Source organism: Acinonyx jubatus, chromosome X (genome assembly GCF_027475565.1).
Source record: "Acinonyx jubatus isolate Ajub_Pintada_27869175 chromosome X, VMU_Ajub_asm_v1.0, whole genome shotgun sequence".
NCBI classification, from domain to species: Eukaryota; Metazoa; Chordata; class Mammalia; order Carnivora; family Felidae; genus Acinonyx; species Acinonyx jubatus.
The window spans coordinates 79,408,447-79,480,535 of record NC_069389.1 but is presented as its reverse complement, the minus strand read 5'-3'; the positions used below and the strand labels follow the sequence as shown (position 1 = coordinate 79,480,535).

General features: G+C 40.1%; 1 protein-coding gene across 1 annotated transcript; it reads left to right on the top strand.

Moving 5' to 3' along the window:
* Positions 1 to 35,965: 35,965 nt before the first annotated feature.
* Positions 35,966 to 62,367, top strand: LOC106974091 (nuclear RNA export factor 2-like). Its single transcript, XM_027053824.2, has 21 exons — positions 35,966 to 36,124; positions 39,203 to 39,386; positions 39,620 to 39,773; positions 40,061 to 40,144; positions 40,265 to 40,369; positions 40,490 to 40,570; positions 40,691 to 40,760; positions 40,908 to 40,996; positions 41,115 to 41,222; positions 41,398 to 41,507; positions 43,163 to 43,199; positions 43,611 to 43,679; positions 43,765 to 43,820; positions 43,961 to 44,068; positions 44,189 to 44,247; positions 44,357 to 44,472; positions 44,566 to 44,608; positions 45,181 to 45,253; positions 45,803 to 45,985; positions 61,907 to 61,967; positions 62,107 to 62,367. The coding sequence occupies exons 1-21, from the start codon at positions 36,112 to 36,114 to the stop codon at positions 62,149 to 62,151; spliced, it is 1,848 nt and encodes a 615-aa protein (XP_026909625.1). The 5' UTR covers positions 35,966 to 36,111; the 3' UTR covers positions 62,152 to 62,367.
* The last annotated feature ends 9,722 nt before the right edge of the window (positions 62,368 to 72,089 follow it).

Sequence of the window (72,089 nt, the reverse complement as noted above, 5' to 3'; positions counted from 1 at the left end):
GATAATGGAATTATTTCAACCAATCCCTCAGAGATACAAGCAATTATCAGAGAATACCATGAAAAATTAAATGCCAACAAACTGGACAACCTGGAAGAAATGGACAAATTCCTAAACACACACACACACTTCCAAAACTCAACGAGGAAGAAACAGGAAGCTTGAACAGACCCATAACCAGCAAAGAAATTGAATCAGTTATCAAAAATCTCCCAACAAATAAGAGTCCAGGACCAGATGGCTTCCCTGGGGAATTCTACCAGACATTTAAAGCAGAGATAATACCTATCCTTCTCAAGTCATTCCAAAAAATAGAAAGGGAAGGAAAACTTCCAGACTCATTCTATGAAGCCAGTATTACTTTGATTCCTAAACCAGACAGAGACCCAGTAAAAAAGAGAACTACGGGCCAATATCCCTGATGAATATGGATGCAAAAATTCTCAATAAGATACTAGCAAATCGAATTCAACAGCATATAAAAAGAATGATTCACCATGATCAAGTGGGATTCATTTTTGTGCTGCAGGGCTGATTCAACATTTGCAAATCAATCAATGCAATACATCACATTAATCAAAGAAAAGATGAGAACCATATGATCCTGTCAATCGATGCAGAAAAAGCATTTGACAAAATTCAGCATCCATTCTTAATAAAAACCCTTGAGAAAATCGTCATAGAAAGATCATACGTAAACATCATGAAGGCCGTTTATGAAAAGCCTTCATGATGTTCACAGCTAATATCATCCTAAATGGGGAAAAACTGAGAGCTTTTTCCCTGAGAGCTTTTTCCCTGAGATCAGGAACACGACAGGGATATCCACTCTCACCGCTGTTGTTTAACATAGTGTTGGAAGTTCTAGCATCAGCAATCAGACAACAAAAGAAAATCAAAAGCATCAAAATTGGCAAAAATGAAGTCAAGCTTTCACTTTTTGCAGATGACATGATATTATACATGGAAAACTCGATAGACTCCACCAAGAGTCTGCTAGAACTGATACATGGGGGCGCCTGGGTGGCGCAGTCGGTTAAGCGTCTGACTTCAGCCAGGTCACGATCTTGCGGTCCGTGAGTTCAAGCCCCGCGTCATGCTCTGGGCTGATGGCTCAGAGCCTGGAGCCTGTTTCCGATTCTGTGTCTCCCTCTCTCTCTGCCCCTCCCCCGTTCATGCTCTGTCTCTCCCTGTTTCAAAAATAAATAAAAAACGTTGAAAAAAAAATTAAAAAAAATGAACTGATACATGAATTCAGCAAAGTCTCAGGATACAAAATCAATGTACAGAAATCAGTTGCATTCTTATACACTAATAATGAAGCAACAGAATAACAAGTAGAGAAACTGATCCCATTCACAATTGCACCAGGAAGCATAAAATACCTAAGAATAAACCTAACCAAAGATGTAAAAGATCTGTATGCTGAAAACTATACAAACTTATGAAGGATATTGAAGAATATATGAAGAAATGGAAAATATTCTGTGCCCGTGGATTGGAAGAATAAATATTGTTAACATGTCAAAACTACCCAAAACTATCAACAGATTCAACGCAATCCCAATCAAAATTGCACCAGCATTAGTCTCAAAGCTAGAACAAGCAATCCTAACATTTGTATGGAACCACAAAAGGCCCCGAATAGCCAAAATAATTTTGAAGAAGACCAAAGCAGGAGGCATCACAATCCCAGACTTTAGCCTCTACTACAATGCTGTCATCATCAAGACAGCATGGTATTGGCACAAAAACAGACACATAGACCAATGGAATAGAATAGAAACCCCAGAACTAGACCCACAAAAGTATGGCCAGCTAACATTTGACAAAGCAGGAAAGAATATCCAATGGAAAAAAGACAGTCTCTTTAACAAATGGTGCTGGGAGAACTGGACAGCAACATGCAGAAGGAGGAAACTAGACCACTTTTGTATAGCATTCACAAAAACAAACACAAACAAATTCAGATAAAGGACCTGAATGTGAGACAGGAAACCATAAAAACCCTAGAGGAGAAAGCAGGAATAAACCTCTCTGACCTCAGCAGCAGCAATTTCTTACTTGACACATCCCCAAAGACAAGGGAATTAAAAGCAAAAATGAACTATTAGGACCTCATGAAGATAAAAAGCTTCTGCACAGCAAAGGAAACAAGCAACAAAACTAAAAGGCAACTGACAGAATGGGAAAAAGTATTTGCAAATGACATATCAGACAAAGGGCTAGTATCCAAAATCTATAAAGAGCTAACCAAACTCCACACCCAAAAAACAAATAATCCAGTGAAGAAATGGGCAGAAGACATCAATAGACACTTCTCTAAAGAAGACATCCAGATGGCCATCCTCATCAGGGAAATAAAAATCAAAACCACACGCAGATATCACCTCACGCCAGTCAGAGTGGGTAAAATGAACAAATCAGGAAACTATAGATACTGGCGAGGATGTGGAGAAATGGGAAATCTCTTCCACTGTTGGTGCGAATACAAACTGGTGCAGCCACTCTGGAAAACAGTGTGGAGGTTCCTCAAAAAATTAAAAATAGTTATACCGTATGACCCAGCAATAGCACTGCTAGGAATTTACCCAAGGGATACAGGAGTGCTGATGCATAGGGGCACTTGTACCCCAGTGTTTATAGCAGCTAGTTTCAACAATAGCCAAATTATGGAAAGAGCCTAAATGTCCATCAAGTGATGAATGGATAAAGAAATTGTGGTTTATATACACAATGGAATACTACGTGGGAATGAGAAAGAATGAAATATGGCCTTTTGTAGCAATGTGGATGGAATTGGAGAGTGTTATGCTAAGTGAAATAAGTCACAGAGAGAAAGACAGATACCATATGTTTTCACTCTTATGTGGATCCTGAGAAAGTTAGCAGAAGCCCATGGGGGAGGGGAAGAAAAAAAAGAGGTTAGAGTGGGAGAGAGCCAAAACATAAGAGACTCTTAAAAACCTAGAACAAACTGAGGGTTGATGGGGTGTGGGAGGGAGGAGAGCGTGGGTGGTGGGTATTGAGGAGGGCACCTTTTGGGATGAGCACTGGGTGTTGTATGGAAACCAATTTGACAACAAATTTCATTAAAAAATAAAAATGTGTAAGCTGGAAAAAGAAACTCTGAGTAAGAAGTAAAATATCTGACAAAGATAAATATGTTGGTTTTATTTCCTTTCCTTTTTCTTCCCTCCCTCCCTCCTTCCTTACTTTCTCCCTTCGTTTCCTTTCTCTCTCTTTATTTGAAGTATAATTGACATATAACATTATATTAGTTTCAGCTGTATAACATAATGATTTAATATTTGTATATATTGTGAAATGATTATGACAATAAGCCTAGGTAAAATCCATCACCAAACATAGTTACAATGTTTTTGTGGTTGTTGTTGTTGTTGAGAACTTTTAAAACCTATTCTCTTAACAACTTTCAAGTATGCAATGCAGCATTATTAACTATAGTCACTATGCTGTACATTTCATCCCCATGACTTATTTTATAACTGGAAATTTGTCACTTTTGATTCTCATCATCCATATTACCCATCCCCCAACCACTGGCTTCTGGCAATCACCAATTTGTTCTCTATATGTATAAGCTCAGATTTTTTTCTAGATCCATATATAAGTGTGATCATATGGTACTTGTCTTTCTCTTTCTGTCTTATTTCACTTACTATAATGCCTACACAGTCCATCTATTTTTTCCCAGATGATGGCAAGTTTTTATTCTTTTTATGGCTGAATAATATTCCATTGGGTATATGTGTGTGTGTATAATCACATACATATAAAATATACATTTATAAATGTGCATTCATATATACATATATGGTATACTTTTAAATATATAAATATATTTATTCATTTATTTATTTATTTATTTTTCAATATATGAAATTTATTGTCAAATTGGTTTCCATACAACACCCAGTGTTCATCCCAAAAGGTGCCCTCCTCAATACCCATCACCCATCTTCCTAAACCAACCCCACCCCATCAACCCTCAGTTTGTTCTCAGTTTTTAAGTCTCTTATGCTTTGGCTCTCTCCTACTCTAACCTCTTTTTTTTTCCTTCCCCTCCCCCATGGGTTTCTGTTAAGTTTCTCAGGATCCACATAAGAGTGAAAACATATGGTGTCTGTCTTTCTCTGTATGGCTTATTTCACTTAGCATCACACTCTCCAGTTCCATCCACGTTGCTACAAAGTGCCATATTTCGTTCTTTCTCATTGCCTTGTAGTACTCCATTGTGTATATAAACCACAATTTCTTTATCCATTCATCACTTGATGGACATTTAGGCTCTTTCCATAATTTGGCTATTGTTCAGAGTGCTGCTATAAACATCGGGGTACAAGTGCCCCTATGCATCAGTACTCCTATATCCTTTAAGTAAATTCCTAGCAGTGCTATTGGTGGGTCATAGGGTAGGTCTATTTTTAATTTTCTGAGGAACCTCCACACGGCTTTCCAGAGTGGCTGCACCAATTTGCATTCCCACCAACAGTGCAAGAGCGTTCCCGTTTCTCCACATCCTCTCCAGCATCTATAGTCTCCTGAATTGTTCATTTTGGCCACTCTGACTGGCGTGAGGTGATATCTGAGTGTGGTTTTGATTTGTATTTCCCTGATAAGGAGCGATGTTGAGCATCTTTTCATGTGCCTGTTGGCCATCTGGATGTCTTCTTTAGAGAAGTGTCTATTCATGTTTTCTGCCCATTTCTTCACTGGGTTGTTTTTCGGGTGTGGAGTTTGGTGAGCTCTTTATAGATTTTGGATACTAGCCCTTTGTCCGATATGTCATTTGCAAATATCTTTTCCCATTCCGTTGGTTGCCTTTTAGTTTTGTTGGTTGTTTCCTTTGCTGTGCAGAAGCTTTTTATCTTCATAAGGTCCCAGTAATTCATTTTTGCTTTTAATTCCCTTGCCTTTGGGGATGTGTCGAGTAAGAGATTGCTACGGCTGAGGTCAGAGAGGTCTTTTCCTGCTTTCTCCTCTAAGGTTTTGATGGTTTCCTGTCTCACATTCAGATCGTTTATCCATTTTGAGTTTATTTTTGTAAATGGTGTGAGAAAGTGATCTAGTTTCAACCTGCATGTTGCTGTCCAGTTCTCCCAGCACCATTTGTTAAAGAGGCTGTCTTTTTTCCATTGGATGTTCTTTCCTGCTTTGTCAAAGATGAGTTGGCCATACGTTTGTGGGTCTAGTTCTGGGGTTTCTGTTCTACTCCATTGGTCTATGTGTCTGTTTTTGTGCCAATACCATGCTGTCTTGATGATGACAGCTTTGTAGGAGAGGCTAAAGTCTGGGATTGTGATGCCTCCTGCTTTGGTCTTCTTCTTCAGAATTACTTTGGCTATTCGGGGCCTTTTGTGGTTCCATATGAATTTTAGGATGGCTTGTTCTAGTTTTGAGAAGAATGCTGCTGCAATTTTGATTGGGATTGCATTGAATGTGTAGATAGCTTTGGGTAGTATTGACATTTTGACAATATTTATTCTTCCAATCCATGAGCAGGGAATGTCTTTCCATTTCTTTATATCTTCTTCAATTACCTTCATAAGCTTTCTATAGTTTTCAGCATACAGATCTTTTATATCTTTGGTTAGATTTATTCCTACATATTTTAAGCTTCCTGGTGCAATTGTGAATGGGATCAGTTTCTTTATTTGTCTTTCTGTTGCTTCATTATTAGTGTATAAGAATGCAACTGATTTCTGTACATTGATTTTGTATCCTGCAACTTTGCTGAATTCATGTATCAGTTCTAGCAGACATTTGGTGGAGTCTATCGGATTTTCCATGTATAGTATCATGTCATCTGCCAAAAGTGAAAGCTTGACTTCCTCTTTGCCAATTTTGATGCCTTTGATTTCCTTTTGTTGTCTGAGGGCTGATGCTAGAACTTCCAACACTATGTTAAACAACAGCGGTGAGAGTGGATATCCCTGTCGTGTTCCTGATCTCAGGGAAAAAGCACTCAGTTTTTCCCCATTGAAGATGATGTTAGCTGTGGGCTTTTCATAAATGGCTTTGATGATGTTTAAGTATGTTCCTTCTATCCCGACTTTCTCAAGGGTTTTTATTAAGAAATGGTGCTGGATTTTGTTAAAGGCCTTTCTGCATCGATTGACAGGATCATATGGTTCTTCTCTTTTTTTTTTTTTTAATGTGATGTATCACGTTGATTGATTTGCGAATGTTGAACCAGCCCTGCATCCCAGGAATGAATCCCACTTGGTCATGGTGAATCATTCCTTTTATATGCTGTTGAATTAGATTTGCTAATATCTTATTGAGAATTTTTGCATCCATATTCATCAGGGATATTGGCCTGTAGTTCTCTTTTTTTACTGGGTCTCTGTCTGGTTTAGGAATCAAAGTAATACTGGCTTCATAGAATGAGTCTGGAAGTTTTCCTTCCCTTTCTATTTTTTAGAATGACTTGAGAAGAATAGGTATTATGTCTGCTTTAAACGTCTGGTAGAACTCCCCTGGGAAGCCATCTGGTCATGGACTCTTATTTGTTGGGAGATTTTTGATAACCGATTCAATTCCTTCGCTGGTTATGGGTCTGTTCAAGCTTTCTATTTCCTCCTGATTGAGTTTTGGAAATATGTGGGCGTTTAGGAATTTGTCCATTTCTTCCAGGTTGTCCAATTTGTTGGCATATAATTTTTCATAGTATTCCCTGATAATTGTTTGTATCTCTGAGGGATTGGTTTTAATAATTCCATTCTCACTCATGATTTTATCTATTTGGGTCATCTCCCTTTTCTTTTTGAGAAGCCTGGCTAGAGGTTTCTCAATTTTGTTTATTTTTTCAAAAAACCAACTCTTGGTTTCGTTGATCTGCTCTACAGTTTTTTTAGATTCTATATTGTTTATTTCTGCTCTGATCTTTATTATTTCTCTTCTTCTGCTGGGTTTAGGCTGCCTTTGCTGTTCTGCTTCTATTTCCTTTAGGTGTGCTGTTAGATTTTGTATTTGGGATTTTTCTTGTTTCTGGAGATAGGCCTGGATGGCAATGTATTTTCCTCTCAGGACTGCCTTCACTGCATCCCAAAGCGTTTGGATTGTTGCATTTTCATTTTCGTTTATTTCCATATATTTTTAAATTTCTTCCCTAATTGCCTGGTTGACCCACTCATTCTTTAGTAAGGTGTTCTTTAACCTCCATGCTTTTGGAGGTTTTCCAGACTTTTTTCTGTGGTTGATTTCAAGCTTCATAGCATTGTGGTCTGAAAGTATGCATGGTATGATTTCAATTCTTGTATACTTATGAAGGGCTGTTTTGTGACCCAGTATATGATCTATCTTGGAGAATGTTCCATGTGCACTCAAGAAGAAAGTATATTCTGTTGCTTTGGGATGCAGAGTTCTAAATATATCTGTCAAGTCCATCTGATCCAAGGTGTCATTCAGGGCCCTTGTTTCTTTATTGACCGTGTGTCTAGATGATGTATCCATTTCTGTAAGTGGAGTGTTAAAGTCCCCTGCAATTACCACATTCTTATCAATAAGGTTGCTTATGTTTATGAGTAATTGTTTTATATATTTGGGGGCTCCCATATTTGATGCATAGACATTTATAACCGTTAGCTCTTCCTGATGGATAGACCCTGTAATTATTATATAATGCCCTTCTTCATCTCTTGTTACAGCCTTTAATTTAAAGTCTAGTTTGTCTGATGTATATAAATATATTTATAAATCCAATATACTTATAATATCTGTATCTATATCTCTATCTATAAGCACAATTTTTTTGTCCATTCATCCATCAGTGGGCACTTAGGTTGTTTCCTTGTCTTGGCTACTGGAAATAATGCTAAAATAAATATATGGGTGCATATCTTTTCTTGAATTAATGTTTTTCATTTTCATTTTCTTTGGACAAATACCCAGAAATGCAAATGCTGGATTATATGGTAGTTCTAGTTTAAATTTTCTCAGAAACCTCCATAATGTTTTCCATAATAATTGGTTGCACCTATTTCCATTCCCACCAGCATTGCATAAGGGTTCCCTTTTCTCCACATCCTCTCAAACGTTATTTCTTCTCTTTCTGATAATAACCATTCTAATAGCTGTGAGGTGATATCTCACTGTGGTTTTGCTTTGCATTTCCCTGATAATTAGTGGTGTCGAGCATCCATTCATATGCCTAGTAGCCATCTGTATGTCTTCTTTGGAAAATTGTTTATTCAGATCCTCTGCTCATTTTTTAATTGTTTTGTTTGTTTGTTTGTTTGTTGTTGTTTTTGCTGTTGCTATTGAGTTGTGTGGGTTGTTTATATAGTTTGGATGTTAGCCACTTATATATAATTTGCAAATGTTTTCTCACATTCCCTTGGTGAGAAATGCAAGTGTTTTCACTTTGTTGAGTGTTTCTTTCGCTGCGCAGAAGCTTTTTAGTTTGATGTAGCCGGCTTGTTTATTTTTTACTTTTGTTGCCTTTGCTTCTGGTGTCAAATAAAAAAAAAAATCATGACCAAGATTGATGTCAAAGAGCTTACTGCCTATGTTTTCTTCTAGGGTTTTATGGCTTTAGGTTTCATATTCCAGTCTGTATACCATCATCAGTCCATTTTTTTGTATGGTAGAATAGGGTGGTCCAGTGTCATGCTTTCGTATATGACTGGCCAGTTTTCCCAACATCATTTATCAAAGAGCCTTTCCTTTTCCCACTGTATGTTCTTGTCTCCTTTGTCATGAATTAACCATATATGCATGGGTTTATTTCTGGGGCTCTATTTTGTTGCACTGATCTATGCGTCAGTTTTTATGCCAACACCATACTGTTCTGATTATTAGAGCTTTGTAGTATTGTAGCTTTGAAATCAGGACAGATGCTTTCTCCAATTTTGTTCTTCTTTCTCAAGATTACTTTGGCTATTAAGGGTCTTTCATGGTTCCATACAAACTTTAGGATGATTTGTTTTATTTCCATGAAAAAAGAAAACGCCATTGGAATTTTGACAAGGATTGCATAGTATCTGTATGTTGCTTTGGATAGTATGGACATTAAAACAGTATGAATTCTCCCAATCCATGAGCACAGAATATCTTTTCATTTATTTGTGACTTCGACAATTTCTTTCATCAGTGTGTTATAGTTTTTGGTGTACAGATCTTTCACCTCCTTGGTTAAATTTACTTGTAAGTGCTGTGGTCTTTTGGATGCAATTGTAAATAGGATTGTCTTCTTAATTTCTCTTTCTCATGGTTTGTTATGAGTGTATATAAATAGTATTTGCATACTGATTTAGTGTCCTGCAACTATACTGAATTTGTTTATAAATTCTAACAGTTTTTTTTAGTGAAATCTCTCTTTTTTTTTTTTTTACATAAAATATCACGGAATCTGCAAATAGTGACATTCTTGTTTATTCCTTTCCAGTTTGGTTGCTTTTCATTTCTTCTCCTTGTCTAATTGATCTGGCCAGGACCTCCAATACTATGTTGAATAAAAGTGGCACGAGTGGGCATTTTTGTCTTATTCCTGATCTTAGAGGAAAAGCTACCTAATTTTCACCATTGACTATAATGTGAGAGGTGGACTTGTCAAATATGGCCTTTATTATGTTAAGGTACATCCCCTGTATAACCACTTTGTTGAGAGTTTAGATAGGTGGGTGATGGATTTTGTCCATTGTTTTTCTGTATCTATTTTGATGTTTCTATGACTTTTATCTTTCATTATGTTAATGTCGTGTATCATATTGTGTGATTTGTGGACATTGAGTCATCCTTGCATCACTGGAATAAATCCCATTTGATGATGGTGTATGATCATTTTAATAGATTCGGTTTGCTAATATTTTGTTGACAATTTTTGCATCTATGTTCACCAGAGATACTGGCCTATAGTTGTTTGTTTGTTTGTTTGTTTGTTTTGTAAGGTCTTTCTCTGGTTTTGTTATCAAAATAATGCTTGCCTTGTAAAATGAACTGGAAGTGTTGTCTCCTTTTTAATTATTGTTAATATTAATATTAATATTAATATTTTGGTAGAATTTCAGAAATATTGGTATTCTTTTTTTTAAGTTTTAATTTAAATTCCAGTTAGTTCACAGAAAGTGTATTATTATTTTCGGGTGTAGAATTTAGTGATTCAACACTTACACATACAATACCCAGTGCTCATCACAACAAGTGCACTCCTTAATCCTCATCGCCTATTTGAACCATCCCCCACCCACCTCCCCTCTGGTATTCATCAGTTTGTTCTCTATAGTTAAGAGTCTCTTTCTTGGTTTGCCTCTCTCTTTCTGTCCCTATAATAGTGTCTGTTTTGTTTCTTAATTCCACATATAAGTGAAATCATATGGTATTTGTCTTTCTCTGACTGACTTATTTCACTTAGGGTAATATTCTCCAGCTCCATCCATGTCATTGTGAATGGCAAGAATTCATTCTTTTTTATGGCTGAGCCATATTCCATTGCTCTTTATCCATTCACCAGTCGTTGGGCACTTGGACTGTTTGCATAATTTGGTTATTGTAGATAATACTGCCATAAACATTGGGGTGTGTGTATCCTTTGAATTAATATTTCTGTATTCTTTGGGTAGTGCAATTGCTGTATCATAGGGTCCTTCTATTTTTAACTATTGGAGGAACCTCCATACTGTCTTTTACACTGGCTGCATCAGTTGGCATTCCCACCAACAGTGGAAGAGGGTTGCCCTGTCTCCAGATCCTCACCAAAACCTGTTGTTTCTTGTATTGTTGATTTTAGCCCTTCTGACAGGTATGACATATCTGACTGTAGTGTTGATTTACATTTCCCTTATGATCAGTGATGTGGAGCATCTTTTTATGTGCCTGTTGGCCATATGGATGTCTTCTTTGGCAAAATGTCTGTTTATGTCTCCTGCCCATTTTTGAATTGCATTATTTGTGGAGGTTTTTGGGTATTGAGTTGTATAAAAGTTATTTATATATTTTGGATACTAACTGTTTATCACCTATGTCATTTGCAAATAGCTTCTCCCATTCCAGAGGTTGCATTCTAGTTTTGTTCATTGTTTCCTTTGCAGTGCAGAAGCTTGTTATTTTGATCAAGTCCCAATGGTATATTTTTGCTTTTGTTTCCCTTGCTTCAGGAGACATATCTAGTAAGAAGTTGCTATGGTCGGTGTCAAAGGGGTTACTGCCTGTGCTCCTTCTATGATTTTCATGCATTCAGGCCTCACACTTAAGTTTTTCATCAATTTTGAGTTCACTTTTGTGTATGGTGTAAGATAGTGGTCCAGTTTCATTCTTTGGCATGTTGTGGTCCAGTTTTCCCAATACCATCTGTTGCAGTGACTGTCTTTTTCCCATTGGATATTCTTTCCTGTTTTGTCAAAGATTAATTGACCATATAGTTGTGTCTTCATTTCTGGGTTTTCTATTCTGTTCTATTGATCTATGTGTCTGTTTTGGTACCAATACCATACTGTTTTGATCACTACAGCTTTCTAATATAACTTAAAATCTGGAAATGTGATGCCTCCAGCTTTGCTTTCCTTTTTCAAGGTTGCTTTGGCTCTTTGGGGTCCTTGGTGGTTCTGTACAGATTTTAGGATTATTTGTTCTAGCTCTGTGAAAAATGCTGTTCGTATTTTGATAAAGATTGCATTAAATATGTAGATTGTTCTGGGTAGTGTAGACATTTTAACAATATTTATTCTTCTGGTCCATGAGCATGGAATGTCTTTCCATTCCTTTGTTTCCTCTTCAATTTCTTTTATCAGTGTTTTATAGTTTTCAAGAGGTCTTTCACCTGTTTGGTTAGGTTTATTCCTAGGTATTTTATGGTTTTGGTGCAATAGTAAATCGGATCGATTCCTTAATTTCTCTTTCTGCTGCTTCATTATTGGTGTATAGAATTGAAAAAGATTTCTGTATGCTGATTTTTGTATCCTGCAACTTTACTGAATTTGTGTATTAGGTTTTGCAATTTTTTGGTGGAGGCTTTTGGGTTTTCTATATAGCGTATCATGTCATCTGCAAATAGTGAAAGTTTTATTTCTTCCTTGCTGATTTGGATGTCTTTTTATTCCTTTTTGTTGTCTGATTGGTGTGGCTAAGACTTGTAGTGCTATGTTAAATAACAGTGGTGAAAGCAGACATCCCTGTGCTGTTCCTGAACATAGAGGAAAAACGCTCAGTTGTTCACCATTGAGGATGATGCTGTGAGTTTTCCATATATGGCCTTTATTATGTTGAGGTATGTTCCCTCTGAACCTACTTTGTTGGGGGTTTTTATCATGATTGGATGTTGTACTTTGTCAAATGCTTTTTCTGCATCTCTTGACCTGATCCAATGGCTCTTATCCTTTCTTATATTAATGTGGTGCATTGCATTCATTGATTTGGGAATCTTGCACCACTCTTGAAAACCAGAAATAAATTCCACTTGATCGTGGTGAACCCAACGAATGGATTCATTTTGCTGGTATTTTATTGAGGATTTTTGCTTCGATGTTCATCATGGATATTGGCCTGTCATATTCTCTCTCTCTCTCTCTGTCTGTCTGTCTTCCTTAGTGGTGTCTATATGGTTTTTGTATCAGAGTAATCCTGGACTCATAGAATTTATTTTGGGGTTTTCCTTCTTTTCTTTGGAATAGTTTGAAAATAGTAGGTATGATCTTTTTAATTGTTTGGTAGAATTCATCTGTGAAGTCATCTGGCCATGGACTTCTGTTTGTTGGGAAATTTTTGATTACTGATGAAATTTCTTTTCTGGTTATTGGTCTATTCAGGTTCTCTTTCCTCCTGTTTCAGTTTTGGTGGTTTATATGCTTCTAGGTTGTCCAACTTGTTGGCATATTTTTTTTTCCTAATGTTCTCTGATTTGTATTTCTGTGATGTTGATTGTTATTTAACTGGGTTGATTTTATTTAACTGGGTCCTTTCTCTCTTCTTTTTGCTCAGCCTGTCTAGAGGTTTATCAATTTTATTGATTTTTTTCAAAGAACCAGCTCCTGGTTTCATGATCTTTTCTATTGTGTGTGTGTGTGTGTGTGTGTGTGTGCGCGCGTGCGCACGCACCTTAGTTTCTATAACATTTAATTCTGCTCTAATCTTTATTATTTCTTTCATCTTGCTAGCTTTAGACTTTAATGTTTCTTTTTCTAACTCCATTAGGTATAAGGTTAGGTTGTTTTTTTGTTTGTTTGTTTTTGTTTTTGTTTTCTTTTAGATTTTTCTTGCTTCTTAAGGTAGGCCTGTATTGCTATATACTTCCCTCTTTGGACCACTTTTGCTGCATCCCAAAGGTTTTGGACCTTGTGTTTTTATTTCACTTGTTTCCATGTATTTTTTTAAATTTCTTCTTTGATTACCAAGTTGAACCATTCATTGTTTAGTAGCATGTTGTTTAATCTCCATGTATTTGTGGCCTTTCCAATTTTCCTCTCTTGGTTGACTTCAAGTTTCATAACATTGTGGTCAGAAAAGATGCATGGTATGATCCTAATCTTTATTTGTTGAAGCCTAATTTGCGACATAACATGTGACTTGTTGTGGAGAATGTCCCATGTGCACTTGAAAAGAATGTGTATTCTGCTGTTTTAGGATGGCATGTTCTGAATATATTTGTCAAGCCCATCTGGTCCAGTGTGTCATTCAAAGCCATTGTTTTCTTGCTGATTTTCTGTTTAGATGACCTGTCCATTGCTGTAAGTGGGGTGTAAAAGTCCCCTACTATTACTGTATTATTCTCAATTAGTTCCTTTATATTTGTTATTGTTTTATGTATTTGGGTGCTTTCATGATGGGTACATAAAAATGTACAATTGTTATATTTTCCTGTGGAATTGTCCCATTTATTATGATATAGTGTCCTTCTTCATCTCATGTTACAGTCTTTGTTTTAACGTCTAGTTGCCTGATATAAGTATTGCTACTGCAGCTTTCTTTTGACGTCCACTTGCATGGCAAATGTTTCTCCATCTTCTCACTTCCAATTTGCCTTTGTCTTTAGGTCTGAGATGAGTTTCTTGTAGGTAGCATGTAGATGGGTCTTGATTTTATCCATTCTCACACCCTGTGTCTGTTGATTGGAGACTTTAGTCCATTTACATACAATGTAATTACTGATAGGTATGTATTTAGTGACATTTTATTGCTTGTTTTGTGTTTGCTTGTTTGTATGATTTTCTTCTGTAGGTTTACTCTGATGCTTTCTTCTCTTTGTCAGTTGTGGTCTTTCCTTCCTTTCCACTCAATGAATCCCCTTTAGTATTTCCTACAGGACCGGTTTAGTGGTCATAAACTCCTTTAGCTTTTGTCTGGGAAACTCCTTATGTCTCCTATTCTGAATCATAGACTTGCTGGATAGAATATTTTTGGCTGCAGATTTTTTTTCCATTCAGCACTATGAGTATACCATGCTACTCTCTTCTGGCTTGCCAAATTTCTGTTGAGAACTCCCAAGCAAGCCTTATGGGGTTCCTTTGCAAGTTAAGGACTTCTTTTGTCCTGCTGCTTTTAAGATTTTTTTTCTTTATCACTGTATTTTGCCAGTGTAATTATAATATGTCTTCACATGAGTCTGCTTTTGGTGATTTAGGTGGGAGTTTTCTGTGCCTCCTGGATCTGGATATCTGTTTCCTTCCCCAGATTAAGGAAGTTTTCCACTATTATTTCCTCAAATAAATTTTCTGCCCCCCTTTCTCTCTCTTCTTCTTCTGGGACTCCTGTAATATGAATGTTATTACATTTGATGGGGTCACTGAGTTCCCCAAGCCTCTTCTTGTGTTGTGTAAGTCTCGTTTCTCTCTGTTGTTCCACTTCATTGCTTTCCATCACTTTGTCTTCTAGGTCAGTAATTCGTTCCTCTGCTTCTTCCAGACTGCTGTTCATTACATCAAATGTGTTTCTTGTCTTGCTTATTGCACTCTCTATCTCTGATTGATGCTTTTTTTTTTAACTCTGTGGTAAGCGTCTCGCTGATGTCTTCTGTTCTTTTCTCAAGCCCAGTGAGTATCCTTATGATCATTGCTTTAAATTCTCCATCAGGCATGTTATATCTGTTTCACTTAGATCCCTAGCCATGGCCTTATCTTGTTATTTCCTTTGGGATTAATTAATTCCCCTCTCTTGGCATTTTTGTCTAAGTCTCTGCCTTCTTCTGTCTTGTAAAAGTCAGTTATGTTTCCCACTCTTGAGAGTAATGGCTTTATGAAGAAGAGGTCATGTAGTGTTCAGGGCCTGGAGCTCCAGGAAGTGTCTCTGGTGTGGGCTAGGTGCATACTGCTACTGTGTTTTGGCTGCTCTATCCTTCAGGCCAGTCATCTGCAGAGGCTCTCCTTGCCTGCTGTGGGCAGTGTTTGGTTCATGGCCAGAATATGGCAAGTTTTAACTAGGTGTTAAATGAGACCTGATAGTACTTCCACTGGAACTGAAGCCCTGCAGAACTCTCTGGTCAGAAGACATAGTGTGGGCAGGAGTTTCTTCTCATCTTCTGGGGAAGGGGCCTGCCACACCAAGACTGAGGCAAGCTTGACTGAGAAGGGCAGTCCCATCAGGACACAAGGATGTGGGGCTTGGTGAAAGCTAAGTAGGCAGCCTGTGTTGGCACTGCACTGCTTCCTGCATGTGGCTCTGTGTTTACGCTGAGGGTCGGGGTAGAGAAATGGCACCAGCCAACTCCTTTGTCCTCAAAGAGACGTCTCTGTGAACACTGCCTCTCAGGGAAGCACTCTGAGAAGTGCAAATGATCTCTCCCCTGTGTGTCCCAGGCATTTATCAGATCACTGCTTCCATCCTGTTTGCCTCCAGGTTATTTGCCTGCCTTCTCTTCAGGAATAGCGCATTACCCTCCACACTGTATCCCAACCAAGACTGCTGACCTTTAACACTCCAGGCTTTAGAGATGTGGTGTGGGCAGGGCCTTATGCCAGTCTTCTGGGGGAGGAGCCCACCACACTGGGACTGAGGCAAGCTTGACCAAGAAGAGCATTCGTGCCAGAGTGGAGGGGTGTGGGGCTTGGTGTAAGCAAGTTTGGCAGCCAGTGTGGGTGCTGTGCTGCTTCCTGCAGGTGGCTCTGTGTTTATACTGAGGGTCAGGGAAAGGAAATAGCTCTGGCCAGCTCTTTTGGCCCGGGAGAGGCATGTCTGCGAATGAGGCTTCTCGGGAATACAGTCCAACAAGAGTGAATAAGCCCCATGTGTGCCCTATTCATCCTTCAAATCGCTGTTTCCAGGCTATCTTCCCCTGAATTGTCTACTTGCCTTCTCCCAGGAGCAGGGCGGTGCCCTCAAGGCTCTATCCCAGCCAAGCTCACTGACCTTTAAAACTCCATGCTTTAAGCCTTGTTAGTTGTAAGAACTCACAACAATCAGCCCCTCTCATTTTCCTACCAATGACTTTGGGGACATGTTGTTCTTGTGTGTTCCCCTGTGTGCTCTACTCTCTCTTGCCCTTCTTTTATGAACACAGCTCCCTACCCTCGGTAGGACCTGTGATCCATTTCTCCCCTGAGCCACATCTCCACATTTCTTATCTTCTTTGATGTGGCTTCTTTTCTCCCTTTAGTTGTGGAGTTTGCCCTGTCATGCTTCAGGTTGATTTCTGGAGTACTTATAATAATAAGATAGTTATCTAGTTGTGTTCATGGGATGATATGAACCTGGCAACCTCCTATTTCACCGCCATCTTCTCTTCTCCTCCGTGGTATAAATTCTTTGAATATTTGGAAGAATTTAAAAGGAAGCTGTCTGGTTTTGGATTGTTTTGGGGGGGATTTTTTGTTTTGGGTTTCTTATTTATTTATTTATTTATTTATTTATACAATGAAATATATGGTCAAACTGGTTTCCATACAACACTCAGTGCTCCTCCCAACAGGTACCCTCCTCAATGCCCATCAATCACTCTCCCCTCCCTCCCACCTCCCATCAACCCTCAGTTTATTCTCAGTTTTTAAGAGTCTCTTATGGTTTGTCTCTCTCCCTCTCTAACTGTTTTTATTTTTCCTTCCCTTCTCCCATGGTCTTCTGTTAAGTTTCTCAGGATCCACATAAGAGTGAAAACATATGGTATCTGTCTTTCTCTCTATGACTTATTTCACTTAGCATCACACTCTCCAGTTCCATCCACGTTGCTACAAAAGGCCATATTTCATTCTTTCTCATTGCCACGTAGTATTCCATTGTGTATATAAACCACAATTTCTTTATCCATTCATCAGTTGATGGACATTTAGGCTCTTTCCATAATTTGGCTATTGTTCAGAGTGCTGCTATAAACATTGGGGTACAAGTGCCCGTATGCATCAGCACTCCTGTATCCCTTGGGTAAATTCCTAGCAGTGCTATGGCTGGGTCATAGGGGAGATCTATTTTTAATTTTTTGAGGAACCTCCACACTGTTTTCCAGAGTGGCTGCACCAGTTTGCATTCGCACCAACGGTGCAAGAGGGTTCCCGTTTCTCCACATCCTCTCCAGCATCTATAGTCTCCTGATTTGTTCATTTTAGCCACTCTGACTGGCGTGAGGTAGTATCTGAGTGTGGTTTTCATTTGTATTTCCCTGATGAGGAGTAACGTCAAGCATCTTTTCATGTGCCCGTTGGCCATCTGGATGTCTTCTTTAGAGAAGTGTCTATTCATGTTTTCTGCCCATTTCTTCACTGGATTATGTGTTTTTTGTGTGTGGAGTTTGGTGAGCTCTTTATAGATTTTGGATACTAGCCGAGAAGGGCTGTTTTGAGAAGGTGGGCCTGCTCAGTGGTGGTAGGACCCCTGACCAAGGTCCTGAAAATAGACCAGAAGAAGCACTATCTTGCTGTGGACTTGGCTCAAATCCTGCCTGTCTGTAATCCTGTCATCATCCCCTTCCACCAAAGGTCTTGGGAGGAGCCACACTCATCCAAGCCCTCAGTTACAGGCCCGTCAAACTTGGACCTGACTCCTGTCCTTGAAGTTGTTCTATGACTCAGTTCCAGTGCTGTTTTACCATGGCCCAAGGTAGTCTCACCTGCCCAAAAGACCCAGCCAAGGGTCAAAACCCATAGACATCCCCTGTAACAGTCCTGCAGACCTGAGAACTGACTGAGCAATCCTGCTCTGCCATGGTCCAGATGAAGACCTGATCAGTCAGGAGGGACAAGACCAGGGACCCAGCAGGGACTCAGCAGAAGCAACAACCATACATACCCTGGATAACATCCTCACTAAACTCAGACTCAATTGCAGCCGTTGAAGTGGTCCCACGACCTGGTGAAAATTTCAGTAATAAGATAAATAAGTCCTAGAGAATCGAGTGTACAACATTATATATGTACATGCAATGTGCACATAATAGTGTATTATTATATACATGAAATTTGCTGAGAGTAAATATCAAGTGTTCTCAAGACATACAAAAAGATGATGACTCTGTGAGATGATACATGTGTGAATTAATTTACTTTACAAAGTATACATATATAAAATAATCATTTTACAACATATACATATATCAAATAATCATGTCATACACTTTAAATATACATAGTTTTGGGGTGCCTAGGTGGCTCAGCCAGTTGAGTGCCTGACTCTTAATTTCAGCTCAGGTCATGAACTCTTGGTCATGAGAGCGAGTCCTGTGTTGGGCTCCGTGTTGACAGCATGGATCCTGCTTGGGATTCTCCCTCTCCCTCTCTCTTGACCGTTCCCCTGCTCTCTCTCTCTCTCTCTCTAAGAAAAAAAAACATTAAAAAAACAAATAAATATATACAGTTTATTTTTTATTATACCCCAATAAGGCTGGAAAATAAAATAAACCTTTGCCACCTTATGGGAAAAAAAACAAAAATATATTATAAAGCTATCAATAAAGCATGGTACTGTCATAAGAACAGACATATTGAACTATGGAACAGAAGAGGTATCCTAGGAATTGCATCTGAGGTCAACTGATCATCAATCAGTGTTAAGCACACAACTGGAAAAGAATAGTGCCTTTAATAAATATATAGAAACATTTTCTTGACATCGGTCTGAGTGACGATTTCTTGGATATGAACACAAAAGCACAGCAACAAAGGCAAAAATAAAGTGGGATTGTGTGAAACTAAAAATCTGCACAGCACAGCAAAGGAAACAATCAACATAATGAAGAGACAACCTATGGAATAAGAGGAAATATTTACAAACCATGTATCTGATAAGGGGTTAATATACAAAATATACAACGAACTCAAACAACACAATAGCATAAAAACAGACAAACAAAAATATGTTAAAAATGGGAAAAGGACTGGAATAGACATTTCTGAAAAGAAGATACACAAATGGTTAATATGTACACGAAAAGGTGCCCAACATCACTAATCATCAGGAATACAAAACGATAATGAAGTATCACCTCACATAAGCTAGGATGGCTATTAACAACAACAACAGCAGCAGCAACAACAACAACAACAAAACAAGAGATAGCAAGTGCTGGTGAGAATGTGGAGAAAAGAGAACCTTTGTACACTATTGGTGGAAATACGAATTGGTACAGCCATTACTAAAAACAGTATGGAGGTTTTTCAAAAATTAAAAATAGAACTACTATGTGATCCAGCAATCTTATATCTAGGTATATGCCCAAAATGCTGAAATCGATACATACACATACATGCACGGAATCACACACACACACACACACACACACACACACACACACAATGGAATATTGTTCAACCTTTAAAAAGTAGGAAATGTTATCATTTGTGACAACATGAATGAACATGGAGGACACTATGCTAAGTGAAATAACCCAGACACACAAAGATGAATACTATATGATATCATCTACATGTGAAATCTAAAACAATTTAGGTAAAGTTGAACTCATAGAAGCATGGGTAGAACAGTGTTTACCGAGGGCTGGGGGATGAGGGAAAATTGGAATATGTTGGTAAAAGGATACAAAGTTTCAGTTACCCAGGATGAATAAGCTCTGGAGATCCAATGTACAACATAGTAACTATAGTTCATAATGCTCTACTGTTTTTTGAAATTTGTTAAAAGAGCAGATCTAAATGTCCAATCACAAAAAGAAAGGTAACTGTGTGAGGTGCTAAACATGCTAATTAGCTTGATTGTGGTAATCATTAACCCTTTTACAACATATACATATACGAAAACATAATTGCTATATCCTTTTGGTGAATTGGCCTGTTTATCATGACCTAATAACTTCTTTGAGGCTTGTAACACTTTTTGAATGAAAGTCTCCTTTGTACGATATAAGAACAGCCACCCCTGCTTTCTTTTGGTTACCATTTGCATGAAATATCTTTTTCTATGCCTTGATTTTCAGCCTGTATGTGTCCTTTGAGCTAAAGTGAGTTTTTTGTGGGCAGCATATATTTAGTTCCTTTTAAAATCCTTTCAGCCACTCTATGTCTTTTGGTGGAGAAATAATCCATTTATATGTAAAATTATTCTTGATAGGTAAAGAATTACTATTCCCATTTTTTTCTGTTTTGTAGTTCCTTTGTAAAATTATTCTTGATAGGTAAAGAATTACTATTCCCATTTTTTTCTGTTTTGTAGTTCCTTTGTTTCTTTCTTCTTTTCTTGCCATCTTCTCTTGTGATTTGATGATTTTTTATAGTGCTATGCTTTGATTCCTTTCTCTTTCTCTTTTGCATATCTCCTATAGATTTTTGTTTTGTGGTTACCAAAATGCTTATATAAAATATCTTATAGATATAACATCTATTTTAAGCTGATAACTTATCCTTGATTGTATACAAAAACTCTAAGCTTACTTCCTACTTACCTTATTGATGTCACAGTTTACATCTTTTTATAGTGTGTGTCCATTAACAAATTATTACAACTGTACCTATATTTAATACTTTTGTCTTGTATACTAAAGGCAAAAGTGCTTTCCCTCCATCATTATAGTGTTGAGTGTTCCAAATTTGACCCTATTCTTACTTTTACATGTGAGTTTTATACTTTGGTATGTTTTCATGTTCTTACCTAGTGTCTTTTTGTTTCAACTTGAAGAACCGCCATTAGCATTTCTTTTAAGGAAGGTCTAGTGGTGAATAACTCTCGCAACTTTTCTTTGTCTGAGAAGGTCTTTAACTATCTTTCATTTCTGAAGGACAGCTTTTCTGAATTGAGTATTCTTGTTGTCAGGTATTTTCCCCAGCACTTTGAATATATTATCCTGCTCTCTCCTGGCCTGCAAGATTTCTTCTCAGAAATCTGCTGTTGCCTTATGCTGTTCCCTTGTATGTCATCAGTGGCTTTTGTCTGTTTTCAAAATTTTCTCCTCATCTTGCCTTTTGATATTTTTATTATAACGTGTCTTGGTGTACCCTTCCACGGGATGATACTGTTTAGAGACTCTTGAGCTTTGCAAACTTGTATGTTCATATCCCTCAAGGATTTGGAAAGTTTTCAAACATTATTTCTATAGGTAAGATTTTCCATTTTTTCCCCCTTTTCTATCTTCTTCTTGGTCTCCCATCAGGCATATATGGGTCCATTTAATGGTTCAAAAAAATTCCCCATAGGCTTTCTTCACACTTTTTCATTCTTTTTTCTTTCTTTTTTTTTCTCTTCTGATTAGATATTTTCAAATTACATGTTTATGAGTTCACAAACACTACCTTCTCTTACTAGTTTTCCTCCCAACATTATGACATCCTTCAGGAGAAGGGAGAACCACAAACACAGTGTCTTGTCTTTACTAAATTCCTCAACTTTAACCACTGTGGACAATTTGGTCCGTTGCCTTTTCTTTAATATATTTATGTAGCCATGCCACATTGCAGGGGCTTAGCAAAATAATCCCAACACATGGATAGCATTGTTTGCCTAAGCCGGAAACAAAGATCACATCAAATTTATTTGGGACATACAGACAAAGCTGCGGTTTCCCATACAAATCAACAAAGAGGTGTTTGTGGAATTGCAGTGAAAAAAAAAACTATAGTATATATTTTCCTTCTTTATCTTTTCTGGGGAAGCACAGACAGAATATAAGTACAATGAAATCAAATGAATTCAGATTCCCCTCATGTGTAACTGCTATAATTCAGGTCAGGGGACAGGTATGATGTTTAAAACTTTGCGATAGTTCCCTTTTCAGTGCTTATTTAAATGAAGGAAAAAAAAAACAAAAAAAAATTAAAAAAAGGGGCGCCTGGGTGGCTCAGTCGGTTAGGCGGCCAACTTTTGCTCAGGTCATGATTTCGCGGCCCGTGAGTTCAAGCCCCGCGTTGGGCTCTGTGCTGACAGCTCGGAGCCTGGAGCCTGTTTCCGATTCTGTGTCTCCCTCTCTCTGACCCTCCCCCGTTCATGCTCTGTCTCTCTCTGTCTCAAAAATAAATAAACGTTAAAAAAAATTAAAAAGAAAATAAATGAAGGAAACGTTTTTAACTAACATCAAGCATTTTATATACTACTCTTACACACACACACACACACATTAGAGATAGGTTTGTATCTATACATAAACCTTAATTAGAGGTCATTACTTAGACTCAACTTTGGCTGGGTTTAATTACTGATAGTACTTGCAGTTATTTAAATGGCATTTCAAAGAGATCTCCCATGATCTCAACTTTTCAGCAGCTGCCACTGGTTTTCCAGATTTTGCAATTAGTAAGGCTGAACTAATACTACTTTCTGTTGAAAACCTGGTGGGTGACCAGAACAGAGTCTGAAGCCAGACTTCCTGTGGGTAACACTTGGTTTGCCACTTACAATATCTGTGACCTCTTAGACAAGTGATTTATATACTTCTGTACTTCACCTTCCTCATCTGTAAAATTCTATAATAGTACCTACTCTGTAGAGTTACCTCTCTTAAATGAGTTATCCCTTTAAAGTTCATGGCCCATAGTAATCACTATACACCTTTCCTCCACTCCCCAAATGAATGACTAAAACTCATTAGAATCCTTATAATTAACTTCCTTTAGACCTGCATGAAATTAAAGTCACAAATGCTTACGTATACCTACTGCTTGGGTTCTTACAGTAGTTTCTACATTATACCCACAATTATGGTTTGGGGGAGGCTTTATTTTATTGTTAAGTATTAATTTGCTATGTATTAAATTTCATGTGGTATTGGGAAAAAGCACATAAAATTAACACATTAAAGAAGGATGGGAGTAGGTAAAGCCCAAGCTTCTGTGCTGTGGAAGGTCACCTGGAGGCACCAGCATCACAGAAAAGACCAGCAATGTGGACAATCTCAGATCTCCAGGTCTCCTGAAGATAATATTCTCCTGAAACATGCAGATCAGATGAATGCTACTGTCAGGTGAACCCTATTGAGGCCCTCCCAGGCACAGGAGCACTGTACGTTCCTAAAGCTGCCAGTCATGTGGATGCTGCCATCGTGTGGACAATAGTTATGTGGCAGGCCCAGCCATACCTGTCATGTCAGCACCATGGGCTTTTAAACCCAAAGGTCATGTGGTCTTTGTCTCTGTTGCCACTATGGTCGTGTGGTAGATCCAGCTCTTCAAGTCACTAGAGCATCATAGACTCCTAAACCCTGCCTGTCACCCTTCTCTCATGTAACCCTTACTGGTTACCAGCATGTGAAAGCTTCAACCCTTGATGTCATATAGGTGACCTGTTGCTTTGGGTCATGTGGATGCTATGGTCATATACCCCTCCCTCCCCCGCCCCCCACGGTACATGCCCAGCTCAGCCGTCTCTGTCATGTGAAGACTGTGGGTTATTAAACTCTATAGATCCATGTATAGGCAACAGTGTGGCTCCTACCACATGTGGCAGACAAAGCTCTTGTAATCATGTGAACAGTGCAGCTACCTTATCACTGCTGGCTATGTGGATCCTATGGTCATGCTCCAGGATATGATCATGCGAGGCCCAGTTCTCTTGGTCATGTGAAAATTGAGGGCTCTTGAACTCTGTGGTGGATCAGGAGGTCTCTGGGGTCCTGTGCCCCCCCTAAGGTCATGTACAAAGGTTTGCTCTTTAAGTGTGTGCAGAGTCTCCTGAAATGTTGCTTGGCTTAGCCTTGTGAAGAGTCAGCCTGATAGGTTCAGAAGACCTTCAAAACTGTGGTCTGCACCCTGGCTCAGATGAGACTCTGGCTCATATCCCAGCCTTTCCATTAACTTTTATACCCTGCCACAGCGGGTGGTACTTGGGCAGGAGGAGTGCCAGCGGGTACTAGAAGCTTATTCAAAGAACTGGTGGGAGAGGGGGCAGCCAAGCACTCTCAGGTCAAGGTCTGGCCAAATGACAGAGGGTTGGGTGTAGTTTGGGGGAGGACTTCTGAATGTGGCTTAACTTTTGTGCTCCTGAGAGAGAAGCCTGTGGGTGTGTGAGACCTGATCCTGGACTCATGGGAGCTGTTGCCTGTAGAGAGTGAAGTGGAGGAGGAGAATGGAAGAGTGGGGTGGTGGGGAGGGGGCGGCAAAGGTTCATGGACTTGTCTGTCATTTCTCAACAGCAGGGCTCTGGAAGCCATGTGGGACCTCCCCTTCCCCACCCTCACACTAAAGCCCTACCCCTACTTATCAGCCTGCCATGTTCACTGTGCAGTGTGATGGCCTCTTCTGCCATCCTCTGACCACGTTGTTATTGAAGACAACAGAGACCTCCTAGATACCAATATGTCTAGACGACTCCAAGTTTCACCTTGATTTCTGCCTCTGATTTTGTAAGATCCTCATTATTCCTTTGATATATTTTCCCAGCAAACATTCTAATCATGTGCTCAGGGTAATAGCAAAGCATAACTAGAGTGAGATGGGGAGGGGAGGAGGGGGAAGGGGGAGAAAGAAGGAAGAAGAGAAGATGGGAAAGAGAGAGAAAGAAGGAGAGAGAGAGAATTTATTTTCAAGAGTGTGTTATTTCAGGAAAGTGTCAAAGTAGCCATGATGTAAAGATTCAGACTTTACTTCTTATATTTAGTTTGAAGTTCAGTAGCTTTACAAAGTATATCTGGGAGTGGGGTGACAATCTTGTCGTGTGTAGGATCTGTAAGTGGCTTAAAGTAGTTCAATTCATGGCAGAGACAATTCATTTCTGGTCCTCGCCCCCTCCTCCCAACTTTCTAACCATTGTTTCTGAGACTCCTTGTTGAAAACTCCCTTCTTCCCCTCCCTTGGAAAACAATAGTGAGTTGATTTAAGAAAACATCTGGTGAAATAATAGGTGTTACTCACATCTGGTATATCGTGAAAGTGATATTGAATGAGTAAAGTGGAGCAAATAGCAAGATTGTGCTTACATTTATGGAGAATTTGAATACTTCTTGACACCTGGTTCAAGGATATTGTCACTCGTGATAGTTTACACATAGCTTAAATAATCCACTTTATTTTCCTCCCATTTCAGCACTTCCAAGTTTGTTCTGCAAAACACTGTGGCCACGAAACAGCAACAACAACAAAAATGCACCCTACTTTAGAGAAGTGTGGGCCATACAGTGTGGGACTGTATGGTAAGTGAATTTCCATTCTGTAGGACATTTTTGTAGATAATATGTTGATATAAAATAGGAATCTCAAAGGGGGATAGTTTCCCCAACTTATATGGGGAGGGAACATTTTTCCACAGAGCATCTGAGGTACTTGTGCTCTTCATAAAATATTACCCTTTCCAAGCCAAATCTTCTACCACTTGGAAACCTTGTGCCTTTGTTTACTAAGAGCATTGCAATATACATTCATAATAATTGTAACCTATTCTTCTTCCCACTAAGAAATTACTTATTGTTTTTTTAATTCATTTTATCTTATCTCAATGGCCAGTCTCTCTCCTGCTTAAATCTTTTAACTTTTTCATTCTTCAGAAATAACCCATTTCTAAGCATGTTTCTGACAGGGTGGTGGCAAAAGAAAAAAAATAAGTAAGTACATAAGTACAAATCATTAGGAAGTCTCATCTAAAGCAACAAATATAGTGCCCCCAACCCCCACTCCAGAAAGCCATATACAACTTAGCTGTTAGGATCAGCAGACACAAATATCTCTAATTTTATACTAACATGCCACACTTTTCAAAGGATAGTTTTGTAATTAGTAATAATTATAGCTGCCATGTTTTGAGTCCCTATTATATGTCAAGCACTGTAATAACCTTGTCATGTAAGTTAGCTCATTTAGCCCTTGGAAAAATCCTGAGTGGGTGTTATTTTAATTTACACATGAGATATGTGAGTCAGGAGAGGCTGGGGGTATGCCATGGTAATAGACAATTCCCATATCAATGGCTTATTCCTCACTCCTGCTAGATGTCCACGGCAGGTGCACATCCACCACAGGCTGGTGGACGTTGGGAGTCTGAGCGATTCTTATTGGAATGACTTGGACATGAAAACTGACAGAGCAACTACCATCTAGAAAGTTGTCAGTCACTGTGCCTGAGGGGAAGATGGCCCTGGATGGTTTCAAACCAACAACCATACATTCTGGCTCAGAAATAACACATGTTATTCCCAGCCCATTAGCCAGAGCTAATCACATACACAGCCTCACCCAAACGAAGGGGGTCAAACAAGAAGTGCAGTTCTACCAGGTTCCTGGAACAGGGAAGAAAGGGAAACACTTGGCAAACAACACCACCGACTACTGCATGATGGAACTGAAACTCAGAGAAATTGAGTACTTGCATAAAATCACATAGGCAATAAGTGACAGAGCCAGGATTTGAATTCAGAGAGGTATGTTTTCAAAGTCGACGTTCTTTCCATACTTTTTTCTACATTGCATGCTATTATTTTAAATGAAATTCATATATACTTATAACAGAGATGCCATTACTTCAATGCTGCAAATCCCTCTTCCTCATTCATCTGATGCTCCAACAGAAAGATTGAATAGACATGACAGCCGTGCCTGAAAAGACCAGCATTGATAAGCCACAGGTCTCTTCCAAACAAAAGAATGTATTGGATATTTGAATGTCCATGATATTCAAGGATAAAAATTAAAAAATAAAACCTGATGGTAGATGAAAGGGCTGTTCTCTGATCACTTACTTGATAAAAAATAATCTTCCCATATTGTCAAGGAAAATAATAAAAATAAGAGTAGACATTAATGAAAATAACAACAGGTATGACAGAGATCAACAAAAATGCTAGATGTCAGCACTTTAGAGAGATAACATAACAAAGAAACCTCTGGCAACATGGGCCAAGAAAATTAGAGAGAAAGCACAGATATGCCACTTTTGGAATGAAAAGGTTGTCATGCTTACGGTTACAGCAAAGATTCAAAAGATAAGATAATATGAAAAAAGATATGCTGATAAATTTAAAATTTAGATTAACTAGACAAATCCCAGAGAAAACTGTCACTTTCCATACTGGAGAAATAGGAAATCTTAATATTATTAAAAGTATTCTTGACCAGGAACACATGAGAAGGTAAAATTATTAGCCGATCTTAATCAGTTACATAAACGCAAAGTGAATAAATAGATTAATAGTAAACTAACTCCAGCAATGGCTAAAACAGGTAATACAGCATGACAAAGTTGTCTCTAATGCCAAGCATGCAGCAGTGGTTTAACATTAGGAGATCCATAATCTAATTTAGCATATTAGCGGAATAAAGGAAGGAGGAAAGGGTGATTATCACAAAATATCCAGTAAAACAGGCATACAAAAAACTAGGCAGCTGGTCAAGACTAAACAACAACAGTAACAATAATTCTCAGCCATTCATAAATAGAAAGACAGTTCTTTAAACTGACAACAAGTATTAAAGAAGAACAAACTACACCAAACATCATACTTAAGAGTGAAACATTAGAAGCTCTCCCTTTAAAATCAGGAGACAAAGATAACTCATACAACCACTTATCTTCAACATCACACTGCATCTCTTAGGTAGTACAGCAAGCCAAAATACATAAGTGTATGCATACATACATAAATTAATAAATGTGTACAAATGAAATAAACAAAGCTGCCAATACAATGAGGTTATCTTAATGTAAATTCAAGGGAAGCTATAGTAAATTAAAATCATAGAGATTAATAAGTTAGTTGGTGTAAGACTAATATATACAAAATAACTGTAACAAATGGAAAATACCATCTTCATTCTGAATACACCATTTGCAATAGCAAAATTTATAACATTCTGAAAAATTCTGAATCGGCTCCCTTGACAACTATTCCAACACTTGTAAATACTCTTATACACTTTCCTGTTCTATAGAGACTAGAAAGATAAAATCATGAAAGGAAATGTGTGTGTGTGTGTGTGTGTGTGTGTGTGTGTGTGTGTGTGACAACACATGCACATTAACCAGAGCCCATTACAGCTAGGGTTCTAAATGGGATCTCAGCTGTATCATGCATATGCACCATTCTGAGACTTGGAGGTGTAACTGAATGACACGGGAGCTACGTATGGCTCAATGGCGTGGTCAGCTATGTATAATGGGAGAGGTCTCTGTTTTTTGTGAAGCAACCAAAGAGTGCCTAGAATTCAGTCTCTACTATACATGTCAATTAGCAGACAGGCAGCAGTGGTATTTCAGCTATAACAGTCCCGTAGCATGAGTGGGTTTCCCCTGACTGGGCAGCATCCAAGCCTGCTTTTCTGTCCCTCACAGAGTTTTTGTAAGCTATGTAATATATTTTATTAAAGATGTATCATTTTTATAAAATAACTAGAATGAATTCTGGCACGGACAAATGAGAACCTTGATTAACAGGGTACTTGACACCAAAATTGGTTGCAAGCAAAGGGCCCTGAAAGAAATGGGGATCTGGGATAGATTATCCGATCTAGATGGATCTGAAGATAGTAAGGATCCAAGTGACATTAGAAGATGAAATATTGGTATTCCATGGTACATGATGGTGAAACAGCTGCCAAAGTTATCACCTGTGGTCACTTGAAATGAAATGCCTTTGACGTCAATATGAGGGTGGACCTAGCAGCAGCTTTTAGGGACTTGGAGGACATACCTCTCCCCCACAGCATTGAGAAACATATTGGTGAGGAGGGTGTCTTCATCTTTGAATCGTTCTGAGGTGGCTGATTTGTGCAGGCCACAGGTGAGTGGAAAGGTCCTACCCTTGGCATGATAACCCTCATTTCAGTGGGGATGATGGGATCCTGGAGTCACAGGCCAAGTAGAAACACTTAGCCTCCTGGGTCAAGGTGCATGTCATTTGACACAAATGGTTGTTTTACCTACAGCAACCTTTGAAGGTAGCTCATGGATCAACAGATCCTTTGGATATTGAAATATCTGAGCATCCTCTAAAGTTGCATTTGATCCATGTAAAAGTAAATGAAATATAAATAAATATACATTTATAATAAAATATAAGAACATAAAATATAAATAAAACTCTAGATCTGGTGACTTGAGCCATCTTCATGGCAAATGCTGGTCCCTTAATCAATTCCCACACCTGAGCCAGAACACCATGAGCAAATGGATTACTGAGGAAAAAGACCCTACAATGAAGTCACAAGTAACTACAGTAGGTATTCTTCCTGGGCTTAGTCAAAGGGACATCCAGCCATTTACCAGAGTAACTGTGCACTTGCTTTAAGGACACTTGCTCTAAGCCAGAGCTCAACAAACTTTTCCTGGAAAGGGCCAGCTCACACATATTTGAGGCTTTGCAGGTCTTTTAGCCTCTAACGAAACTACTCAAATATGCTGTTGTTAACCAAAAGCTGCCATAGACACAGCATGGCTATGTTCCAATAAAACTTTATGTATGGACACAGACACGTGAATTTCCAATAATTTTCGTGTGGCAGGAAATATTATTCTTCTTTTGATTGGTTGGAAACCAAATACATAAATACCATTCTTAGTTTGCAGGCCATACAAAAACAGGCCGATGGCCAATCCCTGCTCTAAGCTAATGGAATCACTAGTTACCCAAAATAACACTGAGCAGAAAGTCAGCAGAATGAGGTGGCAGCCATTCGTATGGTTCTGGCAGGCATAAAAGCTGATGCTTTTTAACATAGTGGTTTTCAACCTTGGTTGCACACTGCAATCACATGAAGAGTTTAAAACCTGTAGCTGCCTCGTTCTGACCCCAATTCTGCTTTAATTATTGTGGGTAGAGCCTGGTGTGAGTGACTTTTTTCGGTCTCCTTAAGTGACTCTTATGTGTAAACAAGGTTGAGAACTACTTGACAATTTGATAAGAGTGCAAATATTTTCCATATTTAATTTTTAAATTTTATGATTGTTTTTGAATAATAATATTCCAATAACAATAAATACATAGCTATTCTGGAAAGTATGAAATAAGAGTTCCCATGTGAGAAAAGGAAAAGAATCTCCTTTTAAAGAAAAAAGGAGGAACGCCTGGATGGCTCAGTCAGTTAAGCATCTGACTTTGATTTCAGCTCAGGTCATGATCTCATGGTTCATGAGCTCAAGCCCCATGTTGGGCTCTGCACTGACGGCACAGAGCCTGCTTGGGATTCTCTCTCTCTCCTCTCTCTCTGCCCCTTCCCCACCCCACCACCTGCTCTCTCTCTCTCTCTCTCTCTGTCTCTGTCTCTCTCCCTCTAAAAATAAATTTTAAAAAAGTATTTAAAACTAACTAACTAACTAAATAAATAAATAAATAAATAAAAATGTTGAGTTTAAGAAGCCAGGCACAGAGGAGTACACGATATATGATTCTGTTTATATGAAATTCTAGAACAGGAACAACTCATATGAGAGAAGATCAACATTTGCATGTGTCTGGAGCATGAAGAGAGATTAACTGGGAACCTTTTGGGGTGTGCTATGTGTTCCATATCTTCCTAAGGTGGTGGTTAGACCCAATCTCTCTGAGTTTTACATATAAGGAGCCTGGGATCAGGAAAAGTTAGGTGAATTGGCTAAGGTGATACAGCTTATTAACCAGCGAGAAGATACTCACATCTGCTTATCAGTGATCAATTGTTCCTATTGTGCTGCCTAGTGAGTCTATAGGAATAGTGCTTCCCACCGCCCCCCCAACGCCCCTCCCCTCAATCATCTTGCGAAATCCCGACCCAAGGACAAATATCCTTTTAGGCAAGTAAAGCATAGATATGAAAGTATACCTATTATGCGTTCTAGCCACCCATTTATAAACATGGTTGACACTCTCACATGTTCTGTCACTTTGACTTCTTTATGATTACATTTACACATAAAAACCAAACATCTGTTAATATCTTCTTCTGAGAAACTATGCGTAATATAGTTTTATATCCTGACTTTTTTTTCTTTTCACATGATTATCATGTGGTGTGAGGAATATTCTATCTTGCTTTTTGTAATCTACCACTCAAGCCTGAACCATTTCTTGAATAATAACGTGCCCTTTAAAAAAAAAACTTATTGCCAAGTTAGCTTACATACAGTGTATTCTCGGTTTCAGGAGTAGATTTCTGTGATTCATCACTTATACATACAACACCCGGTGCTCATCCCAACAAGTGCCTTCCTTAATGCCCATAGTAACAGTTTTTTTTTTCTTTTGCCCAAATTTTGGAAATGGGAACTTAAGTCCCCCACTTAATCCCTTCATATGCCTGTTTCAGTCTCTGATTTTTTTAAATTTTGGTTCCCTTAAACAGTAGGGCTGCCCTATGTAACCATCGCCACTTTATAAAATATGTAAATAGCTGACACTGCAACCTGCCCCCACACACCCATCTGCTTTCCTTCTTGTAACAACAAATGCAACTAACACACATTCAGCCCTTATTAAACCTCAGATGTTGTATAAGTACTTGACCTAGTAATAGCTAACTTCTTTGTACTGCTTGTTAGGTCACAGGCATTTCTCCAGGGGTTTTATGTATATTGCCAGATATTAACTCAATTCTTACAATTTTCTCATGAGGTAGAAACTATCACTATCCTCAATTTAAGGGAAAAAATAAGGTGAGTGACCATTCAGTCAAAGTTAATTGCCCTGGACCACATCATTTAGCACCAGGATTCAAACACTAATTGATCTGACCTCAAATCCTATGCCCATAACCAATAATGTGTGACTCTGTGTTAGGGCTGAAATGAGCACTGAGATGGCACTCAAAGTCCAGTGGGAAACAATGGGTGTGGTGTCTGGGACCAACATGCCCTGAAATCTGGCCCTCTGCCCAAGGGACCCATTTTACACTCTGTTACCCTGTACCATCTCTCCTTTCTCAGACTGTGTGGGAACCGTTTCTCTTGTCTTCAACTTGAAGATGAAGTAACAGAGACAGACAAAACACACATAGAAAGAAAGGAAGGCTTCCAGAAGGGTGCATATCACCAGGATTAATCCAGTACCTCAGAAGCTTTTTCCACTTGTGCTTCACTCTCTTCCCAATGATCACCCTCACCTTTCTGGCCCATACACCCATCCCTTGGCCTTTTTACTCTGTATGTCAGGTACCCATGTCCCTTCTTTCCCATCTCTCTTTGATTCCAGGGACAATCATTTCTACCCTTCTTCTGTCAATATCAGCCACTCTCGTCTTCATGTATCAAAGAGCTTATAAAGAAGAAGGAAATCTTGCCACTTGCACCAACATGGTTGGGGCTAGAGAGCATAATGCTAAGTGAAATAAGTCAGTCAGAGAAAGACAAATACCATATGATTTCACCCATATGTGGAAGTTAGGAAACAAAACCAGTAAGCAAAAGGAAAAAAAAAACTGAGAGAGGGGAGAGAGAAAGAGAGAGAGAAAAGAGAGAGAGAGAGAGAGAGAGAGAGAGAGAGAGAGACAAAGCAGGAGACAGACACTTAACTATAGAGAACTATCTGATGGTTAGGAGAGGGGAGGTGAATGAGGGGATGGATGAAATAAGTGATGGGGATTAAGGAGTGCACTTGTCGTGACAACCACCAGATGATGTATGGAACTGTTGAATTACTATATTGTATACCTGAAACTAATATAACACTGTACATTAACTAACTGGAATTCAGATAAAAACTTTGAAAAAAGTACAAGCTTCCAGTCATAAGAAAAATAAGTATTAGGGATATGACAACATGAGGATCATAGTTAATACTGCCTTATGGTATGTTTGAAAGGTGTTAAGAGAGTCCTAATCACAAGGAGATGTCTTTCATGTCTTTTTCATTTATTTATTTTTTTGTATCTATATGAGATAATGGATGTTAACTAAGGTAATTTGGTAATCATTTATGTAAATAAAATAATAATACTGTATTCCTTAAACATACACAGTGCTATATGTCAATTATAGCTCAATAAAAATGGTGTAAAAATGGGAATAAAAGGGCCTGTTAAGCACAGCCATATCATTACATGTATGATATATGTGTATGTATATATAATATATATATATATTATATATGTATGTATGTATATATAATATATATTATATATGTATGTATGTATATATATACATATATATATTACATATGTATGTATGTATATATATTTATATATACATATAATATATATATATGTATTATGAAGTATATATTATATGTATATATATTTCAGCAAAGAATATTTTGTATGGTGAGTTTTAAAAGTGAAATATCTGGGGGTGCCTGGGTGTTTCAGTTGGTTAAGCATCCGACTTCGGCTCAGGTCATGATCTCACAGCTTATGGGTTCAAGCCCCACATCAGGCTCTGTGCTGACAGCTCAGAGCCTAGAGCCTGCTTCGGATTCTGTGTCTCCCTCTCTCTCTCTCCCTCCCCCTCCCCTGCTTGCACTGTCTTTCTCTCTCCCTCAAGAATAAATAAATGTTAATTTTTTTTAAAAGTGAAATGTCTGGGTCAAAGGATAAGAGTGAATTTTTTTAAGAGAGAGAGAGAGAGAATGTAATGTGCATGAGCACGTGTGGGGAGGGGGCTGAGGGAGAGAGAGAATCCCAAGCAGGCTCCGTGCTGTCAGCACAGGCTCAAACTCATGAACCGTGAGATGATAACTTGAGCCAAAATTAAGAGTCGGCCACTTAAATGCCTTTTGAATACTTGAGCATAGTGTAGACTCTCCTGCATTGTTAGTAGAGAAATATATTGGTGTAAATATATTAGGAAATTGTCTCTTAAGAAATTGTCTCTTATAATTTAAAATATTTATGTGCTTCTTCTGGGAAGCCATAGAGCATGGACTCAAATCTTGAAACTGCCCTAAATCTCAAGCCATGCTTCACTGGGCCATTTGTTCCCCACAATTAGAAATACCTTTTATAGAGAATGCTAGTACTTTAAATTTGAAAATCAATTCAAATATTAAAATGCAAAGATGTAAAAAAAACCTTATTTTTTAAATGTTTATTCATTTTTGAGAGACAGAGTGTGAGCAGGGGATGGATTGAGAGAGGGAGACAGAATCTGAAGCAGGCACCAGATCCTGAGCTGTCAGCACAGAGCCTGAAGTGGGGCTCCAACTCACGAACCGTGGGACCATGACCTGAGTCAAAGTCAGATGCTTAACCGACTGAAGCACCCAGATGCCCCTAAAAAACAAAAACAAAAACAAAAAACAAAAAAACAAACAAAAAACGTAAAGGGAATATTAAAAACAAGTAGCACAGGTGCTTGGGTGACTCAGTCAGTTGAGCATCTAACTCTTGATTTCGGTTCAGGGCATGATCTCACGGCCCTGGGATCAAGCCCTGTGTCAGGCTCTGTGCTGAACATGGAGCCTGCTCGGGATTCTCTCTTTCTCAAAAGTAAATAAACATTAAAAAAATACAAGAAGCAAAAATTGGCCATATATAATACATAATACATGAAAAGGAAATGTACATTAGGGTCCAGTTTTCTGTGGCAATGCACTTTCCAACATGATTTGAAATACATGTATATGTAATCTAATTATACAAATGTAAAGCAGATAATATTAACACATGCCCATGTGCGCATGCACACACGTGCGAGCACACACACATACACACACACACACTCTTACTTTCCTCTGAGATAAGGATGATAATGCTGTCACCAAGCTGAGCACCCACAGACATGTATATAGGTCCAGAACAATCTTCCTACACATACCAGACACCCAGGAAGCTATCTCTGCTGGATTTAAGGAAAGCCTCTCCTCATTTCTGTCACCAGTTTGCAAAAGCCTCCCTTTCCTACGATTAGAAAATCAGTAGTCTTAGCTATAATCAAGAGAGGGGGGGTAATTAGCTCTATTTCTAACTGTACATAATGAAAAATACTAATTTTGCAAAAGTAAAATTCAACAGATGCTAGTTTTACAAGCAGGTTATGAAACAGTTCTGTAGTCATTCCCCCCCGCCCCCCGCCCAGAATAAATAGATGTGGGTAGAAATGGTTGAGATGTATGGATTCTCAAAAGTGGCTTTGTTGATCCCAAATCTACATTGTTGTCTACATTCATTTAACAAATACTAACTAGGCCCCATTATATGCCAGACACTGTCAGCTCAAAGTAACTCAACCTGCTAACCCTGTGATCTGAACAGATTTCTCCATCTAGTTCAAGACAGATCTCTCCACTTGGTCCAAGGCACCTGGACCCTTCCCCCACCCCCATCCTCCAAGCAGGAGTGACCAGCTCTTGGTCACAAACCATCATCCCTAGTCTGCTCACAGAAATCTGTCCTGGAGACCTGAAAGTTCACCATTAAAATAGAACCAGCACAGTAGCTGGAGGAACCCTTAGGATGTTGAGGCAGACCAATAGTGAGGACACAATTTCTGTTCTGCCATGGGCTTGGCTGAGAAATCCTGGGAAATGGACATAACCCTTGTGAGCCTAATATTCGTGGTCTGACAAGGGACTGTGGATACAGTCATCATGGGGTTTCTGTGAGGAGGTCAAAGAAATCTAATGAGTCTGCCCAACATTGAGCAAATGTTGGTTGCCACAGGGCAAGTGTTCATTTACTTCCCATCCTGTTCTTTCCCTACCATAGCAGGGATGGAATTGCCATGTGATCAGTGGCCTAGCAATGTTGTAGGCAGAATTCCAAACTGACACAGGAAGTAGCCATGTGAACACACATGATGTCATAAAGGATACTCACGACCATTTCTCCATGGGAGGATCAGTTAGTACTTGGTGGAGCTTGAGGGGTAACTTAGGCAGCCTGGGTGAGAGATACCAACTGATTTGTGATACTCGTGTTATTGCCTTTGATTCTGGCAGAGCGACGGCAAGACGGGGATCGTGCTGAGATGCAAACCTTCAGTAAGTGGATATGCATGTGCACACGCGTGTGTGTGCACGTGGACCCTCTGGCTTTTTTTTGTAATGTTTATTTATTTTTGAGAGACAGAGAGACAGAGCACGAGCAGGGGAGGGGCAGAAAGAGAGGGAGACACAGAATCTGAAGCAGGCTTCAGGCTCCGAACTGCCAGTGCAGAGCCCAACGCGGGGCTCGAACTCACCAACCGTGAGATCATGACCTGAGTTGAAGTCGGATGCTTAACCAACTGAGCCACCCAGTCGCCCCTTCTCTGGCTTTTTAATCATGTGCCCACTGTCCTGTGAGATTCTCAAAACAAGGCTATGCCCGAGGTTGCTCTGGTATGAATCACCTTGATGAGGGAGGCCTCTGTCCCTGTTTAGGCACCCAAATTAGCTGGTCGGTCTGGGGATTGCTGTAGCTGTTAGCTAGCTCACTTTTACACTTTCCCATTGTCGATGTTATTTCTGAAGTAATGTCACTTCTCAAAAATGACTCTGCTGCCCCCATACACCATACGTTGACCACAGGCCCTTATTCCTCCTTTTAATATTTAAGTTTTTCCTTTAATTGGTGGATTTTCAGGAAAACCGATTGGTTTCCTGCCATTCTCCAAGTGTCATTAATAAGGTTCCTCTTTGTTGTTATTAGTATCATTATGAACTCATGGTCTTTTAACATGTTGATGACATCAAACCATTGTTACATTGTTTTGAGCAGAGAAGTCAAATGATTTGACTTATGCTCTGCTGCTGGTGACCTGGACCTGGAAGGCAGTATAATCCAGGAGATAGATAGATGTTGGTGTCTTGGCCAGGGTGGTGGTAATAATGGTGGTGGTAAAAAGTGGCTAGATTCTGGATGTACTGGAGAGAGGGGGTGAAAGAATTTCCTGATCTGTTAGATATGGAGTGTGAGAGAGAGAGCACTCCAGGTTGCTTTCAAGTTTTGAGGACTGAGCCATTGGCATTTCTGGGTCAAATGCTCTATCCATGTTTAATTCCACTTCCAGTGCCACACAGGAAAAGACCCAAAGGTTGTGAGTAGCAGGATTGTCTTGACAGCAAGGCCACAGAGTGAAAGCAATGACTTCCCAGAGGAGTAAATCTGAGGCCTGGTCGTAATCACTACATCAGGGAGCAATCAGCAGTCAACAGATTTTTACTCATAATCGTGCCCTGAGACAGCATGGAGTAGTTGAGGTACAAAATGTACAACACACAAACCAAGAGAGCCTTAAATATTAGAATCCAAAAGGAAGCTAGTTTCTACCAGTCTGGTTACCTTAATCCTCCCCCTACTGCCCACCCAAACCACTAGTATTATTATCTGCTGGTACAGTGTTTGAGTTTAACATGGTACAAATAAAATACCCTTAGTGAATCCACTGTGGGAGAGGGAATTGAGACTGATATTTCTGTAGATGCCAGAAAACTCCCAAATCTATAATTTACGTGGTGAATGATATATGTTGGCAGGGAGTATTTGTGGGGGGAGGGGTGAACATCAATACAACAACTAGGGGTGAATACAGGGTGAAATACCACCAAGACATGGTCTAAGTATACCTGTGGCTACAATGTTCAATAAAGTAGGCATCAGAGCAAAGAAAATTGATAAGAGACAGAAAGAGGCTTTACATAATGATAAAAGGATCAATCCACTGGGGAGTCATCATGATCCTAAAAGTGTATGAACCAAACAACAGAGCCTCAAAGTACATGAAGCAAAGCCTGATAGAGCTGAAAGAAGAAATAACCACGTATGTAATTATAGTTGGGGGCCTTCAACACCCCCCCCACTCAGCAAGGGATAAAATTACTAGAGACAAAACCAGAAAGGATATAGGACATCTGAATAACATAATAAGTTAACAGGATCTATATTACATAAATAGGGCACTCCACACAATGACAGCAGAGTGCATTTCCCCCCCAAATCAATGTAACATTCATCAAGCTAGATCATCTTCTAGACCACCAAACAAACCTCCACAAATTTTAGAAGAATTGAAACCACACAGGGTGCATTATCTGACTATAATGAACCTAAATTGGAAATCAATAATAGAAGGAAAAAAAGAAGAATCCCTACACACTTGGAAATGGTAGTTGACATATCATTCCAGTTTGTCATTTATTTTTTTTAATTTTTTTAACGTTTTATTTATTTTTGAGACAGAGAGAGACAGAGCATGAACGGGGGAGGGTCAGAGAGAGAGGGAGACACAGAATCTGAAACAGGCTCTGGGCTTTGAGCTGTCAGCACAGAGCCCGACGCAGGGCTCGAACTCACAGACTGTGAGATCATGACCTGAGATGAAGTCGGACACTCAACCGACTGAGCCACCCAGTCGCCCCTCCAGTTTGTCATTTAGATCCTTGTTATAGAGGAGCTGAGTTTAGGAAAAGTTGTCTCTTGAGCTGAAGGTATTTCAGGCTGGGCAAAAAGAAAGCTTACTCTGGATATTTCAAACTGAGTATTGTTGACAGCAAGTCTGGAGGGAGAGGCACAACTTAGGAGGCTGTTACATCAGTCTCACCTGACATTAAAGCTTGTACTACACCAGCAAAGGAAATGCAGCTTGCTGATTGTCAGTGGGCTCAGTTTGGTGGCTGATTATATTTGGGAAGTGGGAGAGAGATTGCCTTTGTGGTATTGGTGTGGTTGTTAAGCCTGAGAGCAGGGACAATTCAGATGTCTTCCTGATGTATGGCTGGTTTCCAATCTAACTCATGGATGCACACATCTCTGTTGTTTTCTTGCCTTGTTTGTTTGCTTTTTTTAAAATAAATCCTGCATCATTCTTTAAAAGGTTCAATACAGTTTCCGCTTCCCCTGCTCATCCTTGGTCATGTCCTCCTCCTCCCCCAAGATTCCTCCCCTGATAGTGCCATCTGTCCAATAAGGCTTTCCTATCCAGACAAGCAGAGGAGTTTCCTTTCTGGGGTTTGTGGGATTGGACCCTTAGGGCAGGTTGACATTTTGCTTGCCCTACCATGGTGTTAGCTTAAGATGTGGTACATGGTACGTGGACCACTGGTGTGTCTTCAAACTTGTATTTTTGTTCCCCTTTTGAGAACCCAATGGTGGTGGTAGTTCACATCAAGGACGAAAGAAAATTTGGAGTTCGTTCCGAGGTAATTTTGGCAAGAGGAATCCCCATGATGAACGGGATGGATATGACCCTCAGCTTTCACAGCACCAGGAGGATGATGGAACTGTGATGATGAGGAATGTCCAGGAGTACCCCCAAGTAAGACAGTAAGTGACCAGGCAGCCTGGTTTGCATGTAGCAGCCCCTGGGACTATGCAACCCTTTCACTCCCCTTTGGTCTTCTTTTTCTTCTCTCACTGGAAAACTGAAGAACGCTAGAAGTGGAATAATGGTTGAGCAATCCTACTTGTAGTCCTGGTGACAGAGAGGTGAGGGTGTATAGACGAAGACTTTCTTAGCATTTATGGCCACCCTCCCTCTCTCCACTTACCCTCTGCAGCACTCCCTATAGCACCCGACACAACAAGAGGAGAGCAAAATGGCATAATGAAGGCCATATCCATATTGCTGTGTGGAGAGATAGAAAACTTCTGAAGAGACAAATGGGGGAGAATACACAAGATGGAACCCCAGGGAGCTGGTTCAAGGTCACCGTGAGTGTCTTGGCAAGATCTGCATTAGATAGAATATCCTGGAACCCTACAAAAGGAAGACCACATTAAACAACCTTACATCAATTATTTGGAGGAGAGCTTTCCAATGGAGAGAAAGAGGGTTTAGGAAATCCATATTTCGCACAAAAATAAGAAATAATGCTAGTGGTCCCTTCTTTAGAAGCCCTGTACAGCTCAGTAGAGGGTTGGAAAAGAACACTGTTGGGTCTGTTTTCCAGCTTTAATTCCATGTTGTCTCTCCTCCCATCCCTTCTTTTCATCTCTAGATTCCCTATGGGGGAAAGTATGACAAGACATGGCTAGTGAATTCAATCCAGAGCCATTGCAGTGTCCCCTTCACTCCAGTGGATGTAAGGGAGGATGGTGAAGCCAGATGAGTGGACAAAGGGAAGTGGGGGGGGGACTGGGAGGAGCCCACAGAGCAGGAAGACTCTATCCTTCAAAATTATTGTTGCCTCCCTCTCCTGTAGTTTCACTACGTGAAAAACCAGGCTCGGTTCTTTGTCCAGGATGCCAGCATTGCCTCTGCATTGAAAGATGTCAGCTACAAGATTTGTGATGAGGAGAACCAAAAGGTATGTTTTGAGGGCATTACCTGTACCTAGTCCCCGGGGTGGGAGGAAAGGCCAGGGGCTGGTGGTCTTCTTTGGAATCAGGGTTCTTGGTGCTTACCGGAGCACCTCACCTCCCTGCAGATATCGATCTTTGTCATTGCCTCTAATGTACCCTACTCTGTGCGGTATAAGTTGAAGCCAAAAGAAATGAAGCAGCTAAAGGTAATGCAGACTCAAGGCCCGTTGCATGCCCACACCCAGACCCACCTCCTCTTCCTCCAGCCCCCGATTTTCCTATCCCTACCAGAGCCTCAGAGTGGCTTTCTCTGCCTTTCTCTGCAGCTGACCATGCACAAACGCTATGATGTCTCCCATGAAGCTCTTGACCTCCAGAGTCTCCGCTTTGACCCAGGTACAGTTGATAGCAGTAATGCTAGGGCAGGTGAGGGCACAGGGATCTGCCTGGGAGGAAGACTGAGGAATGGTAACATGGGGAGGGGTTGATGCTGGCCCTGGACCCCTCTCAGCCTTCTGTTTGCCTCCTCTTGGCTTCCTGAAGACTTGGTGGGCCATGATATTGATATAATCCTGAATCGAAGAAACTGCATGGCTGCCACCCTGCAGATCATTGAAGAGAATTTCCCTGAGGTAAGGCCTTAGTCCCAGTACTGTTATCAATAATAGGGGTGGAACTCATGGGGTGGAGGACAGATTTGTCTCTGAGGCCTAGATAGTAACTGTCACTCTAACTCTTCTTCACCAAAAGCTGTTGTCCTTGAACTTGAGCAACAACAAACTGTACAAGCTGGATGGCCTGTCTGACATTATACAGATGGTCCCCACAGTCAAGATCCTGAACCTCTCCAAAAATGAGGTGGGAAGAGGGAGCCAGATCAAAGTTGGGGGTGACAGTGGGTGGTAGTGCTCATCCGAGTGATGACAGTAGGCAAGAGAAGGTACCTATAGAAGGGTGGGGGCTGGGGTTGCAAGGGCCCACGTGTCTCTCTTTCCCTGGGACTCCTTCCCAGCTTCCTCCCCATATTTCTCAGCTGACCTTGGTGTGGGAGTTAAACAAGATGAAAGGGCTGATGCTTGAGGAACTTTGGCTAGACGGGAACCCCTTGTGCGACACCTTCCCAGACCAGTCCTCCTACATAAGGTCAGTGTGAACCCCTCTCACCCTGCCTGGGAACCTTTGCCCCCTGGGAGCCTGAACTGTCCCTGAGAACGTATGTATGCAGGAAGCTGCAACCCTGGTCCTCTGGAAGGACCTGAGGCTCCACCTTCTCCTATGTGTCCCTCACCTGTAAGGAATTTCCTTCCTCTGACCTGCTCACCTGTTTCCTGTTCTGGGGTCTGTTTCCACCTCTCTGCATTCAGCATTCATTAGCATGCCCTCCAAGCATGTTCTTTAGGAAGAAGGGCTTCTCCTCCTTACCAGGGCCAGGAGTGATCAACCTTGAGCCAGATTCTGGTGCCCTGGACTGAGAAGGTTCCTCCAGCCCAGGGCATCAGGCTGAGACAGGCCTTCCTACTTCCTGCTGAGATGGCACTTCCCTCCCTGGTTCTGAGAGGAGACCTCCTTCCCTTGCTCCAGAATGGTTCCCCCTCAAATCTCAGGCTGCCGTGGTGGCTTTCCTGCCCCATGCTGAGGGATGAGGCTGTGAATGGCTGCCATGATGAAATCCATTCCTCTGACCCAATGCCAGGAGCTTGGCCTTCTTTGGGAGAAACCGGAGTTCCCTGAGTCAAGGGGCCTGAGACTGCCAATGAGCAGAGGCTTCCTGAAGCAGGGATGGAAGGCAGAGAGCAGAGGTGCTTGAGGAGACAGAAGGACAGGATTCTCAGAGGCACTGCCCCCTCCTCACCCACCGCCCCCCAACACGTCACATCATCCTGGCTGTTCCTTCAGAGGAGCCCTGGGTAGCCCAGCACAAGTATGAATCCTCAGGCTGGGAACTGACTGAGACAGACACAGGTGCACAGGTGCCATCAGAAGGGAAGATGGTGGTCATAAGAGGGGGTCACAGGCCCTCAGCCCCATGCTGACCTGGGGCCTGACCCTCTACTCCTTCTGGGGAAGGTGTCCTGCCCCCGTGGCTGCCTCATTCCCCATGGCCAAGTCAAGCTGAGTTCACACAGGTGACAAAGTTTCAACCAGCATCCAATGGGCCCCCAGCCCAACACCTGCATGTTTTCCATCTCTACCTCAGCTGCCAAGGCCAACCAGAGCAGATGAAGGAAAGGGCTGCAGCTGGGGAGCCATTTCCCCCTTCTTCTCTCTTCCTCCCTGGCCCCCACCACCATAGTATAGGTTTTTTTTTTCCTTTCCCTTTGCTTTGCTTTCTCTTCCTCCCCTGTCTCTACTCCCCTATGTCTCTGTCCACCCTCCCCTCCTACCTTCACCCTATCTTCTGTTTTCCTCCTCCTCTCTCTCCCTCCCTGCCACCTGGATCTTGCCTCACTGACCTCCCTGCCTCAGCATCTCGGGTCATCCCTGGGGGTGTCGTGGTCCTGAGGAATGCTGGGACCTTAGTGAGGTAGCAGAGCCCTGCGCTCCCACCCCATTTCCTCTTTTCTCCAGAGCCTTCAATGGGAACCTGGAGGAAGGAAGGGAGGTAGAGAAGGGAAGGTAGCCGTGGACCCTGGACTCCAAAGGTTGCTTCTTGGGTCACTGAAGAAGGGAGTGAGGGCAGTCTAGGTGGGAGCTACCCAGTGGAAAGGAGAAGGAGAGGAGGTAGGGGGGAAGGGAAGGAGGCAGGCTTTGCAATCCTGACCTATCAGTCACTTCTTTCTATTTTGGGTTTTGGACAGTGCCATCAAGGATTGTTTTCCTAAGTTGTTACGTCTGGTAAGTGCCTACATTCATCATTGTCTTTTACTAACATTGATCACCTCCACACCTACCCTCAAGCCCTTTGGGTCTTACCTAGATTATATGTTTGTGTCATACCCTTACCCATTTTAGGGGACCAGGACTCCTGTAAAAGACATGAGTATACTCTCTGGAAAAAATGTCCACAAACATGTGTGTGTACACACACACACATACACACACACACACACACACATTGCATACAATAATAGAGACTTCCAGGACCTCATGATGAAGACACCCACTGTAATCTTGTTCATGTAAATTCCAGTGCCCTTTCAGAGCTGACCTCTTACCCTCACCCTCTCTTGGGCTCATCTTTTCAACCCTGAACATCCAGGGCCACCTCCCTGGGCTCCACTGCTGACTTCCTCTTCCCCTCTCCAGGATGGCCAGGAGTTATCCCCACCAGTTACTTTTGATATTGATACACCCTACTTAATAAAGCCCTGCAAGGTGAGGAAAAATGATCAAATGACATTTGGAGTATTGAGAGGGAAGCTTTATCAGCCACATAGTCTCAAAAGTCTTTTGATTCCAGGAAAGCTACAAAGGATCTGAGATACTGAAGAGTCTAGTCTTGCAATTCCTGCAGCAGTAAGTACACCTGGGAATCTAGGGAAGTGGAAGGCTAGGATAGATGAGGCCACCCAACCTCAGGACTGCTGACTGCGTATTCAAAATCTCACTTTGGGTCCAGACCACAGAGACAGACTGTCCTTATTACTCCCCCACAGGTACTACTTGATGTACGACTCTGGAGACCACCAGGGTCTCCTCGGTGCTTACCATCATGAGGCCTGCTTCTCCCTGACCATTCCCTTCAACCCGGAGGACCAAGCCCCGTGAGTAGCAAAGCTCAGACTCTGCTTCTGGGTCATGTGGCTCCCCAGTGGACACAGGGCAGCTCCTAGAAACACCCACACTGGCCAGACCATCACCTCCTATTCCTCTTTCTCTCCTAGAAGCAGCTTGTGTGGGTACTTCAAGGAAAGCAGGAATATGAAGAAGCTCAAGGACCCCTGTGCGTGTGATGGGGGAAGATTGGGCAGGGAAAGGGGATGTGAAGGAGTAATTATAGGGCCCAGGGTGTGGCAAGCCCTGACCTTCGCTTGCTTCTCCTCCTCCCGTAGGCCTGTGGGTTCAGCTGCTGAAGCATACAAAACGTGACATTGTGTGCTCCCTCGGTATGCTGCCCAAAACTCAGCATGACCTCAGCTCCTTTGTGGTGGACATGTGGTTCCAGACGGTGAGCACCTGCTTCCTCCCAAGGGCAGTCCTAGAAAGCCACAGTTGGGTAGGAAGTTTAGGTGACTTTAGCACCTGGGCTCTTCCCTTTTAGGAGATGATGCTCTGCTTCTCTGTCAATGGGGTGTTCAAGGAAGGTGAGTGTGTGTAGAGCCCCTTTCCAGATGCCTCAGTGCTCCCTCCCCGCTGGCTGAACTCCCTCTGATAACTCTCCTAGCTTCCCTGATCCCTTTCCTTCCATTCCTATTCCCGCTGTGTTCTCCTGCCTCCACTCTGCCCCCAAGCCAACCTGGTCTGAGCTGGGTCTATGCCTGTATGCCACACACAGCTTTGGCACTAGGGACAGTCTGTGGAGTTTGATAGCTGTCATCTCAGATCCTTACTCTGAGAACTACTTGGGGCAGTTACTTAACCTCTAAGTTTCCTTGTTTGCAAAATGGGGCTAATAATACCCACCTCTTGGGCAGCTGCGGAAAATGAATCAAGTGAACTTGTGAAGAGTTTGTCACAGCACCTGTGACATAGTAGAGGCCCTATCACTGGGAGCAGATTGCTCCTACTGTTGCCATCTCCATACCAGACACCATGGATCCCAATGAACAATTGTCCCTCCCAGCATGAGTATCAAGGCATACCCTGACTGGAGAACACTGTGTGAGCATGTGAAGCATGTGTGACTCTAAGGGAGTACTGTTGTTTGTTTTTAAAGTGGAAGGAAGATCTCAGGGTTCTGTTCGTGCCTTCACCCGGACCTTCATTGTTACCCCTGCCAGCAATTCCAGGTGAGTACTATGTTGTAGGTGGGAATGCCATCCCAGCCCAGGCCCAGGGGTGTAGGAGCATGGTGGTGTAGACATCTTGGTTTTCTCAGTATTGTGGAAAGCCAACAGGTAGATATCCAAGGAGCAGTCTAGTCTGGTGGTTAAGAGCATGGGCGCTGGAGTTAGAGCACTGAGTTCTCTTCCTGGCCCCAGCATTCTCTAGGTGTGTATGACCTTGGTTAAGTCACATGACCTCTCTGTGACTCATTGCCTTCCCTGAAAAATGGGGATTAGACTGTCCACTCCCTTGGGCTATTATAAGGGATAAATGTGAGTGTAAACTCATCCCTGGGCTGCAGGGTAAGTGTATATCTACTGAGGCTGGTAGATAGTCTCTGCAAAAGTGGTCTCTTTGGGAGGGGTAGAGGTACCAGCCAAGCAATCTGGAGGACAGGCACAGTAGGGGTATGGAAAGAATCTGGTTGCTGAGTGGCAGTGGGAGTGAGATCATTGTTAGGGATGTGGAGTTGTACATCCATTCAGTTGCCTGAGGGCACATTTTCCCTCCAGTATATGCATCGTGAATGATGAGCTGTTTGTGAGAGAGGCCACCCCCAGTGAGACTCAGAGTGCATTCTCCATCCGAGTGCCTACACCCACCTCCAGCTCCATGCCCACCCTCTCCCAGGAGCAGCAGGAAATGGTGCAGGCTTTCTCCACTCAGTCTGGGATGAAACTCGAGTGGTCTCAGAAGTGAGTGTTGGGTTTGCATGGGAATAAGGGTGGGTTGGACAGCAACTTGGGGAGGGGGGAGGCAGTGAATCAAAGAAACTCACAGGAAATTTGGAAAAATAACTTTTTGGAGAGTTAGCTTCCAAAAGAAAAAAAAAAGTGGACCCGTGGAAAAGGAATCATACTATTATACATGTGAAGAGTTTAAAAACAGTATAATGCTCAATGAGATTGTCTTATATATGGAAAATCTGAAAGAATCCACCAAAAAAATTACTAGAACTAATACACAAACTCAGCAGGGTTGCAGGATAAAAGGCCAATACACAAAACTCATTTGTATTTCTATGTACTTGCAATGAGGAGTCCAAAAATGAAATTAAGAAAACAAGCCCATTCACAATAGCATCAAAGTAGTAAAATACATGGGAACAAATGTAACAAAAGAAGCACAAATCTTATATTCCTAAATCTATAAAACGTTGTTGAAAAAAATTAAATAAATGAAAAGACACCCCATTTCCATGGGGTTGGAATATTGCTAAATATGTTAATATTGTTAAGATGGCAGTAATAGCTAGAGAAATCTACAGATTCAACACAATGCCTGTCAAAATCCTTCTTTGCAAAAATTGACAAGGTTATCCTAAAGTTCATACGTAAGTGTGCCAAAACAATCTTGAAAGAGAAGAACAAAGTTAGAGGATTCACACTTCCCAATTTCAAAACTTGCTACAAAGCTATAGTAATCAAGACTGTGTGGTGCTGGCAGATGGACAGTACATGAATCAATGGAGTAGAATGGAGAGTCCACAAATAAACCCTCACATTTATGGCCAATTGACTGTCAAATGAGAGTGTTGGAAAATAATCTGGTAGGAAGAAAAATAGTCTTTTCAGCAAATGGTGCTGGGACAACTGGATAGAAATATGCACAACAAGGAATTTTGACCCCCTGATTCACATCATGTACAAACATAGCCTATAAATGGATGAAAGATCTAAAGGTAAGAGCTAAAACTATAAAAATCTTGGAAGAAAACATAGGCGTAAGTCATCATGGATTAGGCAAGTGTTTCTTATATATGACACCAAAAGCACAAGCAACCAAAGAAAAAAATAGATACATTGGACTTTATCAAAATTAAATGCTGTTGTGTACCAATGGACACTATCAAAAGAGTAAAAATCCCACCAACAGAGCGAGAGAAAATATTTGCCAATCACATATCTGACAAGAATATATGAAGAACCCTTGCAGATCAACAATAAAAGGACAAACAACCCAATTTAAAAAGTGGAGAAAGGGTCTTAATAGACATTTCTCCAAAGAAGATATACAAGGGGCCAATAAGCACATGAAACACCTCTCAACACCATTAGTCATTAAGGAAATGCAGAGTAAAAACCACAGTGAGGGAGGAGCCAAGATGGCAGAACAGCATGGAAGTTTTTTGTGTGTCTTGCGTCCATGAAATACAGCCAGGCCAATACTAAACCATCCTACACACCTAGAAAACTGGAGGATTAATGCAACAATCTGCACAACCTGAACCAAAGAATTCAGCAGGTACATGGCGCTGAGAGGTGAATTTGGGGAGCGAGAAGCTGCAGAGGGTAGGGAATGGCTTTTGCAGGCGGAGAGAGGATGGAGACTGGGGCGGGGGGAGGAGAATATGGGAAAAGTACCCCTCCCCAAAAGCAGCTGGAGAGAAAGTGGAAAATTGGAAACAGCCGCAAGGACTAAACTAAAAAGGGAGAAAGGAGAAAGGAGAGGGTTTAAATTCCATTAAGATTGTAAACAAGGGGAGTGCAAAATCTGCAACTCTTCAGCTCGATACCTGGCGGTGCTCTGGTGGGAAGGGCGAATCCCCAGGAACAGAGTGGGGTCCGGGAGGTTCTCAGTCCACATGGGGAAAAGAGGTTCCATGGAAGGACATTTGGTAGAGACAGTTTGAAGCCATCTGGTCCCAGCAGACCACAGAAAATGGCCACATTCGCTGGTGCTGGAACAAGGTCGTTAAGGGTGAAGCCTGGTGCCAGATGTGTGTTGTGATTTTCCATAACTCCTGAAACGCTGCTGCTACACTATCTCGCAAGCTTTTCCTGGGGCGGGCTGGCACCTGGCCGCAGTCTTGGGGCACTGGCAGCAGCAGGGTCCAGCAAGAGTTCCTAGGTGCAGCCAAAATTCGGCCATTGCTTGGTGAGACCCTCCTGCAGAGGGGCAGAATGGGTCAAAAATCGCAGTCCTTCAGAAGTAAGGGGCCGGGGAAAACAGCCGCATCTGAGACAAAACTCAGGAGAGAGGTACTGTCTGGGGCCTGGTCACAGAGAGTGAAAAAGCCAGGAGTGGATGAAAGCTGAACACAGAGGATGGGTGCACGATTCCTGATCCAAGAGAACAGACTGGGTAGCTGGGTGGCGCCATTTTCATCGCTCCCGCACATGCGAATACACACCTACAAGCGCCACAACAATCCACCCCAGTAGGCTAGCAGAGCCATCTAGTGGAAAGCGGAGCTGTTACACTGAACCCGCCTAACTGGGTCAACCTTGCTCTTCAAGAACACAAGTCTCACCGCTGGCTTAGTTAATGGACTATAAAGTGCTACATAGACTGACTTCTAGGGGAAAACAAAGTAATTTCAGTCCTACTTCAATCTATTAGGTTTATCTATTCAATTTCCTTCCTTTTTTTCCTCCTTTACACTTTTTTTTTCTTTTTCTTGAATACAGAAAGAGATAAAAATCATTTTTATTTTCAATTTTTATAAAAAATATTTTTATTTAATTTTTATTACTATATTTTTTACTTCTGTGTAATTTTTTTCAAATTCTATTTTACTTCCATCATTTTATTTTAGTCTACTTCAGTGTATTCACTTTTTCAAATTTTCAAAAAAAAATCCTTTTATTTTTTTTTCTTTTTCTTTTTTTCTCTTTTTCGTTTCTTTTCTTTTTCTTGAATGCAGAGAGAAAAACTTGTATCTTACTTTCAATTTCTATTAAAATATTTTATTTAATTTTTTACTATATTTTTTGATTTGTGTATTTTTTTCAAATTCTATTTTAATTTCATCATTTTATTTTAGTCTACTACAGTGTATTCACTTTTTCAAATTTTGAAATGATTTCCTTTTTTTCTGTTTTATCTTTTTTCTCTTTTTAGTTTCTTCTGTTTTTTCTTGAATACAGAAAAATAAAAAAAATCATATTTATTTTAATTTTTATTAAAAATATTTTTCTTTAATTTTTTCTGCTATATTCTTTACTTTTGTGTATATTTTTCAAATTATATTTTACCCCCATCATCTATTTTAGTCTACTTCAGTGTATTCATTTTTTTTCAAATTTTCAAACGATTTCCTTTTTTTTCTCCCCCCAACCCTTTTTTTCCCTGATAATCTGTCAAACCACTTTCAACACCCAAACCAAAACACACCTATGATCTAGAATCATTTGTTCAATTTGTGTGTGTGTGTGTTTAATTTTTAATTTTAATATTTTTAATATTTTTTAAACTTTAATATTTCTACCTCATTAATTCCTTTTGTCCCTTCAAAATGACAAAATGAAGGAATTAACCCCAAAAGAAAGAGCATGAAGAAACAATAGCCAGGGATTTAACCAACACAGATACAAGCAAGATGTCGGAACCAGAATTTAGAATCACGATAATAAGAATACTAGCTGGAGGCGAAAATAGATTAGAATCCCTTTCTGCAGAGATAAAAGAAGTAAAAAATGGCCAGAATGAAATTAAAAATGCTATAACTAAGCTGCAATAAAGGATGGATGTACCAGAGGCAAGCATGGATGAGGCAGAACAGAGAATCAGCGATACAGAGGACAAACTTACAGAGAATAATGAAGCAGAAAAAAAGAGTGATATTAAGGCAAAAAAGCACGATTTAAGGATTAGAGAAATCAGTGACTCATTAAAAAGGAGCAACATCAGAATCATGGGGGTCCCAGAACAGGAAGAGAGAGAAATAGGGCTGGAAGGGTTATGTGAGCAAATCATAGCAGAAAACTTTCTTAACCTGGAGAAAGACACAGGCATCAAAATCCAGGAAGCACAGGGGACCCCCATTAGATTCAACAAAAACCGACCATCAACAAGGCGTATCATGGTCAAATTCACAAAATACTCAGGCAAGGAGAGAATCAGGAAAGCAGCAAGGGAAAAAAAGTCCCTAACCGACAAGGGAAGACAGATCAGGTTTGCAGCAGCCCTATCCACAGAAGCTTGGCAGGTCAGAAAGGAGTGGCAGGATATATTCAATGTGCTGAATCAGAAAAATAGGCAGCCAAGAATTCTCCATCCAGCAAGGCTGTCATTCAAAATAGAAGGAGAGATAAAAAGTTTACCAGACAAACAAAAATTAAAGGAGTTTGTGACCACTAAACCAGCCCTGCAAGAAATTTTAAGGGAAACTCTCTGAGGGGAGAAAAGATGAAAATATATCTATCTATATCTATATCTATATCTATATTGATAGATAGGTAGATAGATACCAAAAGCAACAAAGATTAGAAAGGACCAGAGAACACCAGCAGAAACTCCAACTCTACAAGCTTCATAATGGCAATAAATTCATATCTTTCAGTACTCACTGTAGACGTCAATGGACTCAATGCTCCAATCAAAAACATAGGGTAACAGAATGGATAAGAAAACAAGATCCATCTATATGCTGTTTACAAGAGACCTACTTTAGACCTAAAGACACCTTCAGATTGAAAATAAGGGGATGGAGAACCATCTATCATGCTAATGGTCAATAAAAGAAAGCCAGAGTAGCCATACTTATATCAGACAATCTAGACTTTAAAATTAAGACTGTATCAAGAGATGCAGAAAGGCATTATATCATAATCAAGGGGTCTATCCACCAAGAAGACCCAACAATTGTAAACATTTACGTGCCAAATGTGGATGCACCCAAATATATAAATCAATTAGTCACAAACATCAAGAAACTCATCGATAGTAATACCATAATAGTAGGAGACTTCAACACCCCGCTCACAACAATGGACAGATCATCTAACCAAAAAATCAACAAGGAAACAATGGCTTTGAATGACACACTGGACCACATGGACTTAAAAGATATATTCAGAATATTTCATCCTAAAGCAGCAGAATATACATTCTCCTCCAGTGCACATGGAATGTTCTCCAGAATAGACCACACACTGGGACACAAATCAGCCCTCAGCGAGTATAAACAGATTGATATCATACCGTGCATATTTTCAGACCACAATGCTATGAAACTCGAAATCAACCACAAGAAAAAATTTGGAAAGGGAAAAAATACTTGGAGACTGAAGAACATCCTAGTAAAGAATGAATGGGCTAACCAAGCAGTTAAAGAGGAAATTAAAAAGTATATGGAAGTCAATGAAAATGATAATACCACAACCCAAAACCTCTGGGACGCAGCAAGGGCAGTCATAAGAGGAAACTATATAGCAATCCAGGCCTTCCGAAAGAAGGAAGAAAGATCTCAGATACACAACCTAACCTAACACCTTAAAGCTCTGGAAAAAGTAACAACAAATAAAATGCAAAACCAGCAGAAGACAGGAAATAATAAAGATTAGAGCAGGAATTAATGCTATTGAAACCAAAAACACAGTAGAAGAGATCAATGAAACCAGAAGCTGGTTCGCTGAAAGAATTAACAAAATTGAGAAACCACTAGCCATTTTGATCAAAAAGAAAAAAAAAAGGAAAGGACCCAAATAAATAAAATCAAGAATAAATGAGGAGAGATCACAAACAACACAACAGACATAAAAACAATAATAAGAGAACATTATGAGCAATTATATGCCAATAAAATGGGTAATCTGGAAGAAATGGACCAATTCCTAGAAACATATATACTACCAAAACTGAAACAGGAAGAAATAGAAAATTTGAACAGACCCATAACCAGTAAGGAAATCGAATTAGTAATCAAAAAATCTGCCAAAAAACAAGAGTCCAGGGCCAGATGGCTTTCCAGGGGAATTCTACCAAACATTTAAGGAAGAGTTAATACCTATTCATTTGAAACTGTTCCAAAAAAAAAAAAAAAAAAAAAGAAATGGAAGGAAAACTTCCAAACTCTTTCTATGAAGCCAGCATTACCTTGATTCCAAAACCAGAAAGAGACCCCACTAACAAGGAGAACTATAGACCAATTTCCCTGATGAACATGGATGCAAAAATCCTCAACAAGATATTAGCCAACCGGCTCCAACAATACATTAAAAAAAAATTATTCACCACGACCAAGCGGGATTTATACCTGGGATGCAGGGCTGGTTCAATATCCACAAAACAGTTAACGTGATTCATCAAATCAATAAAAGAAAGGACAAGAACCATAGGATCCTCTCAGTAGATGCAGAGAAAGTATGTGAAAAAATACAGCATCCTTTCTTGATAAAAACCTTCAAGAAAGTAGGGATAGAAGGAGCATACCTCGAGATCATAAAAGCCATATATGAATGACCCAACGCTAATATCATCCTCAATGGGGAATAACTGAGAGCTTTCCCCCTAAAGTCAGGAACAAGACAGGGATGTCCACTCTCGCCACTGTTATTCAACATAGTATTGGAAGTCTTAGCCCCTGCAATCAGACAACACAAAGAAACAAAAGGCATCCAAATCAGCCAGGAGGAGGCCAAACTTTCACTCTTTGCAGATGACATGATACTCTATACGGAAAACCCAAAAGATTCCACCAAAAACTTCTAGAATTGATTCATGAATTCAGCAAAGTTTCAGGATATAAAATCAACGCACAGAAATCGGTTGCATTCCTATACACCAACAACGAAGTGACAGAAAGAGAAATCAAAGAATCGATCCCATTTACAGTTGCACAAAAAAACATAAAATACTTACGGATAAATCTAACCAAAGAGGTGAAAATTCTATACACTGAAAACTATAGAAAGCTGATGAAAGAAATTGAAGAAGACACAAAAAAATGGAGAAAGATTTCATGCTCCTGGGTAGGAAGAGCAAATATTGTTAAAATGTCGATACTACCCAAAGCAATCTACATATTCAATGCAATCCCTACCAAAGTAACACCAGCATTCTTCACAGAGCTAGAACAAATAATCCTTAAATTTGTATGGAACCAGAAAAGACCCCGAATAGCCAAAGCGACCCTGGAAAAGAAAACCAAAGCAGGAGGCATCACAATCCCAGACTTCAAGCTATACTACAAAGCTGTAATCATCAAGACAGTATGGCACTGGCACAAGAATAGACACTCAGATCAATGGAACAGAATAGAGAGCCCAGAAATGGACCCACAAACGTATGGCAAACTAATCTTTGACAAAGCAGGAAAGAATATCCAATGGAATAAAGACAGTCTCTTCAGCAAGTGGTGCTGGAAAAACTGGACAGCGACATGCAGAAGAATGAACCTGGACCACTTTCTTACACCATACACAAAAATAAACTCAAAATGGATGAAGGACCTCAATGTAAGACAGGAAGCCATCAAAATCCTCGAGGAGAAAGCAGGCAGAAACCTCTTTGAACTTGGCCACAGCAACTTCTTACTCAACACGTTTCCAGAGGCAAGGAAAACAAAAGCAAAAATGAATTACTGGGACCTCATCAAAATAAACACCTTCTGCACAGTGAAGGAAACAATCAGCAAAACTAAAAGGCAACTGACTGGATGGGAGAAGATATTTGCAAATGACACATCAGATGAAGGGTTAGTATCCAAAATCTATAAAGAACCCAAGTCAACACCCAAAAAGCAAATAATCCAGTGAAGAAATGGGCAAAGGTCATGAATAGACACTTCTCCAAAGAAGACATCCAGATGGCCAACCAACACATGAAAAAATGCTCAACATCACTCATCATCGGTGAAATACAAACCACAACCACCATGAGATACTACCTTATACCTGTCAGAGTCACTAACATTAACAACTCAGGCATCAACAGATGTTGGCGAGGATGCAGAGAAAGAGGATCTCTTTTGAATTGCTGGTGAGAATGCAAGCTGGTGCAGCCACTCTGGAAAACAGTATGGAGGTTCCTCAAAAAGTTAAAAATAGAACCACCGTATGACCCAGCAATTGCACCACAAGGCATTTATCCACGGGATAGAGGTGTGCTATTTCAAAGGGACACATGCACCCCCATGTTTATAGCAGCACTATCAACAATAGCCAAAGTATGGAAAGAGCCCAAATGTCCATCGATGGATGAATGGATAAAGAAGATGTGGTATATGTATACAATGGAGTATTACTCGGCAATCAAAAAGAATGAAATCTTGCCATTTGCAACTACGTGGATGGAACTGGAGGGTATTATGCTAAGTGAAATTAGTCAGAGAAAGACAAAACTCATATGCCTTCACCCATATGAGGACCTGAAGAGACAAAACAGATGAACATAAGGGAAGGGAAACAAAAATAATATAAAAACAGGGAGGGGGAGGAACAGGGAAGAGGGCGGCATAGGAGGATGCTGGGCTCACCGCGCGTCCTGCTGATCACTTAGATTCCACCTACACCTGCCTAAATAACCCAGAAAACCGCCAGAGGATTAGCAGAACAGAGTCTCTGGAGCCAAGTGCAGACGAGAGGCCCACGGAAGAGGGTAGGAAGGGCGACGAGGCAGAGCGCACTCCACAGACTGGCGGGAGGGAACCGGGGCGGAGGGGCGGCCCGCCGGCCAAGCAGAGCCCCAAGTCTGGCTTGCAAAAGCGGAGGGGCCAGACAGAGTGTGTTCCGAAAGCAAGCGGGACTTAGCATCTGGGAGGTCATAAGTTAACAGCTCTGCTCGGAAAGCGGGAAGGCTGGAGGACAAAGGGAGGGAGAGTTGCTGAGCCCCGGGATGACAGAGCTCAGTTTGGTGGGGAACAAAGGCGCTAGCCAGCGCCATCTCCCTCGCCCATCCCCCAGCCAAAAATCCCAAAGGGAACCAGTTCCTGGCAGGGAACTTGCTTGCTCCGTGCAAACACCCAATGCTGTGCTTCTGCGGAGTCACCCCTCCGGCAGCGGGTCTGACTCCCTCCCGCTGCCACAGGGCCCCTCCTAAAGTGGATCACCTAAGGAGAAGCGAGCTAAGCATGCCCCTTCTGCCCCCGTGCACCTTGCCTACCCACCCCAGCTAATACGCCAGATCCCCAGCACCACAAGCCTGGCAGTGTGCATGTAGCCCAGACAGGCCATGCCACCCCACAGTGAATCCCAACCCTAAGAGAGGGGAAGAGAAGGCACACACCAGTCTGACTGTGGCCCCAGCTGTGGGCTGGGGGCAGACATCAGGGCTGACTTTGGCCCCGCCCATGGACTCCAGTTATACACCACAGCACAGGGAAAGTGCCCTGCAGGTCCTCACCACTCCAGGGACTATCCTAAATGACCAAACGGAAGAATTCCCCTCAAAACAATCTCCAGGACATAACAACAGCTAATGAACTGATCAAAAAGGATTTAAATAATATAACAGAAAGTGAATTTAGAATAATAGTCATAAAATTAATCACTGGGCTTGAAAACAGTATAGAGGACAGCAGACAATCTCTTGCTACAGAGATCAAGGGACTAAGGAACAGTCAGGAGGAGCTGAAAAATGCTTTAAACGAGATGCAAAATAAAATGGAAACGTCCACAGCTCAGATTGAAGAGGCAGAGGAGAGAATGGGTGAACTAGAAGATAAAATGATGGAAAAAGAGGAACCTGAGAAATAGAGAGATTAAAAAATCCAGGAGTATGAAGGGAAAATTATAGAACCAAGTGATACACTAAAAAGAAATAATATACGCATAATTGGTATTCCAGAGGAGGAAGAGGAGGGAAAGGTGCTGAAGGGGTACTTGAAGAAATAATAGCTAAGAACTTCGCTGAACTGGGGAAGGAAAAAGGCATTGAAATCCAAGAGGCACAGAAAACTCCCTTCAGACAGAACTTGAATCAATCTTCTGCACGACATATCATAGTGAAACTGGCAAAATACAAGGATAAAGAGAAAATTCTGAAAGCAGCAAGGGATAAACGTGCCCTAACATATAAAGGGAGACCTATAAGACTTGTGACTGATCTCTCTTTTGAAACTTGGCAAGCCAGAAAGGCATGGCAAGAGATCTTCAATGTGTTGAACAGAAAAAATATGCAGCCGAGAATCCTTTATTCAGCAAGTGTGTCATTTAGAATAGAAGGAGAAATAAAGGTCTTCCCAAACAAACAAAAACTGAAAGAATTCGTCACCACTAAACCAGCCCTACAAGAGATCCTAAGGGAAATCCTGTGAGACAAAGTACCAGAGACATCGCTACAAGCATAAAACATACAGACATCACATTGACTCTAAACCCGTATCTTTCTATAATAACACTGAATGTAAATGGATTAAATGCACCAACCAAAAGACATAGGGTATTAGAATGGATAAAAAAACAAGACCCATCTATTTGCTGTCTACAAGAGACTCATTTTAGACCTGAGGACACCTTTAGATTGAGAGTGAGGGGATGGAGAACTATGTATCATGCTACTGGAACCCAAAAGAAAGCTGGAGTAGCCATACTTATAGCAGACAAACTAGACTTGAAATTAAAGGCTGTAACAAGAGATGAAGAAGGGCATTACATAATAATCACAGGGTCTATCCATGAGGAAGAGCTAAGAGTTATAAATGTCTATGTGCCGAATACGGGAGCCCCCAAATATATAAAACAATTACTCATAAACATAAGCAAGCTTATTGATAAGAATGTGGTAGTTGCAGGGGACTTTAACACTCCACTTACAGAAATGGATAGATCATCTAGACACACAGTCAATAAAGAAACAAGGGCCTTGAATGATACATTGGATCAGATGGACTTGACAGATATATTTAGAACTCTGCATCCCAAAGCAACAGAATATACTTTCTTCTCGAGTGCACATGGAACATTCTCCAAGAGAGATCACAAACTGGGTCACAAAACAGCCCTTCATAAGTATACAAGAATTGAAATTATACCATGCATACTTTCAGACTACAATGCTATGAAGCTTGAAATCAACCACAGGAAAAAGTCTGGAAAACCTCCAAAAGCATGGAGGTTAAAGAACACCCTACTAAAGAATGAATGGGTCAACCAGGCAATTAGAGAAGAATTTTAAAAATATATGGAAACAAACGAAAATGAAAATACAACCAACCAAATGCTTTGGGATGCAGCGAAGGCAGTCCTGAGAGGAAAATACATCGCAATCCAGGCCTATCTCAAGAAGGAAGAAAGATCCCAAATACAAAATCTAACAACACCTAAAAGAAATAGAAGCAGAACAGCAAAGGCAGCCTAAACCCAGCAGAAGAAGAGAAATAATAAAGATCAGAGCAGAAATAAACAATATAGAATCTAAAAAAACTGTAGAGCAGATCAATGAAACCAAGAGTTGCTTTTTTGAAAAAATAAACAAAACTGACAAACCTCTAGCCAGGCTTCTCAAAAAGAAAAGGGAGATGACCCAAATAGATAAAATCATGAGTGAGAATGGAATGATTACAACCAATCCCTCAGAGATACAAACAATTATCAGGGAATGCTATGAAAAATTACACGCCAACAAATTGGACAACCTGGAAGAAATGGACAAATTCCTAAACGCCCACACGCTTCCAAAACTCAATCAGGAGGAAATAGAAAGCTTGAACAGACCCATAACCAGCGAAGAAATTGAATCGGTTATCAAAAATCTCCCAACAAATAAGAGTCCAGGACCAGATGGCTTCCCAGGGGAGTTCTACCAGACGCTTAAAGCAGAGATAATACCTATCCTTCTCAAGCTATTCCAAGAAATAGAAAGGGAAGGAAAACTTCCAGACTCATTCTATGAAGCCAGTATTACTTTGATTCCCAAACCAGACAGAGACCCAGTAAAAAAAGAGAACTAGAGGCCAATATCCCTGATGAATATGGATGCAAATATTCTCAATAAGATACTAGCAAATCGAATTCAACAGCATATAAAAAGAATGATTCACCATGATCAAGTGGGATTCATTCCTGGGATGCAGGGCTGGTTCAACATTCGCAAATCAATCAACGTGATACATCACATTAATAAAAGAAAAGATAAGAACCATATGATCCTGTCAATCGATGCAGAAAAGGCCTTTGACAAAATTCAGCACCCTTTCTTAATAAAAATAGTTGAGAAAGTCGGGATAAAAGGAACATACTTAAACATCATCAAAGCCATTTATGAAAAGCCCACAGCTAACATCATCCTCAATGGGGAAAAACTGAGAGCTTTTTCCCTGAGATCAGGAACACGACAGGGATGCCCACTCTCACCGCCGTTGTTTAACATAGTGTTGGAAGTTCTAGCATAAGCACTCAGACAACAAAAGGACATCAAAGGGATCAAAATTGGCAAAGAGGAAGTCAAGCTTTCACTTTTTGCAGATGACATGGTACTATACATGGAAAATCCGATAGACTCCACCAAATGTCTGCTAGAACTAATACATGAATTCAGCAAAGTTGCAGGATACAAAACCAATGTACAGAAATCAGTTGCATTCTTATACACTAACAATGAAGCAAGAGAAAGACAAATAAAGAAACTGATCCCATTCACAGTTGCACCAAGAAGCATAAAATACCTAGGAATAAATCTAACCAAAGATATAAAAGATCTGTATGCTGTAAACTATAGAAAGCTTATGAAGGTAATTGAAGAAGATATAGAGAAATGGAAAATCATTCCGTGCTCATGGATTGGAAGAATAAATATTGTCAAAATGTCAATACTACCCAAAGCTATCTACACATTCAATGCAATCCCAATCAAAATTGCAGCAGCATTCTTCTCGAAACTAGAACAAGCCATCCTAAAATTCATATGGAACCACAAAAGTCCCCGAATAGCCAAAGTAATTTTGCAGAAGAAGACCAAAGCAGCAGGCATCAAAATCCCAGACTTTAGCCTCTACTACAAAGCTGTCATCATCAAGACAGCATGGTATTGGCACAAAAACAGACACAGAGACCAATGGAATAGAATAGAAACCCCAGAACTAGACCCACAAACGTATGGCCAACTCATCTTTGACAAAGCAGGAAAGAACATCCAATGGAAAAAAGACAGTCTCTTTAACAAATGGTGCTGGGAGAACTGGACAGCAACATGCAGGTTGAAACTAGACCACTTTCTCGCACCATTCACAAAAATAAACTCAAAATGGATAAAGTTTATAAAAATAAACTCAAAATGAATGTGAGACAGGAAACCATCAAAACCCTAGAGGAGAAAGCAGGAAAAGACCTCTCTGACCTCAGCCGTAGCAATCTCTTACTCGACACATCCCCAAAGGCAAGGGAATTAAAAGCAAAAATGAATTACTGGGACCTTATGAAGATAAAAAGCTTCTGCACAGAAAGGAAACAACCAACAAAACTAAAAGGTAACCAACGGAATGGGAAAAGATATTTGCAAATGACATATAGGACAAAGGGCTAGTATCCAAAATCTATAAAGAGCTCACCAAACTCCACACCCGAAAAACAAATAACCCAGTGAAGAAATGGGCAGAAAACATGAATAGACACTTCTCTAAAGAAGACATCCGGATGGCCAACAGGCACCTGAAAAGATGCTCAACGTCCCTCCTTATCAGGGAAACACATATCAAAACCACACTCAGATATCACCTCACGCCAGTCAGAGTGGTCAAAATGAACAAATCAGGAGACTATAGCTGCTGGAGAGGATGTGGAGAAACGCTAACCCTCTTGCACTGTTGGTGGGAATGCAAATTGGTGCAGCCACTCTGGAAAACAGTGTGGAGGTTCCTCAGAAAATTAAAAATTGACCTACCCTATGACCCAGCAATAGCACTGCTAGGAATTTACACAAGGGATACAGGAGTGCTGATGCATAGGGACACTTGTACCCCAATGTTTATAGCAGCACTCTGAACAATAGCCAAATTATGGAAAGAGCCTAAATGTCCATCAACTGATGAATGGATAAAGAAATTGTGGTATATATACACAATGGAGTACTACAAGGCAATGAGAAAGAACGAAATATGGCCCTTTGTATCAACGTGGATGGAACTGGAGAGTGTGATGCTAAGTGAAATAAGTCATACAGAGAAAGACAGATACCATATGTTTTCACTCTTATGTGGATCCTGAGAAACTTAACAGAAACCCATGGGGGAGGGGAAGGAAAAAAAAAGAGGCCAGAGTGGGAGACAACAAAAGCATAAGAGACCCTTAAAAACTGAGAACTGGGGGTTGATGGGGGGTGGGAGTTAGGGGAGGGTGGGTGATGGGTATTGAGGAGGGCACCTTTTGGGATGAGCACTGGGTGTTGTATGGAAACCAATTCGACAATAAATTTTATATATTGAAAAAAAAAGAAAAATGGAGGGGGACAAAACAGAAGAGACTCATAAATATGGAGAAGAAACTGTGGGTTATGGGAGGGGTTGTGTGAGGGGGGATGGGGTAAATGGGTAAGGGGCGCTAAGGAATCTACTCCTGAAGTCATTGTTGCACTATATGCTAACTGATTTGGATGTAAATTTTAAAAAATAAAAAAATTAAATTAAAAAAAAACAGTGAGCTACTACTTACACCCACTAGAATGGCTTTAATCAATAATCGAGTGATAACAAGTGTCAGTGAGGATGTGCAGCAATCGGAGTTCTCATGTATTTGTTTGTGAGAATGAAAAATGGAGCAGTGGTTGGGGAAAACATTTTGACAGTTCCCCAAAATGTTAAATATGGAGTTACCATATGACCCAGTAATTCTACTCCTAAGGATCTACCAGGAGAAGTGAAAACATATGTTCACTCTAAAACTTGTATGGGAATGTTCATAGCAGCATTGTTCATTATAGCCAAAAGGCAGAAACAACCCAAATGTCCTTTAGCTGATGAATGGATAAATAATCCTGGTATGTCCATATGGTAGAATATTATTCAGTCATAAAAAAGAATACAGTTCTGATATATGCCATGACATGGATGAACCTTGAAAACATTATGCTAAGTGAAAGAAGCAAGCATCAAATGGTCACATAGTGTGTGATTCCATCTATATGAAATGTCCAGCATAGGCAAATCTACAGGGACCAAAAGCAGATTAGTGGTTTCCAAGGCCTGGGGAAAGGGGAAGAATAGCGAGTCATGTCTAATGTCTAGGGAGTTTCTTTTTGAGGTGATAAAATTATTTGGGAATTAGATAGTGGTGATGGTTGAGCAATCTTGTGGATATACTAAGAAAACACCGAATTGCACGCTTTAAAATGTTATGTGCACCGGGGCGCCTGGGTGGCTCAGTCAGTTGAGAGCCCAACTTCGGCTCAGGTCATGATCTCACGGTTCGTGGGTTGGAGCCCCACATGGGGCTCTGTGCTGACAGCTCAGAGCCTGGAGCCTACTTCCGATTCTGTGTCTCCTTCTCTCTCTGCCCCTCCCCTGCTCGTGCTCTGTCTCTCTCTCAAAAATAAATAAACATTAAAACAATTTTAAAAATGGTATGTGCATAAAAATAATAATAACAAAATGGTATGTGCATCATAGTTCGATAAAAATGATTGGAAACTTGTACTTTTAAAATTTCCATCTATCCTCTTGAATGTTTTTCTTTATCAATGTATATTAAGCTCCTGTGTTCTTAAATGTTTTTCTTTATCAAAATATCTTAAGTTCCTGTGTTCTTTTGGAGAACTCCAATTTTCTGTTTTGAAGTCTAATGGGCATGACATTTTGTGTCAGATGTGATAGACATTTTCCCTAGGTCTTTCTTCATCATTACACATAGTGCTCATACTGGTGGTACATGAATACCAGCAAAAAGGTGGCATATATTTAGCGTCGCATGGTCAGCGTCTCTGTACTGTGGTACTAATGGAAGTCATCTGTCCTCCCACTCCAGGTGCCTTCAGGACAACGAATGGAACTACACCAGAGCTGGTCAGGTCTTCACTATGCTCAAGGTGAGGTCTGGGATCCATTAAGTGGGTTACAGATGGGTGCTTCTGGGACTTCAGGAAGGCCAAGAAGGTGGAGGCTGGGTGGTCTGGGAATGAAACACTGTGATCTGGTTCTTCTGACATCCCAACTCCTTCCCTCCAGAACGAGGGCAAGGTCCCAGAGGAGGCCTTCAAACAAATCGCCTAGAAGAAGCCTTGGATGTCCACATCATCTTGGTTGTCTTTTATCCAGCCTGAGGCCATGCCCATGACTGGGGATGGAGGCCAGGCTGACCAAGAAGCCAAAGTTACCTTTGGCTAGCAGGCCAGGTAACATAACCACCTGAAGTATTAGTTGTTCTGTGTATTTCCCCCACTCATGATTGCTGTTTATCTTCATAATAAAGAATGATGCTGCACATTGTATGATGTGTGTCCTGGATCGCTCTTCCCCTGCCCTGACCATGAGGCAATGGGTCCAGGACTGAGAGGCTCTGCCGTCTCCTCCACATTATTCACACTGGCAGTCCCCTGACAGTACACCAGGCTTGACTTCATAGGTAGTGTGTCAATAAATTCTGATGAAAAGGGACACACACTGCTTTCAGGGATTGGCCTTTGGAAACAGTGTGGCTCAGTCAGATGCTCTACCTGGAGGCATGCAGAAGCAGCCATGTGACCTGGAACAACAGGGGCTTTGCAAGGGTTGCCTACTGGCTAGTGAGGGCTGTGGAAGGAAGGAAGATGAGGACTCATCTATTTTACTTCTTATTCCTGATCATTTGAATGCATTCAAAGGCACACCATCAACAGTTTTATGACTTGCACACAGATGAATGGGAAATGGGCCTTTTCAAACCTCTCACCATGCTTGCATTTGTCTTCTCAGCCATCCACTCTACTTCCTCCTCCCCCTTTCTGACGGTGCACTGTGGAAGGAATCTCATTTTAGCACCTGAGAGTGAGGGAGAGTCAGCCTGCCTGCCCAGTGCATTTCTCAGACCGCTGACAAGGGTGCTCTGTGTCCACGAGCTTGGGGTGGGGTGGGGTTCAGGCATTTAGTTTCACTTCCAGGTAGACAACAATAGCACCCAGTTTCACGTTATGGCCAGTCCTGTGAGACCTTTCCCAATGACTGGCAATTAGAAGTACAGAATCGCAGGCAAGAGTTGAAAGGGACACTTGTGCAATTTATTTTCCACACTTCTGTAACGTTTGGAACTTTAGACCACCAGCAGGCACATTTGAAATTTTTGAAATTAAAATAATGGTGGTACATGAATAACAGTATAATAGTATAATAACAGTACCAGATTTCAAGTTGCCATCCTATAAGTGATGACACAGGTGAGGTACCACCAGTTTACAAATTATGCCTCTATTATAAGGTCTCACATAAGTTATTTCCTACCACTTGCTACTTTTCAGTTCTTCATGTACATTTACACGAGGAATCCATATAGTGGTGTGTGAATTTCTTGGAAATATGAACTAAGGGAATAACTGCTATTACATAAGGAGTGATTCCATGTTATTCCATGTAACGCCTCAATGATCAAGGGCAAGAAGTGCAAAGACAGTGACCACAGTGCACACCTCCCTGCCACATCATGAGGAAGAGAGGCACTCTCACGTGTTAGCGAGCAGTTGCAGTATCTGGCTCAAATTAGGCTCTCCAAGCTGTCTGAGTTCCCTCATGGGCAGGGAGCATGGAACCCATCCCATGGCCCCTCTACTTCCTCTCTCTACATCATCAGGCTTCCACATTCTTGGTCTCCTTCTCTAGCCATCTCAGATGTCCCAGTCTTCCAGTCACTCATTCTTCTGCCAATTCCCTCAATTCCCTTGGTCCCATGATCCTGGGCAAATTCTATTCCTGCTGTTTGCCTCCTCATATACATGTCTGTGTGCAAACTGTCCTTCAGGACAAGTTTTTGGACATATAAACACTGAGGCGAAAGGTATGAGTTGTAAGATTGTTTTTGAAATGAGGAGGGCAACAGTTACTCTCATACGTTGTTTCTGAGCTTGTAAATTGGCATAGCCATTCTACAGAATCATTTGGAACAATTTACTCATAAATGCACACACACATAAGCATATGTAAACACGGTTTTATATAAAGGGAATCATAATGCTGACACACTTTGTATGCATTTCAGATTAGCTGTCAAATTTATTGACATGGGTTTGTTTATAATACTTCTTATCCTTTCAGGTTTTGTGGAATTTGTAGTGATGCCTTTTATTTAATTGAGGTGAAATTCACAAACATAAAATTAATCATTTTAAAGTGAACAATCCATTGGTGTTTAGTACATTTAAAACGCTGTGCAAAAAACCACCTCTATCTGGCTCCAAAGTATCTTCATTACCCCAAAATGAAACCTCGTACAGTTTAGGCAGTTATTCCCATTTCTTCCTCTTCCTCAGCCCCAGGCAAACAATCTGCTTTCTATCTCTATGTATTTTCTCTTCCGGATATTTCACATAAATGGAATCATACTATATGTGAGTTTTTGTGTACAGCTTCATTCACTTAGTATAATGTTTTCAGAGTGCATTCACATTGAAGCCTATTTCAGTACTTCATTCCTCTTTCTGGGTGAATAATATTCCAGTGTGTGTATATACCACCATTTGTTTATCCACTCATCTCTTGAACATGTGGGTTGTTTCAACCTTCTGAATATTGTGAATAAAGCTGGCATGAGCATTCATGTACAGGCATTTTTTGAGCACCTGTTTTCAATTCTTTTGTGTATATACCTAGGAGTCGAGTAGCTGGGTCATATGGCACTTCTGTGTTTAATTTTGTTAGGAACCATCAAACCGTTCTCCACAGCAGTGGAAACATTTTACATTCCCACCAGAAGTGTACAAGAGTTCCAATTTCTCCACATCCTCACCAACACTTTTTAAAAAATTACAGCCATTGTAGTGGGTGTGAAGTGGCATGTCATTGTGATTTTGATTTTCCTATACCTTTTGACTAATAAATATATTTTCCTCTGAGCACTGCTTTTGCTTGCTGTGTCCCACAAGTTTTGGTATGCTATGTTTTTGTTTTCAATAGTCTAAATGTATTTTTTAAATCGTCCTCATGATTCATTCTTTGACCAATAGGTTGTTTAACTGTGTGTTGTTCATTTTCCACATATTTGTGTGTTTTTCAGTTTACTTCTGTTATGGATTTCTAGTTTCACTCCATTGTGGTCAAGAGAAGATACTTGGTATGATTTCAATCTTTTAAAATTTATTGAGAGGGGCGCCTGGGTGGCTCAGTCAGTTAAACGTCCGACTTCAGCTCAGGTCACGATCTTGCGGTCTGTGAGTTCGAGCCCCGCATTGGCCTCTGGGCTGATGGCTCGGAGCCTGGAGCCTGCTTCCGGTTCTGTTTCTCCCTCTCTCTCTGCCCCTCCCCCGTTCATGCTCTGTCTCTCTCTGTTTCAAAAATAAATAAACGTTAAAAAATTTTTTTTAAATAAATAAAAAAATAAAATAAAATTTATTGAGAACTATTTTTGTGACCCAACATGGTTTTCCTGGAGAATGTTCCATATACCCTTGAGAATAATGTGTATTCCAGTGTTATTGAGTGAAATGTTCTATATATGTCTGTTAGTTCCAGTCAATTTATAGTGTTAGTCAAATCCTCTATTTCCCTATTGGTCTTCTGTCTAGATGTGTTATCCATTACTGAAAGTGAGATATTGAATTCATGAACTATTTTGTAGAACTGTTTGTCCCTTCAATTCAGTCAATGTGTGCTCCACATATGTCAGGTCTCTTGTTTGGTGCATATGTTTATAAGTATTATATCTTCTTGATTAATTGATGCTTTTTATCAATATCTAATGATTTTTTTCTGCCTCTTGCAACATTTTTTTTTTTACCTACAGTCCATTTTATCTGATTTAGGTATGGCCACCTCAGCTCTCCTTTACTTACTGTTGCATGGAGCAACTTTTTCCATTTCAACTTCTCTCTTTTTGTATCTAAAGGCAGTCTCTTGTAGATAGCATATAGCATCGTTTTTTTTCTTTTTAAGTTCTTTCTTCTTTTTTTAAAAATTTTGTAAAGTCTATTTATTTATTGGGGCACCTGGGTGGCTCAGTCAATTAAGCGTCTGACTCTTGATTTCGCCTCAAGTCATGATCTCACAGGTTCGTGAGATTGAGCCCCATGTCAGGCTCCATGCTGTGCAGAACCTGCTTGGGATTCTCTCTCCCTCACCTCTGTCCCTCCCCCACACTCTCTGTCTCTCAAAATAAATCAGGAGATCTGAGTGGTAAATTTTCATTATTTTTATATCACCTAACTTTTTAATAACTGAGGTAAAATCCCTATTATATGGTTGTTTTATCACTTATTATTTCTTTAGTTTTTTCAGTTTATATTGATCAATGATGTATTGTTCCAATCTTGCAAAAATACGTAATATCTTTATGTGTGAATCTACATTAGAATTGGCCACCAAATCCTACATAAAATCATCTCACCATATATATAAGATGTGAATTAAAGTTGTCATACAGCATGCAGTATCAGAACTTTCATCAACTTGCTTTTTAAAATATATACCAAACTCTAAATGTATTCTATAACAAAATAAATTCAATGAGCTATTATGCTATGTGTTATGATCATTTTAATTTATATTCTTTTTTAACCAAAAATTACATGCACCATATCCAAATCTTCTTGTAATATATTTATTCCAGCAACTGTTATGCCATTTTCTCTTTTGCCACACAATATGGAACCACATATGGCAATGATGCAATTTTCTCACAACAGTCATTTAGCAATTAGGAAAAAAACTCAACATATTCATGTCTTTTTCATTTAGTTGATAGTGTACACAAGACTTGCTGACAAGCTTAACCTTGTGTGTTTTCAATTGTCTTTTAAATTCTGAAGGTTTTAAACATTCATTGTTAATTATTCACACAATACCATAATTCATATTAAAGCCTTTATTTCCTTTCAGTTTTGAAAAAGTATGTTTAAAATAATTTTCAACATAAGAATGTATTTTTTAGGAATAATATCCAAAGTTGAGGTTTACTGTATGTATGGGAAAATCCCCTTTGTTTTTCTTATTTGCTTGTCCAGATCAAGAATTTAACCATGAATATGCCACTTCATTTTTTCTTCATCATTCAAAATAATACATTTTAAGGACATTTGTATTTGTTAAATTAAAAGGTCTCAAACATAAAAAGACATCCCACTTGATAATTCCTCTAAAAACCCAAATTTCAAAACAGATATTATGACAAATGTGAAAAAACCTCCCCCACACCTTACTTCACCAATAACTGAATTATGTTATTATAAAATTAGACTGTATGATTTAAATTATCTCATTAGAGTAATGGTTAAATTGAAAACTAAAATGAGATATCAGTGAGCACCCTATGGAATGGCCAGTCCCTCCATGATACAGGCATTCATAATACCATTCCTTTGATTCTTTCACTGGACTTGATGGCTTCAGTATTTATTGTAATGTACATAGTTGTTGCTACCTGTGTACTGATTTCAATTTTCCCTTTTCTATTGTTTTATAACAAAAGTGTTAGTCATCACCCAATAATGTTGGTTTAATGGCCCACTAATGGGTCTCAACCTGTAATTTTGGAAAAATCTCTTCTATAAAATGTACTACAAGATGACAGTGTATGGAAAGCTGGCACATCAGTTATGTTTAACGTGGGGAATATAGATTTCCTGAACTCTGGCAAGGTAGATAAGTGGAGGTTGGCTAAAGAGGCTTCTACTGTACTTTTATTTGGAAAGATTCTTTCCCCTCTTCCTTATGGCTAGTATCATTTTGGGATGATATCAAGCACTAAGTAATGAAGCCATTTTGAGTCTAGGATGCAGCTGATGAACTTAAAAAAGACACAAGGTCTTGGAATCTCAGTATTAGGACTGACCACTGAATTCTCAATTCCTGGCAGCTGTTTTCCTGACTAACTACTAGGGGGAAAAGCCTGAGCTTCACTTCTTAAAAAAAAAAAACACAACTATTATTGATGCATAATATACATACAATAATGTGTACATATCTTAAGTGTAAATCCCAATGGATTACCGCATATGTATAAATACATGCAACCACTGACCAGGTTAAAAATATGGGATATTTCCAGTATTTCAACAGTGTTCCTCATGCCTTAAACTGATTGATACCACCCAAAACTTGACCTCTATCATGATAAATTATTTTTTATGCTTTTTTGAACTTCATATACATGAATCTTACTGTATATGCTCTCTTGCATATGGCCCCTTTCAGCATTATGCCTGTGGCAAATATCTATCTATATTGTTATGTAATAGTCCATTTCATTAATATATTAAGATATTTTGTTTATTAAGCTCTTAATAGACTTGAGTTGCTTCCATTTTCTCGCAAACCAGAAGGGAGTGGCATGATAAATTCAAAGTGCTGAATGGGAAAAAATATGCAGCCAATTACCTTATCTAGCAGTATCAGAATAGGAGAAGAGATAGTTTCCCAAATAGAAACTAAAGGAGTTTGTGGCCACTAAACTAGCCCTGTAAGAAATATTAAATGGAACACTTTGAATACAAAGGAGAGATATGGCTTTTATGATGTTAAGGTGTGTTCCTTATATCCCTACTTTCTTGAGGGTTTTTATCAGGGAAGATGCCATATTTTGTCTAATGCCTTTTAGGCATCTATTGAAAGGATCATATGGTTCTTATCATTTATTTTATTAATATGGTGTATCAAATGGATTGATTTTCAAATATTGAACCAGTCTTGAAACCCATGAATAAATCCCACTTGATCATGGTGAATAATTCTTTTAATTGACAATTGAATTTGATTTGCTAGTATCTTGTTGGGAATTTTTGCTTCCATGTTCATCACGAATATTGGCCTGTAATTCTCCTTTTTAGTGGGGTCTTTGTCTGGGTTTGGAATCAAGGCAATGCCGGCTTTGTAGAATGAGTTTGGAAGCTTGCCTTCCATTTCTGTTTTTTTGGCACAGTTTGAGGAAAATAGGTATTAACTCTTCTTCAAATGTCTGGTAGAATTCCCCTGGGAAGCCATCTGGCCCATGACTCTTGTTTGTTCAAAGATTTTTGATGACTGATTCAATTTCTTCACTGGTTATGGGACTGTTCAAATTTTCTATTTCTTCCCATTTGAGTTTTAGTAGTGTGTGAATACCTAGGAATTTGTCCATTTCTTCCAGATTGTCCAGTTGCTGGCATATAATTTTTCCTAGTATTCTCTTATCATTGTATTTCTGTGGTGTTGGTTGTGATCTCTCCTCCCTCATTCATGATTTTATCTATTTGGGTCCTCTCTCTCTCTCTCTCTCTCTCTCTCTTTTTCTTTTTTTTTTTTTTTTGAGAAGTCTAGCTAGGGGTTTTATCAGTTTTGTTTATACTTTCAAAAAATCAGTTTTAGTTTCATGGATATGTTCTACTGGTTTTTGTGGGGTTTTTTTGATTCTATATCATTAACTTATGCTCTAATTTTTATTATGTTCATTCTTCTGCTGGCCTTCGGCTTTATTTACTGCTCCTTTTCTACCTCTTTTAGGTGGAAAGTTAGATTTTGTATTTAGGATCTTTCCTGCTTCTCAAGATAGGCCTGAATTACAATGTGTTTTTCTCTTAGGACTGTTTTTGCTGCATCCCAAAGGGTTTGGACTATTGTAGTTTCATTTTCGTTTGCTTCCATGTGATTTTTAGTTTCTTCTTTAATTTCCTGGTTAACCCATTCATTTTTAGTAGGATTTTTTTAACCTCCATGTGTTTAAGGGCTTTCCAAATTTTTTCTTGTGGACTATTTCAAATTTAATAACGTTGTGATCTGAATATATGCATGGTATGATCTCGATCTTTTTGTACCATTAAGGGTTGATTTGTGACCCATTATTTTATTTATTCTGGAAAATGCTCCATGTGCACTCTAAAAGAATGCATTTGGTTCTCCATCCCTTCATTTTCAATATGAAAGTGTCTTTAGGTCTAAAATCAGTCTCTTATAGGCAACATATAGATGAATCTTGCTCTTTTATCCATTCTGATAACCTGTGTATTTTGATTGGGGCATGTGATCCATTTATATTCAGATTGATTGCTGAAAGATATGAATTTAGTGTCATTGTTTTATCTGTAGATTTCATGTTTCTGGTGATGTTCTCTGGCCCTTTGTAGTCTTTGCTGGTTTGGTCTTTTTTTTTTTTTTTTCTCCACTCAGAAAGTCCCCTTAGAATTTCTTGCAGGGCTGGTTTACTGGTCACAAACTTCTTTAGTTTTTGTTTTTCTGGTAAGTCTTTATCTCTCTTTCTATTCTGAATGACAGTCTTGCTAGATAAAGGATTCTTGGTCGCATATTTTTGCTATTCAACATATTGAATATTTCTTGCCACTCATTTCTGGCCTGCCAAGTTCCAGTAGACAGGTCTGCTACTAACCTTGTGTGTCTACCCTTGTAGATTAATGACCTTTTGTCCCTTGCTGCTTTCAGAATTCTCTCTTTATATTTGCATTTTACAAGTTTCACTATGATATGTCTTGGTGTTGACCTGATTTTGATGATTTTAAAGTGAGTTGTCTGTACCTCTTGGACTTGGATGCCTGTGTCTTTCTCCAGATTAGGGGAGTTCTCAGCTATAATTTGTTCAAATAAACCTCCTGCCTCTTTTTCTTGCTCTTCTTCTTCTGGGGCTCTTATGATACAGATATTGTTTCGTTTCATAGTAGAATCACTTAGTTCTCAATATCCCCTCATGCTCTAGTAATTTCCTTAGCCACATTTTTTTTCAGCTTCATTGTTTTCCATAATTTTATCTTCCCTTTCGCTTATTCTCCCCTCTGCTTTTTCAATCCTCACTGTCACTGTATCTAGTTTAATTTACATTTCAGTTATGGCATTTTTAAATTCAACCTGACTGGTTCATAGGTCTTTGATCTCTTCAGCAAGGGTTTCTCTGGTGTCTTCTATGCTTTTTTCAAGCCTAGCTAGTAGTTTTATGACTGTTGTTCTAAATTCGTATTCAGATATATTGATTATATCTGTTTTGAGCAATTCTATGGCTGTGATTTTTTCTTGACCTATCTTTTGGGGAGAATTCCTCCATCTTGTCATTTTGGCTAAGTTTCTGTATCTTGAGCGTTTTAAAAGCTTTTTATGTATTCTGCAACTGAGAGTACTACTATATTAAAAAAAGGTAATACACTGTCCAGAGCTTGGTATTCCAGGAAACATTTCTGGTGTATGTTGCATGCACTCTGCTGTTGTGTTTTAGCTTCTCTTTCCCACAGGTCAGTCCTCTTCAGAGCTCCTCCTTGCTTGCAATGGTGGAGTGTTTGGACCTTTAACTAGATGTACTTTGATTTATTTGTTGAAGTAACCTTGGGGAAAAAAGGGGGATTGTAGCCTAATCGCGTAAAAAGAGAAAAAAGAAAGGGGACAAAAGAAAACCAGAGAGTCAAGAAACTATAAGGCTGATTCCAAGGAAAGACAAAAGAAAAAAACTGAAAAAAAAGCAGAAGGAAAAAGAAAAGAATAGAAAAACCTGATGAAAAAAATTAAAGATAAAAAGAAATGACCAAAAACAAATTAGAAACTATGAGCCTGATTCCAAAAGAAAAAAAAAAAAGAAGGAAGTAAAAAAGAAAAAAAAAGAGTTATCTGTTGGTATCTGGGTGATGGTGGTTGTGCTGGTCTGAAGGAGAGGCCAGCTACATTGGCTCAGTCCATCTTGCCCCAGTAAATAAGCAATTGCCAGGCACAGAGGGGCAGTGGTTGGCCTATGTGGGCCCGCTTCCACCGGGGGCATCTGTGTTGCTCTCTGAAGTCCCACCATGTTGGTATTGAGGGAAAATGGCGTCACCCCAATCTCTCACCCCTAGACTGGTTATCTCAACCCCTGCCATTCAGGCATCCCTCACAGAATACTGAGGGCAGTTTGCCCTGTGCCACAAGTATCCTCTACCTTCTACTTGACCCACAGCTGGGATTCAAAACCTGAAGTCTTAAAGGACTGGACACAACACGACACTACTGCCCTCCTCCAGTGTAGAGCCTCTTTACCCTGCTGATGAAAAGCCTTTGCTGGTACCTGCAGGGTCCTTTGTCCTTGGGGA

Excerpts from the sequence above, each read along its gene's own strand:
- LOC106974091 (XM_027053824.2), top strand. Across the intron at positions 40,571-40,690 it reads AAGAAATGAAGCAGCTAAAG|CTGACCATGCACAAACGCTA; the intron begins GTAATGCAGACT and ends CTTTCTCTGCAG. Across the intron at positions 43,821-43,960 it reads GTCTTGCAATTCCTGCAGCA|GTACTACTTGATGTACGACT; the intron begins GTAAGTACACCT and ends ACTCCCCCACAG.